The sequence below is a fragment of the Dermacentor andersoni genome, chromosome 2, assembly GCF_023375885.2.
Source record: "Dermacentor andersoni chromosome 2, qqDerAnde1_hic_scaffold, whole genome shotgun sequence".
Classification (NCBI taxonomy): Eukaryota; Metazoa; Arthropoda; class Arachnida; order Ixodida; family Ixodidae; genus Dermacentor; species Dermacentor andersoni.
In genome coordinates, this window is record NC_092815.1 from 147,925,849 (window position 1) to 147,997,937 (window position 72,089).

Sequence of the window (72,089 nt, forward strand, 5' to 3'; positions counted from 1 at the left end):
TGGATGCAGCGTGTTTGTTGCGCTCCCAGCGTATTCTTCCGTGTTATCTGCACTTCGACACGGCACCACTGCACTATTGGATGACGGCAAGGTGAGAAATTTTGTTCGACAGTCTGCTACGCATTTAAAGCAATTTTGGCTTTTACAGCACGGAAACCGAAACTTGTGACGCAGTTAGCGAAAAACAGCTAGGCCGTCCTGGCTTAGGTAATTTGAGTTAATGAATCGTACTGCGAGATGTTTGCAAACGTTTTCTATGAGCCCCCAACAATACTATAGCTTATTTCGGCAGTTTTTGAGCACGCTCGCCGCACCCGGCTTTGTGACGCAGTTGGCGAAAACAGCTCGGCCGTGTGCCGCAGTTTCTCGTGTACGAATCTTACTGGGACAAGTTCGTGGCGCATTCTCTGACCACCAAAATTATTATATTTGATTTCGTTACCTTTTGGATACGTTTGAGGCACGCTAGCCACGCCTGGGGTTGTGACGCAGTTAGCAAAATAGCAAGCCGACCGTGGTAACGGTTTGGCGTGTACTGAATCTTAGTGAGACAAGTTTGTGACGCTTTGTACACGTTCTTTCGTACTCACGCTTGTCGAAGACGCGACGAACGATTTCCAAGAGTGATAACACTGGAGTGTGTTGCTTGCGGTGGCAGAACGCGCAAAAGATAACGTGGAGGAGCTCAAAAACCAAGAAGTCGAAAATCCTGTCTTCTGAACGACTGAAAACAGGCTTTGCAACCACGCATTTGTCTTGAGTGCGAGTAGAAGGCATTCTGCGAGCGTCTAGCATGGTCTGGCTGAGAGCCTCTGTTGTGTCCACCTCTGTGTATGTAGCGTACTATCATGTCGGCTGCCAAGTTGTTTGGTAAACGCGCAGTCTCCCGTGTATTTGTGCTCTTAAAGCAGGCACGTACCAAGGGGGGGCCCGGAGGGGCCCGCCCCCCCCCCCCCCCCGAAATTAAGCGGCATACCGCCCCCCCTTCCCATGCGCCCAAGGCACCACTCCTCACAAACATTCCTCAAGCGTCGACAAATCAATCTACTCGGCGGTCAACATTTTGCTGCATTTTACAACGAAAGCAGTGTATGACTAACTTCCGTAGTTTATTTTCGGCGTCCGTTAACGGAAAAAATCATCATGTGGGGCTTACACTGGTGATAGCGCAAAAAAGGTCCAAGATCAATGGCACATGCATACCCATGTGCACTCGGGAACCTATAACGCTTCCTTCGGAATCTTCGGGATCGGCCGACGTGTCGGGAGTTAATGCGTGCTTCATCTCCACCGCGGGTAGGCCCGGCGTTGCATTACCTTCAGGATTGACCCACGTGAGGGGAACGCTTAACGCCTGCTTCACCCCCGCCGCGGGTGGGCTCGGTATTGCAATATCTTCGGGATGGGTCGACGTGTGGGGAGTTAATGCGTGCTCCACCTCCACCGCGGGTCGCCACGGCATTGCATTACCTTTTGGATGGAACCACTTGAGAGGAGCGCTTAAGGCCTGCTTCGCCCCCACCGCCGGTGGGCCCGGTATTGCAATATCTTCGGGATGGGCTGACGTGTGGGGAGTTAATGCGTGCTTCACCTCCACCGCGGGTCGGCACGGCATTGCATTACCTTTGGGATGGACCCACGTGAGGGGAGCGCTTAACGCCTGCTTCACCCCGTCGCGTGTGGGCCCGGTATTGGAATATCTTCAGGCCGACCCGCAGCGGATGTGAAACACTTTGCTTTTCGTTTAAGAGCTCCGAGTGTCGTCAGCTTACGCTGCCATTCCATTTTTGCGGAGTGGAATAGTTGTCAATTTTTTCACTCCTTCTTGATGGCGGTATAGTTATCGGCATCTCCTGGGGTGTGGAGGCCAGTTTTGTCATCGATTCGGTGCTCGCGCGGTTAACTCAAGTTGAATTGAGTTGTCACCATCTATTGCAGCAGGCAGGGCGTAGTTTATTGTTTTAATTATAGTACTTTATTTTATTTATAATGCACAACACAATTTTTATGTCGCCATCTATTCAACGATCACGCGCATCCCTGTTGCTTCGTTAATTCTACCTTCTCTGTTTAGACTGATCCAGGTGCCAGGAAAGATATTCGGTTCATAATCGGCTGGTCTGTATGCTCGTAGAATAAGTTGTGGCCGGAGAAAACGCCAGTTGCGTTTAACTTTTCCTTTTGCTTCAATATTTCTTCGAGTGACAGCTCGCCGCGACGCTGACAGATCCTCGGAACCATATATCGGCGATATGGGTTAGATAAGGTGGAAAATAAAATTTTGCGAAACAGCGTTGATCATTAGACCCTGCAATAACCCTTAAACCCATAAGCAATATGAATGTCACCCGTTACCTCATCTCGTTCTTCCCTTATTGTACAGCAGTTTTCGTACAAAATTGGCAACTGGAAACAAGAGTCGCAAGGAGATGAGAAATCAACCGATTTAAGGAAGAAAGCCAAGGTAACAGCCAAACGGAGAGGAAAAGCGAAAATTGTTTGTGAAAATAGTTATGAATCAACATCTGTTTATTTAAAAAGAAAGTAGAGAAAACGCCGCCGGAACTGGAGAATAATTCCGTGGGTTTTGAATGACGCTTATACAGTCATCAATCAAACCACCTGACGTAGCCACTTCCCCGCTGTGCTAAAGGGGGGGTTGGGGGTTTCTACCCTTCCGCGTTGGGCGCAGTACGTCTAGAACCGCAGTGTCATGCGCTCTACGTGGTTGTACGGGACTGGTGACCACGCATCTTTACGCAACTTCCCAAATAACAACACGAGTCGGTTTTGCTACTTGGTAGAGCAGTAAACGAGGGATGCAAAAGAACTGTGACTGTTCGGCAAATATAAATTTCTCTAAAATTCTTCCAGAACTAATTCAAAAAACGTCACTAGAAATCTTTATTTTGCACTCTCGCTTGTTAACTTGTTCTTGGCAAGGTTCTTCCTGCACATCATTCATGCGCGAGTCTATTTGTTGTGGTTCTTTGTTTGCCAAGTAAAGAAGAGGTGTATCTCACAGGCGTACCCGTGAGATGCACGTTATTTCAGGTCTCTTTTGCTGCTTTACGCGGCTTTATGGCAAATGGTGAGCACTATTCACATTTGTACTAGTAAAGCACCCTTCACCTCATATGCATAGAAAAGTTACCTTGGGTAGGGCCCCCCCAACCCCCCCGAAAAAAAAAAAAACACCTGCGTACGTGCCTGTCTTAAAGTGCAGGAAATAATGTCCGGGGATGGGGGAATATATGGAAATCAGGTGTTTTCTTCATAATTTATAGTACTGCTTGAAATGAATCGGGTATTTTCGATGCCATGTATGTAAAAGCGAATTGCTTTTGTTTGCAATGTCGCCCATTCACCACTTTCTCGTGTTTCCCCTCTGCATGCAGTATTCCTATAAGGGCTAAATACCAAAATGACACGTGCTTCTAATTGACTTTTTTCAGCAGATGCCGTCCGGTGGAGCTTCGTACGGAAACTACTGCTGCTCACCTGGTGCCACAACGTTAAAGGAACGCACAAAAAGCGCGGAAGGAGCATTTATATGGAGTGAAATAAACATTTCCTCATTTACAAGGCGTTTTGCGTCTACTTTATGAAATTGCACGTGGCACAGATTCGATGGAGGCTTGTAAAAATAGTTCGCAATCATTTTAATTAAATAAACAATTCCTCACTAAGGTCACGCGTGATTGAGCAGCAGAATCAGAAAGAAAAAGGGCCCTGAGTAGCGCAGCCGGCGTACCGCGTGCCAGCTAGCCTTCAAAACGCGCGAGCACGAAACCGAAACCGGAAGGAGTTAATCCCATCCGCTTCGTGCGCTACTGTAATTTCCGCCACTGGCCGCTGGGCTCTATGGCAGTGTCCGCTCTGGTTGCGTCTGTTTCTCTATGTACAGAGAAGAGCTGGCGCGAAGCTTTCGCTAGAGTTTTGTCCGCAGGTTGACTAAATCTCGTGCGTGTGCTCTACCAGTGAAACCTTCATGCTCTGAACCCTTCCCTGGTCTTTGTACTCGCCGTTTTCTAGTTCCTAAAGAACAATCGGATCACCTGCTGACCTTAAAGGTAAGAGCTTCAAAAAGTGCATCTGGTATGAGCATTGGAAACAACTGGAAGTGCAGTTATCATATTTGATGTCGAGTAATTGACACGGGCACTTTAGTATAGCTTAAAAGTACAGTGTGTACGTTTCCTGTCAGAGTTGCAGAGCTGCTATTTCCGTTATTTTGCGAAGATTGAGGCACAACCCACTTCCTCTCGAGACCCTTGGTAACATACAAATAATATTGAGCGGAATAGCATTTGAAGATTTTTATTACGAATATATCTTTACGCAATGAATGAGTGCGCGAGTTTTCTTTCGTGTTGCTTCCGTCATTATCAAATAGTTTTATGCATAAGCATCAGATGTGATTAATCGGCCGGAGCTTTTCTAACTAGGTTATTCATAGGGGCCGGTTTCGCCAAGCTTCGACATTTTCTGCTGTATTTTTGCCATCTTTCGAGACTGTCAGTCTCCTTTCATTGGATTGAGCGAGCGTCGCTGTAATTAACTTGAATGAGGACGCATGAGGGTGCAATCCGTTCTGTGATATGTGAACAATAATGAGCTAGAGATATTATTGTAAACTGAATTTCTTTTGTATCGTCTTAGTCTGTGAACTTCCTTCACATTGTAGACAGATCCGGATCATGTCGAGAGAATGGTTGGTAGACAGGAAGTAGCAGAAACCCTGACCATGCGATAAAGATGCGTTGGCTAGTTTATCGCCAATATCAGCCTCCTTTGGTAATTTTTCATTGTCTGGTTACATTCACGTAATGTAACCCACAAATTTGTTTTGAGTTATTCTTCATTGTTGTGCTTAATAAAAAGTAATTCTGTAAAAACATACTTCGCACAACTTACTTACGGCTTCGAAAACATGACTTGCAGGCTCAATGACTGTACCATGCCACAGAAAAAGGAGCTCTCTGGCGCTCAAAGGCACCATTTGGCAACAGTGAAAGAAAAAGCACCTTAGTGACACGTTACAAAATATGCCTACGTTTTATAGCCATTTTCGAGCGACTAGAAACCGGCAGTAATCCGTCGACCGGTCTATATATATATATATATATATATATATATATATATATATATATATATATATATATATATATATATATTATGAGAAGCCAACAAACAATGAGCCGAAGGACAGCATTGTGGCAGTTGTTTACAGTTAATTCAATAAAAGAAATGATAACTAGGTGTGAATATAAGCGGATGAAGCAAATAACTATATATATATATATTACAACGGAGGAACGGGGGCGTTCGCCTAGCAGCAGTAGTTCTAGGTTGTAGTGGTAGGCTTAAACAGGTCGGCGCTATATCAAAACGGTGAAGCCAGCACTTCTCGCCGTCTTCTTCTCTTCCACTAGCACCATGCCTACTGCCCACTGCCTTCAGTACAATCATTCCCCATTGAAAGAGTAGCCATCCTGGCGACCTAAAGACAGGAGAACACAGGGGGGTCATGCGCTGCTTGAGCCGGGAGAAGTGGACAATTTCCTGCCCGCGCTGACGCTGGTGAGAAGGCGCTTCTATTGGCTCAATGAGGTAGTTGACCGCGGATGTTTGTTTCACTACCCGATAAGTACCATGGTACTTGGAGAGCAGCTTGGAGGAAAGGCCTGGAGGAGCAGAGAGCAACCACAACCAGAGCAGCGAGCCAAAAGCAAAGCACGTGGATGAATCCTGGCGATGCTTTTGGCGCAAATGGTCCTGGGATGTGAACGAACGAGCGAGCTGGCGACATGTATCGGCGTAAGCAGCCGCTCTAGAAATATTCGTCCACTCCGAAGCATCTGGCCGGTAAGGTAGAATCGTGTCCATAGTGCATGAAGGTTAGTGCCCGTAAAGCAGAAAGAAAGGGGAGAACGCAGTAATGCTTTGCGTGGCGGTATTGTAAGCGTAGGTGACGAAAGGCAGAATGCGATCCCAATTCGTGTGGTCAGATGAAACATACATGGACAATATGTCGCGAAGACTGCGGTTGAAACGTTCTCTCACCCCATTAGTTTGAGGATGATGTGCGGTGGTAGTGGGGTGAATGATGCGACATTCCTTTCATCATCATCATCATCATCTTCTTCATCGTCAGCCTCGTTACGCCCACTGCAGGGCAAAGGCCTCCCCCATACTTCTCCAACTACCCCGGTCATGAACTAATTGTGCCCATGTGGTCCCTACAAACTTCTTAATCTCATCCACCCACCCCACTTTCTGCTGCCCCCTGCTATGCTTCCCTTCCCTTGGAATCCAGTCCGTAACCCTTAATGACCTTCGGTTACCTTCCCTCCTCATTACATGTCCTGCCCATGCCCATTTCTTTTTCTTGATTTCAACTAAGATGTCATTAACTCGCGTTTGTTCCCTCACTCAATGTGCTCTTTTCTTATCCCTTAACGTTACACCTATCATTCTTCTTTCCATAGCTCGTTGCGTCGGCCTCAATTTAAGTAGAACCCTTGTCATAAGCCTCCAGGTTTCTGCCCCGTAGGTGAGCACTGGTAAGACACAGCTACTATACACTTTTCTCTTGAGGGATAATGGCAACCTGCTGTTCATGATCTGAGAATGCCTGCCAAATGCACCCCATCCCATTTTTATTCTTCTGATTATTTCCGTCTCATGATCCGGATCCGCGGTCACTACCTGCCCTAAGTAGATGTATTCCCTTACCACTTCCAGTGCCTCGCTACTTATTGTAAATTACTGTTCTCTTCCGAGACTGTTAAACATTACTTTAGTTTTCTGCAGATTAATTTTTAGGCGCACTCTCCTGCTTTGCCTCTCCAGATCATTGAGATTGCATTGCAAGTGGTCCCCTCAGTTACTAAGCAAGGCAATATAGCGAATCGCAAGTTACTAAGGTATTCTCCGTTAACTCTTAACCCCGATTCTTCCCAATCCAGGTCTCTGAATACCTCCTGTAAACAGGCTGTGAATAGCATTGGAGCGATCGTATCTCCCTGCCTGACGCCTTTTTTAGCGGGATTTTATTGCTTTCTTTATAGAGGCCTACGGTGGCTGTGGAGCCGCTATAGATATCTTTCAGTATTTTTACATACGGCTCGTCTACACCCTGATTCCGTAATGCCTCCATGACTGCTGAGGTTTCGACAAAATCGAACGCCTTCTCATAATCAATGAAAGCTATATATAAGGGTTGGTTATATTCCGCACATTTTTCGATCACCTGATTGATAGTGTGAATAAGGTCTATAGTAGAATAGCGTTTACGGATTCCTGCCTGGTGCTTGGCTTGCCAGAAATCTAAGGTGTTCCTGACTCTATTTGCGATTACCTTAGTAAATAGTTTGTAGGCAACGGACAGTAAGCTGATCGGTCTATAATTTTTCAAGTCTTTGGCCTCCCCTTTCTTATGGATAACGATTATGTTGGCGTTCTCCCGAGATTCCGGTAGGCTCGAGGTCATGAGGCATTGCGTATACAGGATGGCCAGTTTCTCTAGAACAATCCGTCCACCATCCTTCAACAAATCTGCTGTTACCTGATCCTCCCCAGCTGCCTTCCCCCTTTGCATAGCTCCCAAGGCTTTCTTTACTTCTTCCGGCGTTAGTTGTGGGATTTCAAATTCCTCTGGACTAGTTTCTCTTCCATTGTCGTCGTGGGTGCCACGGGTACTGTATAAATCTCTATAGAACTCCTCAGCCACTTGAACTATCTGATCCATATTAGTAAAGACATTGCCGGCTTTGTGTCTTAACGCATACATCTGATTCTTGCCAATTCCTAGTTTCTTCTTCACTGCTTTTAGGCTTCCTCCTTTCCTGAGAGCATGTTAAATTCTATCCATATCGTACTTCTTTATGTCAGCTTTCTTACGCTTGTTGATTAACTTTGAAAGTTCTGCCAAATCTATTCTAGCTGTAGGGTTAGAGGCTTTCATACATTGGCGTTCCTTGATCAGAACTTTCGTCTCCTGCGATAGCTTACTGGTATCCTGTGTAACGGAGTTACTACCGACTTCTATTGCACACTCCTTAATGGTGCCCACAAGATTGTCGTTCATTGCTTCAACATTAGGGTCCTCTTCCTCAAATAAAGCCAAATACCTGTTCTGTAGCTTGATCTGGAATTCCTCTATTTTCCCTCTTACCGCTAACTCATTCATCGGCTTCTTATGTACCAGTTTCTTCCGTTCCCTCCTGAGGACTAGGCTAATTCGAGTTCTTACCATCCTATGGTCACTGCAGCGCACCTTGCCGAGCACGTCCACATCTTGTATGATGCCAGGGTTAGCGCAGAGTATAAGGTCTATTGCATTTCTAGTCTCGCCATTCGGGCTCCTCCACGTCCACTTTCGGCTATCCCGCTTGCGGAAGAAGGTATTGATTATCCGCATATTATCCTGTTCCGCAAGGTCTACTAATAGCTCTCCCCTGCTATTCCTAGTGTATATGCCATTTTCCCCCACTGACTTGTCTCCAGCCTGCTTTTTGCCTACCTTGGCATTGAAGTCGCCCATCACTATAGTGTATTTTGTTAGGACTTTACCGATCACCGATTCCACGTCTTCATAGAAGCTTTCGACTTCCTGGTCAGCATGACTGGATGTAGGGGGCGTAGACCTGTACGAGCTTCATTTTGTACCTCTTATTAAGTCTCACAAGACTTGCCACCCTCACGTTAATGCTATAGAATTCCTGTATGTTACCAGCTATATTCTTATTAATCAGCAATCCGACTCCTAGTTCTTGTCTCTCCGCTAAGCCCGGGTAGCATAGGACGTGCCCGCTTTTTAGCACTGTATATGCTTCTTTTGTCCTCCTAACTTCACTGAGCCCTATTATATCCCATTTATTGCCCTCTAATTCCTCCAATAGCACTGCTAGACTCGCCTCACTAGACATTCCTTTCCTAATGCTGAAATTACATGTGAGAGGAAAACGCGACCGCGGTCGCTGAGTAGTTCTCGAGGTGATCCATGGCGTAATATCAGGTTTTGAATGATAAGCCTGGCTACGTGTTTTGCTGTGGCAGATGCTAGGGCTGAAGTTTCAGCGTACCGCGTGAGGTGGTCGATAGCAACAATAACCCAGCGGTTGCCGCTTGGAGTGTTGGGAAGCGCACCGTATAGGTCAATGCCGACGCGGTCAAACGCGCGCGCGGGGCATGTTGAAGGTTGCAAGGGGCCGGTGGCATGTTGAGGTGGCGTCTTGCGTCGTTGGCATATGTGGCATGGCCAGACATAATGGCGAACGAAACGGTACATACCACGCTAGTAGTACCGAAGCTGGAGGCGAGAGTATGTCTTTAAACCAGCGTGGCCTCATTGCGGGTCGTCATGGAACATGACGCAGATGTCGGAGCGGAGGTGTCGGGGTATAACAAACAACCACTTGCGGCCATTCGAATTGCAGTTGCGGCAGTACAGCAGGTTCTCCCGAATGATGAAGTGCGCGGCTTGACGACGAAGCGTCCGAGAGATCGGCGCTGGCGATTGGGTAGACAGCAAGTCAATAAGCAGAGAGATCCATGGGTCTTTGCGCTGCTTTGATGGCATGTCGGAAATGTTGAGGGCGAAGGCACCGCAGGTGGAAATAGACGAGGGGACAGGACCAGAGGGCAGGGGTGACCGGGATAGAGCGTCTGCGTCTGAATGCTTTCGGCCTGAGCGATAAACAACGCGGATGTCGTACTCTTGTAGGCGCAGTGCCCAACGGGTGAGCCGACCAACTGCATCTTTTAGTGAAGAGAGATATAACCAGCATAGGGCATGATGGTCAGTCACGATGTCAAATGGACGCCTGCACACATAAGGACGAAATTTTCCAATAGCCCAAATGATGGCCAGATATTCCTTCTCTTAACCGAGTAGTTCACGTCGGCTTTGGTAAGGGTGCGGCTGGCATACGCGATGACGTACTCTTCGAAGCCATCCTTGCGTTGTGCAAGAACAGCGCCAAGCCCGACTCAATTAGCGTCCGTACGGATCTCAGTTGGAGCAGAGGGATCAAAGTGTCGCAGTACTGGAAGAGAGGCGAGAACGCGCCGCAGTTCTTGGAATGCGTCGTCGCACGCCGGGGACCAGGCTGATAGGTCAGAACTGCCGGTGAGAAGCTGTGTCAAGGGGGCGATGATAGAGGCAAAGTTACGGATGAAGCGCCGGAAATATGAGCACAAGCCGATGAAGCTGCGAAGCTCTTTCATGGTGGTTGGTTTAGGGAACTCGGATACGGCGCTTAGTTTCTTGGGGTCCGGGAGGATACCGTCTTTTGAAAATACATGGCCCAGAATAGTAAGCGTGCGAGCGCCGAAGTGGCATTTCTTCAAATTTATTTGCAGTGCTGCAGTGGAGAGGCACGAAAGGACTTGCTCGAGGCGGCTGAGGGGCGACGCAATGTCGGTGGAAAAACAGAATGTCATCTACATAACAGAGGCACGTTTTCCACTTCAGCCCTCGAAGAATGGTGTCCATCATTCGCTCGAAAGTGGCAGGCGCGTTGCACAGGCCGAACGGCATGACGGTAAATTCATATAGCCCATCAGGAGTTACAAAGGCTGTCTTTTTGCGATCGGCATCGGCCATTGGCACTTGCCAGTAACCGGGGGACAAATCCAGCGAGAAAAAGAATTCCGCTCCCTGCAGACTGTCCAAGGCATCGTCGATGCGCGGCAGAGGATAAACATCTTTGCGCGTTATTCGGTTAAGGCGGCGATAGTCGACGCAGAAGTGAATGGAGCCATATTTTTTTTTAACGATGACAACCGGAGATGGCCAGGGACTGCTGGAGGGCTGGATGATGCCTCGCTCCAGCATGTCGTCAATGTGCTGGTCGATGATGCGGCGTACAGCGGCCGACACACGATACGGACGCTGGCGCAATAGTGTTTGTTGACCGATGTCGATACTGTGAACGACTCCGGACGCTTGGCCCAAGGATGGTGGGTCAATGTAAAATGAGGAACAAAAACGTTGGAGGAGCTTGATGATTTCTGCGTGCTGCGCAGGTGTGAATTCTGCGTCGACGGCGCGAGCGAAGACGGCTGCAGGGGCATCTGTCGCAGCGGGAGGAGTGACGGCAAAAATCGAAACTTATGCCGTATCACCAAACATGGTCGCCGGGAGAACGCAAACGAAAGCTTCAAAGGTCCCCAGGCACTCGCCGCGGAGTAGGGATGATTGGCAGGTGGATTGCGCACGTAAAGGGCAGCAGAATCGTCGCAAAAAGTGACGACAGCAAACGGAAGCACAAAGTTCCGGCGGCGCGCACAAGTAGCCGACGGCGTAAACAGAACAGATGAGTTCGCAGCAGAGTTACATGATACAGGAAACAGAGCGATGTCAGTTAAGCGGCAACAACTTTAGGAGAATATTGGTTGCCAGGGTCAAAGGACGGCACTGATAACGTAAGTTCGGAACGAGCGCAGTCGATAAAGAGCTTGATTGACAGACAGGAAATTCCAGCCAAGAATAACGTCGTGCAAGGAACGAGGTAGGACGACAAATTCGATGACATACATAACGCTTTGGTAGGCGACCCGGGCTGTGCACGACGCTGAAGGCTGAATGCGATGCGAGGTTGCCGTACGCAGAGAAAGAGAGGTAAGGCGAATGGTCACTTTGTTCAAATTGTGGCAAAGCTTCTCACTAATAATAGAAACGGCGGCTCCGGCGTTGATAAGTGCGTGCACGGTGACGCCGTCTACGTACAGTTCAATTTCGTTCGCCGGGGAAGAATGAGGCCTTGAAATGTTCGACGTAAACGCAGTTCTTTCCTCTAGAACTGCGACTGTTAGTTTTCCTCTCGGGCTGGGCTGGGTCGGCGACGTGGGGAAGACGACCGCCGTGAATCGAATGGGAGAGGACTGTAAGACGAGTCCGTAGGAAGGCTACATGGGTCCTGACGCGGAAGTCGAGCACGCCTGTAGCCTGAGGCTGTCAGGTAAACGGGGGCTTTGACGGCGGCAGAATCGTGCTACGTGGCCCGGAAAATGGCAGGAATAGCATATTGGCCAGTTATCAGGTGTGCGCCACGGGTTGACGACATGGGTTCCAGCGGCCGAGTAATGGACGACAATCGGACGCGAAGGTGGCGGCGGAACATGGAAGGCGCCGGTGGCCCGGTAAGCATCAGGAGCCGGAGGTGCGTAAAGCCGGGCGACAACGTCAGCGTACGTTAGCGGTCCAGCTGCAGGCTGCGGAGGAGGGGTAGATGGCAGCGCCGCGCAACTTGCGTCTGAATGACGTGACAAAGCGAACGAGCCAAGGTAGTCGACGGCTCAGCTATGCTATTCGCCAGGGAGAGTTGGTGGGCCAGTTCCTGACGGATAAACTGCTTTATCTCCGGCATTAAAACAGATATGTCAGCAGCGTCGCGGCCGAAATCTAACGGAGATAGATTCGCGGTGCCCTGCTGAGCAGCGCGTTTTGATGAACGCTGCTTCCGCAGCACGTCGTAGTGCTGATAAACTGTATGACCTCGGCAATAGTCCGGGGACTCTTCGCGACGAGCATTTGGAAGGCATGGTCATCGATGCTTTTCATGACATGCTTGATCTTGTCAGCTTCGTCCATAGAGAAGTTGACGCGCTTGCAGAGCGAGAGCACGTCTTCAATATAACTGGTGAAGGTCTCGTCCTGGCGTTGAGCTCGACCACGCAAGCGCTGCTCAGCGCTAAGCCGGCGAACGGCGGGACAGCCGAAGACATCAGCCAAAGTTGTCGTGAAAGCCTACCAGGTGGTAAAATTGGCTTCATGATTGCGGAACCGTAGGTTTGCCACGTCAGTCAAGTAAAAGATGACATTTGTGAGCTTGGCGCGGTCGTCCCACTTATTATAGGCGCTTCCACGGTCATATTCGGCGAGCCAGTCTTCCACGTCGTGGTCGTCTGTGCCACTAAATATAGCCGCATTGCACTGCCGGATGACGCCAGAGCAGACGCTGGCCGGGGGCACGGGAGCAGCAGCCTGGGGCGGTCCCGGTTCATCCATTGCAATAGCTGGTGGAAGCGTCCGACTACGGAGTTCCAGGATGTCGAAGAGAAACCCAGCAGCTCCGCCAAATACAACGGGGGTGTTCGCCCGGCAGCAGTAGTTCTCGGTTGTAGCGGTAGGCCTAAGCAGGTCGGCGCTATAGCAACACGGTGAAGCCAGCACTTCTCGCCGTCTTCTTCTCTTCCACTAGCACCAAGACCACTGCCTACTGCCTTCAGTACAACACACACACACACACACACATACATATATATATATATATGTATATATATATATATATATATATATATATATATATATATATATATATATATATATATATATATATATATATATTATGTAAATACACACGCTCTGCTCAGCTTTCGCATCTCCTCTTAACCTATACCAGGTGACCACCTCCCCAGCTTAACGCACATACCCTTCTTTGAACTTTGCCGTATGTAATGATAACTTATTCAAAACGCACTTGTTTCACATTGGAAAGCACTGGATGACGCCAGATTTTGAAACATGACTATGCAGCTCAACTCTGATCTCAGAAAGCAACGAGAGCGACGGCAGTAGGTGAAAACGACTATTTCTGCCCAGGATGCTGATCCCGTCGATTTGTGAGAGAAGCAAGAAAGGGTGAACATATTTCGTAAACCTCTGAAAATAAGCTGTCCCTTACAGTACACAAAGAATCAGTTGAGGCGCCTGTTATTCTAAAAATTACCCTCGCCTTGTAGTATCACGGTTTCTCAAAGGAAACGATTTTGTACCTCATGAAGTGTACGAACTCTTGGACAGGCCAGCCGAAACACTCTACAGAAAATAAGGCGGATCCAACGCGTTTGTTACAATCTGTGTCAAGCCGACCTTTCATTTAAAAAGTCCAGCTACATGCTGTGCTAAGCGACGCATATTATGCTAATTATCATTTTATATTAATCCACGAATCAAAATATTTCATGATATTTTATCATTGTAGAAGCTTCTTTTTTTCATTTGGCTTTGTGGAAATATGCAGGTACATACGTGACCACGGGTACACACTTCAAGCGCCTCGTGGGACCCACACGATCGTGGAATACACTGTTTTCATTATAGGTGCAGCTTGCATTACAGCATCGCGGAAATCGGCCCACTTTACCTTCACACTGTCTCCGTGATCGGCTCAGTTCTTTTTAGTTCTACAAAGACGAAAAAAACGTCGTAAATTTATCTGTTGCTGAGCTCCAACAAACACACGTCCCTGTAGTTCATGAAGTACCCGTCCCATTAGCAGCCTCTGCCACAAGTGCATTGGGTAGTTTCCGTTTTCAAATGAACGCCGTTCATGCAAGAGCTTCAGCGAGCGGCTCGATGCATTCACTTTCGATGGAGGCGAAATGCGAAAACACCCGTGTACCTAGATTTAGGTGCACGTTAAAGAACCCCAGGTGGTCAAAATTTCCGGAGCCCTCCACTACGGCGTGCCTCACATTCAGAAAGTGGATTTGGCACGTAAACCCCAAAATTTAATTTTTTTAATGAATTGACTTCATATGTGCCACTCTTCAGTGAACCTCCCGTCAACTTGGGTCACTGAGTTTGTCCCACTGAGCGTGGGTCGCGAGAGGGGACAACTCTCGGCCTTCGCAGACACCGGCCCGTCACGCTGCTCGTCTCGGAGGCCAAGCGTGGACTTCTACGGAGCGCCACTAGATGACTTTCCTCAGTTCCCTCGTCATAACGCTGAGAACCTGCCTATATTCCCACACTTGTAACTATACTTGTTATTTGTTCAGCGTTCAAATTTCGAGTGACCATTCCTCGTGCCTTGCATGCTGTCGTCCCAAACTATTTGTCCCATTTTCAGAATGATGCGTTTATGGTCGCTCCCTATATTGCTATACCCTTCCTCGTCAATGACCATTTGACTCAACTTACCATAAATTCCTTGTGTCATGAAAAAGTAATGAATGATCGATTGCCTATTTCCGACTTCCCATGCAACCTGGACATCAAATTTAGGCCCGTATTCACGATAACGTGGTCATGTTGCTCCCAGAGATCTAGAATTAACTTTCCGTTGTTGTCCGTAAAACCGTCTAGATCCTGTATGCGGGCATTCAAGTAACAGGATAATTTCAGCATCATTTCCTCAACTCTTAATACCAGCAAGTAGGCATTCCACTAACTCTTCATTCTTCTCTTTCCGATTTTTTCCCGTCCATGCATGCCATTTATGATGCCCGTGGCCAGCCATGTTTTCTTTCCACTCAGTGTGCCCGAGAACCAAGGATGCTCTTGATATCTTGAATTTACTCTTTCCCATTTGGCTCCTTGATGTATGAGCATTCCCGCCCACCCTTCCTCTCTGTTCTATTTAATTCACTTGCGCCATTCCCAAACATAATTCTGTTTCTTTAACCGTATAAAGGTGCGTTTCTGCAACCGTATACATTCCTTTGTTCTCTATTTACCGGCTGCTCAGTTTGTGACCACCGTTCCTTTCTTCTGCCGGTTTACACGTTTATGTAGCCTACTACACGGCGAGCTCTCTTTCTTTCCTCTTTTTGTTTATTGATGGTGACGCTAGTCTAAGATTTCTCGAAGGAGACTTTCTTCTTGATGACTACTTAGTCTCGCGTCCTGAGCGCCCACGACCATTTTAAAGATGCAGTTGCGCGACCAGAAAGTCGGTGGCCCACTTCTCGTCCAACCCTGTGAATAAAGTGGATTCCATCTCGTTAGAAACCACTATACCTTCTCACTTCCCTATTTGCTTCCACAACCTCAAAATCTTTCGCTTGGCTCACTCTCCATATAGCCTCACAAGCGGCCACAACCACTCCTTATACGCTAGTGTCACATAAAGGCATCTCCGGCACCGTGAACACCACAATCTGCACCCGAGGGGACAGTTGTCTGCATCATTTACCAAACGCTGGGCTAGTCCTACCCCTTTGCTGTTTAGCACGGCATTTAGGCTGCCTGCTACTACTACGAGGTTGCGTCCCTGTGCTCTATTCGTGGTAGTTTCTCTAGCTAGAGCCCAATGCCTGCCCGGGCGCCACTCTTTCACCGCCTTTCACCCTCTCCGCAATCGCCTCTGAGCACCTAGTCAGATGTGAGTCACCGGCGATTATCACCATTTCGCTCTCTCCTTCTGACGAGGCCTCTTCCTGCTTCCCTTTGTCATCCTTTTCCGCGTGATTCGGATTTGACACGGGGTATGGAGCCTCTCGTTCCTGCTGTCCCTTTGTAGTAGCGTCAAGGTAGTAGATCCTTCTTCCAGAAAATTCTGGGTGGTATCGAAGATACATCGATCTTCTATACTATCTCACATACTTCTTGGGTATCTTGTGCCTTCATCATGATACGTCTGACAAGACGTATATCGGTATCTGTATTTGCAATACATGAATGTATGCAGTTTACTAAGTTACAAGATGCTGGCTATCTCGAGATCACGCTGCGAAATTTTAAACATTGGCTGAACTCAGCCTCCCAAGCTGATACTGCTGCCACTAAACCACCTGAATAAATGAATGATTCGCTAACGAACCTTTTACGCCAGCAGATCACCTGACATTGAAAGATTTGTGTAGCTTCATGCACTCTCTGTATACACGATGCGTCACAAGAAAGGTCGCTACCAGTGTTGTTGCTACTGTACACCTCTCTGGTGACACTGTATTGCGTAAACAGTAATACGCTCACGGACAAGATAAAATTCCACAGCGGTATTTGCTCGATCGTGCAGAGGCTTCTTAGTGACGTTCTTCAAAGGCGATGCACTAACTGGTCGGCAAGTATAGCAGCCCCTCCCATCAATTGCAAAAGCGATAAGCCAGAATGGCTCACGCACCGCCTATAAAGACCTTTAGTGTCAAGCACCTAGAACAACAGCAATAAATTGTATAGAAACGAAAATATTATACTTTGAGCAAGAAAGACACAAATATTGAAAAACCAACAAACATATTATTACTATAATGAAACAAGGTTCGTCGGAGTTAAGAAAATTCCAAGCAAATATTTTTATGCATAGGCGTTTGCTGCTACCATTTGCATTTATTTAAATCTTTATGCATGATAGTTGGTATACCCTGAATAATAAGAAATTTGCGAAGTGTCGAAGTATCTTAAGATACAAATGGAAAATATCCTATCGAATGCAATAATTGCGGTTTCACAAGCTCATGCTGGACATCTTTCATTTTATTAGTCCAACATCGACATCAAAGTGTCTGTCGATCGACTCAAGTTCCTCTTCATTCTGATCCTTGAGGGACTCCTCGCCCCCGCACGCTGCACGCTTTACCGCCTTTCTCGCCATATATTGCCCTTAGCTTTCTCTAATGCTAACACTGAACCTTTCAAAGAACGCACTTACAAACAAAGGCCGATAGGCATACAACATAAATCCTTAAAATACCACAAATCATTTCTCTGCAGAATTTTGAAAAGCAATAAATGTCGAAAAGACTCAAGTCGTGACACGGTCGAAATCGTTCAAACACGTGCCACGGTATGACTGTCCTACAGAATCAATATTCCGGATATAAAGTCAGGCCAAAAACACTCATAGCCAATCACCTCGCCTCTGCCAGCCTACTATTTAAGGCCTAAAAAGACTTCACGTCCCACATGGTCGCGCGTGTGGAAACGCCTCGTGCGAAAAGACAGTCGCACTGTCCTACTAAACTAAATATCCCCAATACACACACACACACACACACACACACACACACACACACACAAGAAAAAGGAAAAAAAAATATTTTTTAGTTGATGGCCTTGCCGCTTCCAACCTACGTTTTAAAGGATAAAAACAAAACCAGGCAATCCAAAGAACAGAAGCAAGATGAAGGTGTGCACAAAAACTCTTCGTCGCCGCCACACAGCCACCGCAAAAACAACGTCCGCCACCTGTTCCGCGACACGGAAAAGGCTAGAGAAGAGCGTAACTTCTTTGCTGACACGCTACGCCATCTAGTGGCGCAGCCACGAAGTACGTTTCGTAGCATTCAAGATCACCTGGCGCCCGAGATTTCACCGGTGGCCCGCGGTTCCGCGTTGGAGGAGCAACGAGTTAATCTCAGACTGTGAGGCGTGGTCTCCGGCAAAATAGCATGTTATCGCAGTTCATATTAACTGTCTTCGTGTTGGGCTTCCAAGCCGTCGCTGCCGGAATGTGAGTGCCCAACAGGCATTGTTTTACACTCTGATGACACAACAAACACTCTGGAGATCAGCGGTCTTTCGCACTTTGGTGCATAGCTTAACGCGAGCTTGCCGAGAGCTCTGAATCCGTCTTCAGAGTGTTTGGCAAACTTGCAGACTTCACCTCCTAAGTGAAATTTTCCAAGCGCGGCAAAACCCACATGAGCAGTCGTTAGAACTCACGAGCGACGAAACCATGAAGGTAGGTTCGTGTACTGTTTAGTGGCGTATTTATTTTTCTAATGGTGGGGGTCCCCATTGTTCGATGAGGTATTCTCGCCGACTTTGCTTGTGTGGCTGCACTCCAGGACCTATACAGTTCGTTTGTTTACCGCAGAGTCTGAAAGCTGCGCGCGAACGAAGCGCTTTGCTGCTGGTGCGTGCAACTTGGAGTTTGAGTTGTTGAGTTGAGTTGAGTTGTTGTAGGCTACTGGTGGGATTAGCCTTGCAGTTTCTGCCGGCAATTGCTCCACCGTAGCGACACTTAAAATAAGTAAATCACATAATCAGACACAGTCCTCACAAAATACAAATGGTCACTCCTCAGTTCACCATGTGGAAGCCAAATCTGTGTCCTGTAGGTAATTTAAAAGAAGGCGAGAGACCTCCTTCCTACACAACCGGTTCCCGCGCGGGAAAACAATGTCTTGAAAAGAGCTGTGAGGAACTCCTGTCTTCTTGAGGGACCCGAATAACACCCTCCTTTCCGCGTTATACACAGTACAGCACATTAGGTAATGTTCTATGTCACCGCACACACCACACGTTGAACATAATGGTGATAACGCCAGGCCAGTCTTATACATCCACGCAGGGGTTCGAGCAGAGCCCGTGCGAATGCGGAGCAGTAAGGTGGCTTGGTTTCTTTTGAGGCCCTTGATCACACATGGCTTGTGAGGTGAGCTCCACAAAGAACTGAGGTGGCACAACACTGCTTCTCTGAAGAGTCTGTTGTCGTCTTGAGGCACTCTTCTCAATGGATTCCCAGACAGCGCTCTATGGGCGAGGCTGTCCGCCATCTCGTTACCTATGATACCTGTGTGCGAGGGCACCCATTGGAAACGTATGGAGAAGCCTTTGATATGGAGATTGTGCACCGAGCGTAGGGAGCTAAGACATAAGGCATCAGTAGGGAACCCGTGCTGCAACTTGGAGTACATGTATGTTCACATGTTCTATGAGTGAACGACCCTATACATGCAACTTGGAGTACATGTATAGGGTCGTTCACTCATAGAACATGTGAGCGCATGGCTTTGCACCCCGTAGCGCCAGTGCGTACGACAGACCGCACAGGGAAGCAAAGTAGCACCAGTGTAGAGGGACCTAAAGCTCCTGCTTCTTGTCGTCTACCTCTTCGCTTCAATGCGCGTCTGCGACGGACACAATGGCGCTCTAAAGAGCGCGGCCGCGGGATCGCGTGGTCCAGCTAAGATGAACGATCGTGTACAGTTACCGCTACGGTTTTCGAACCCTACCCTCGTTTTGCAAGGCACAAACCACGTTTTTCTGCGGTCGTAAAGAAAAGGCATTTTGTTGCAGTTGACTGCCGAAGCCTGATCTATACAATCTCGCAGCACGTGACAAAAGTTGAGGCATGCCAGAGAGCTCATTTCATCGCCTTACGAACATTAATTTGATGTGGTCATCCCCCGATGAAGCGGTTCTGCATAGCTAGCTTGATTTGCGTGCCCACGCCACAAAAGTGTTTCTTCCACTACTACTCCGGCGTTTAATTTTTCTTTTTTGTGGGCGTGCAGACGCCAAAACCCGCTAAGGAAGCATGGCATGACGATGGCGCGTAATGTACGATACTTTTTTAATCCCAATGTGTTCACATGACAGCAAGGGTGCCTCTGAAATGCAGCGAGTACCATTATTTATCTCTCTTGCAGGGCGACTACTGCTCATGCAAAGCCGGGTACTCTGTACGATGCAAGCACATGTTTGGAACGCTGCTTTTTACGCACAGGTAAGCCTGCACAAAAGTGATTCCTAATCGAAGAGCTTAGTTCATGAAGTGCGTTCTTTCGCATATTCCTGCACGATTTTCAGTTAAGTTTCAACGTACAATTAAACACAGCTTGATGGATTCCTTCTTGTCTGTGAATGAATATGCTACTCTTATTACAGGATTCTCAGCTTGCCATTGCAACTGTTTTATTTTCAGGTAATACATTTTGAAGCAAGCATGCGGCAAACTAAAACGGACAATATCTACAAGGCCAGAAAAAGCAAGGACTTTTGTCATGTGCAGTCTACATCAAGGATCCGATTGAACCCGCAGAAAAGGTGCAATCCGACAACAGCTTATTGCTGCTCCTCCTAAACGCGCCCTTGCAAGGCATGTGCAGGGCCGCTGTCTTCAAAGTGCAAGCATTGAATTTAGGGCTGTGAACCTGATACTGCAGCACATTCTTACCAGCCGACTGGCGCAGAACTTCAAAGAACTGCAGTCCCATGATATTGCGTGTACACACTGGGACAAGTTAAAAATTTACAGAGCTCTTAACAAGCATTTAAGCCCTGATCTCTCAAAATTTTATGGGGACATGGTTGCTGTGAGCTCATCACAGGCAGCTAGAATTTGTGCTCAGACAGTTGGGCAAAAAACAGTACGCAGTGGCAGAGGGAGCGAATGCTCTGAACAACAAGTATCAAGTGCCACACATCGTACAGATTTGTGCCATCACCAGCACGCAGCTGGGAAGAAAAAATTATGCAATATTGCTGACACAGAAATTAGCAGGAAACGACGCCACGTGATATGGGAAGGCTGGCGAGATGCTAGCTCTCGAAGGGTATGCCTTGAACACTAGTGATGCCGTGTCGACAATGGGCCTTGTAAATTCTGTCGTTTGTTCCATGAGTTGGCTACAGTCTAGGTGGGATTGCTTTCAGACATGGAAAGCCAGTTGTCTTCCTGAAAATTAAAACTGCGACACGTGGCAAAAAGGAAAAAAAAATCCAACCTTGTTATGCAGAAGAAACTGTTGTAGATTTTGTCCCTAGGCGAAAATTATACCTTAAGACCCACACATTGCTACGACACACAAATGAGATTGGGGCTACTTTATCTGGATTTGGGAGAAGCCCACCTTATTCTGTACACTGAGGTGGAACTTCTGGCAATCCTTGTGAGCAAGTGTATGTCATTCATTGACAGCTTGATGTGGCGGCTACAGTATGTTTAAACCCACCGTGGTTGCTCAGTGGCTATGGTGCTGGGATGCTGAGCACGAGGTCGCGGGATCGAATCCCGGCCACGGCGGCCGCATTTCGATGGGGGCGAAAACACCCGTGTACCTAGATTTAGGTGCACGTTCAAGAACCCCAGGTGGTCGAAATTTCCGGAGACCTCCACTACGGCGTGCCTCATAATCAGAAAGTAGTTTTCGCACGTAAAACCCCATAATTTAATTTTTTAAAGTATGTTTATTTTGCTAATTCCTCCCCAGAGCTTGTTAAGTACTTCAGATAGGAGTCTGCGCGAAAAATAAACATGCAAGAATGTCTGCAATCTGGTCATGAACTATATAATAAACGTCCAAAACAAACAACGCTCTATTATTCTTCAAGCAACGTTATCCTAATACACACATTCTGATAAAGCAGAAACAATGTGCTCGCATGAAATGCCACAGAATATTGCCATGCTTTTTAATATACTGTGGAGGTAGAAAGCAATGAGTAGTTTTTTTCATACAATCAGGGTGCAACATGCCTGCGTACTTCCGCAGGTATATAAACTGGTTCACCAATTTTTCACAATAGCATGCACGTCGGCGAAAAAAAAAAAACTGGAAGCACCCCGAGGACACCTTTCATGAAGGCATGGGCATGAAACGAGAAGGCAAGATAACAGGTGGGTGTTAGGGGTAACGGCTCGATTTCAGAAGGCAAGCGTAGCATCGGGTGCCAGGAAGTTAAGCGGGTAGATGATGTTAGAAAGTTTGCTGTGGTATTTCCATGGCATTTCCTACCTTTCTTTCCATACCTGCGCATATCAAAGTGCAACACTATAATAGGCATTGAACTTGTAGTCACTTACACATACTTATATTTAACAAAGAATTTTTGTCTTTATTGTTAAAAGGTGGGCAACTAGCTAAAATTATTGAGCCGTAACCATACATACACACCACTTTCTTTATGCCCACAAGAATTACCAACCTCTAAAATCTTTTGTCTGCGAGCAGAGATGCGCACAGGAGTATCGTAATCTGGCCTATAGAAAAGTACAAGAATGAGGCCTCTAAACAACTGAGCAACCACATCCATTACAGAAAACTTGACTCTAACCCAACTTCAGATTACAGCAATATTGTGTTAAGCACAATAGCGGAGCTCCGGTCCAGGGAACTGATCACGCAATCTGAACATCGCTTCATGATGCCCAAGAAAAAAAACAGCAGGCCGCTTTTATCTTCTTCCTGAAATACATAAAGTTCCGGTCGAATAAATATTTACAGCAGAAATCCCAGGCCGGCCCATTGTGTCTAATAACACACCTACTGAGTCACTATCTAAATTCTTAAATCACCACCTGTCAAACATACCCACCATCCTCCCATCTTTCGTTCAAAACACGCCGCACTTCCTTCGAATTATCGACGGCATCAACGCCAACCAAATCCTTTCCCACGGCGCCATTCTAGTCACTTTGGATGTTTCTGCCCTTTACACCAACATTCCCATGAGTGAAGGAATTGAAGCCGTTTCTAGAGCCCTCGCAATCAATCCCCAAGTGCACGCTCCTGAAGTTTACTTATCGCTCCTTAGGTTAGTTCTCACGCTCAACTATTTCGAATTCGATTCTATACACTACCTGCAAATTTTCGGCACTAGCATGGGTACGCCATTCGCTCCCACGTATGCGAACATTTTCATGGGACAGCTTGAAGCAGACCTGTGGAAATCCTACCCTTTAAAACCCCACACCTACCTCCGTTACATTGACGACATATTTATAATATGGAAACATGGCACAAGCGCTTTAACCGACTTAATTAGCCATTTCAATCGCTTTCACCCGAGTATTAAATTTACTGCTCACCACTCTCCTAGTCAGATCAACTTCCTGGACACGACGGTCTACATAGAAAACGGAAAACTGAGAACGACACTTTACCCGAAGCCTACAGATAGCCAGCAATATTTAGACTACAACAGTCATCACCCGCGACATTGGAAGCAAGGAATTTTCGTCGGACAAGCGAAACGTATAAGAAGAATCTGCAGCGAAGACCACGATTATATCCACCACCTAAATTACCTTAAATCAACACTAGCAGAAAGGAACTCTCGATAGAGCTTATGATGCCGCGTCAAGATTGGAGAGACAGTCGGAATTGGCGAAGAGACAGCCCACATTAGAATCTGACAGACCGCCGGCCTTTATAACAAAATATTCGAATGCACTCCCAAACATAAACAACACCCTAAGAAAATACCACCCAATATTATCAAGTAACGAGCGTCTGCGAAAAGCTTTCCCGGATGTACCCAGGGTTACCTATCGCCGAAACAAGAACATTAAAGACATGTTAGTGCACGCAAAAGTCAGCCAGCCGCATTCCCCCGTAATAAAAGCATGTTGTCGCCCTAGGTGCAAAACCTGCAGGCACCTTCAAAGTGACATTAAAATTAAAAGCACCGCAAATAGTTATACACATGAAGTCAAATCTAGCTTCACTTGCACAAGTTCGGATGTGATTTATATGCTTGAATGTTCCTTCTGTAAGAAACAATATATCAGTGAAACAGGACAATCAATGAACGTCAGATTAAACGGACATCGCACGGACACAGCTAAAAAGCTTCCCAAAGCCGTCGCCGAGCATTTCAACCAACCAGGTCATAACTTTGATGAACTTAAACTCTACATCTTACAGTCAAATTTCCGTTCTCAACGAGAAAGAAAATACGGAGAATCATACCTTATCCATAAGTTCAAGACATTGCAACCAATAGGCATAAACGTTTCAAAGGGAGCTTTAGAATCTATTCGCTATGCTAAACTTCAAGCTATAGGCAACAACTCTTAGTTTGATTGCTTGGCGTATCCCCCCCCCCTTTTTTTCCCCTTTTTTTCCTTTTTTTCTCCCCTTTCCTTTCCTTTTTTTTTTTGTCAGCCGTCGTGTCAGACGCCCTTGACACGCCGGCTAACGCGCGTCTGTTGACAGACCGGGGTGGGGGGGGCCTGGCTTTGACCTTGTACACAGCGTCTCTTTCCTCTCAATTCGACACGCTAACACATTTTCCCTCGTTTCCGCGTCCTCCCGCCTCACGCCCTCTCCCCTTTCGAGGGGCCCCACCTATATATACTGTGGCGAGGAAAGCATATGTCGCCTTGAAGAAGACAAGTCCACTTGTCGAAACGTTGGCTCCTGCATTTACCTTGTTCACGTTTTGCTCATCGTATTTTTCAAGATTGTGATTGTAATGTACAGCATAATTTGAATAATTAAAAAATAACAAATTTTGATAGCGATAACTGCAGCTGCTATCGTTATCTTGTGTGTGCCAAGCCCAACGCATACTCAGTGAAGGCAACAGAAAGCTGTAAAGAATAAAAATAAATTAACTGCATACCGTGCTCACATCTGTCTAGCTAGTAAATGCTTGTAAATCAACCAAAGGAACTATTTTGCTTTCATTCCTGGGCATTGCTGGAAATCACAACACGCCTTTATGTCGCAAAGCAATTATGTGCGTGTCCTCCGCCCATTTTTGTGTACGCTCGAGAAGGCGAGCTCAGCCCGCTGGTGCTTCCGCATGCATCGCAGTAAGCGGCTTCTGGAAACTATGATTTTATCTCTGTAATAACTTTCCTTTCAAGTACCGCAATCAAAAGCTTTTCTCCCTGGTCCGAGCTCTGATGTTTGAGCACTGAGCACAAGTTCACGGATTTGGTGCCCGTCACGGCGGTAGCATTTTGATAGAGGCGAAATGCTGAAAACGCTAGCGCAGAGATATTTTTGGGCATGTTAAAAAATTCAAAGGGGCCGAAAGTTACACGGGCCCTCCGACAAGGGTTCTCTGCAGCCGATATGTTTTTCTGGCTACAAAAGCACGTGATCTGGCGTTTCGTCAGATGGCAGTGAACATCAATGTTGGTCACACAGGGAAAGAGCCCTATAAAACAGTAAACAAGGTGTCCCGCCAGAAAAAAAAAACATTCTCCGACTAGTGTATGTGCCCCTCATCAAGAGACGCAGGCAAATACAGAATATCAAGTTCCCAGTTATACCCCGGAAGAAATTTTCGGGCACAAAGTATGCGCTGGACACCATCATAGTTTTCATTGACAGGCTTCCCAATTCGCTGTTTCACGGCCCACTCCTATTTCACACGATCGCCACAAGTAAACGAATGCAGGCTTACCTCGCCTTTGACATCACGGTGTCTGCACTGGGGCACACAGCACATTTTGTTGCTATTGTACGTCTTGCTAATATCGAGCAAACAATGGATCAAAAGAATGCCACTACGACTCGCAGTACCTGCTTGAGCTTAGCAGTTCACTGCAGAGTTGACAAATACCATTGTAAAAAGCGACCACGATTAAAAACAACGCACAAGGGCACCACACTACTGATGGCGACTGAACGCGGGCTGCGCGTGCGTCCCATTATCGAGGGTTACGAGGGCTGCCGCATGGCGTCACCACCCTCTTTGAAGATTGCGAATTCCAACTTGTGCCTGCAAATTTCCTGATCGCATCAGCCGACCTAATTTTCTGCTTCCTTTAACTTGGCACTCGCTCCGTAATCTAACTGCCCACCGCTTATATACCATATGCATCACATCGCTTGCCCAGCTTCATTTTTTTTAATGTCAGCTAGAATATCGGCTATGCCTACTGACTCTCTGGTGCACACCACTCACTTCCTGTCTCTGAACGTTACGCCCAACATCTTTCGTTCCATTTCCCTTTGCGCGGTATTAACTTGTTCTCGAGCTCCTTTGTTAACCTCCATATTTCTGTCCATACGTTAGCACGGGTAGAATACAATGAATATACAGTTTCTTTTTCAGCGACAGTGGTGAGCTCCCATTCAGGAATTGGTAATTCTTGCTGTATGCCCTCCAACTGACTTTTATTCCTCTGTAAATTTTCTTCCCATGGTCAGAGTCCCCTGTGAGTAATTGAGAGAAACGTACTCTTGCACAGCCTGTAAAGGCTGACTGGTGATCCTGAATTCTTGTTCGCTTGCCAGGCTATTGAACATAACCTTTGTTTTTTTGCATATTAATCTTATTAACTTTAAACTTTCTAGGTCAAGCGCTTCATTAATCATTTCTTGTAATCTTTCCCAGTGCTACTGAAGCAAACAATATCATCTAAACCGAAGGTTGCTGAGATATTCGGCGTTGATCCTCACTCCTATGCCTTCCTACTATAGTACCTATATTATAAGGATGCAATGAATAACCATCGGAAAGATTGTGTCTCCTTGCCTTACGTAATTTCGTAAGATACGTAATTTTCTACTCTTCTACAACAGTGCATACATTTATTGTGATAACGCATACAACGTAGAGAAACGCGGCGTGTAGTCGGGTGGTACAAAAAAAGAACACGGTAACTTCCCAACGGTTGATACCCCCGTAAAAACGCAAAAAATGCAATGGATCATACCAGCGTAAGGATGACGCTACACGCGCGCCGCAAAGTGAAGTGAACAGTGCATGCATTCAATGAAATCAACCACGCAACACACTGACGAGCATACATTTCAATCCCCTACTGAAAGAATGCAACGTAAAGTCGAAGAGAAACGTCGTTGACGCGAGCCTGACTCCGTATACGAGCGCGCGAAGCCTATGCTAAGCGTCGAAAATTAGCCGAAGAAGCCGAACTGCGAAAGCAACGACATGACGATTTGAGACGGCGCATTACCAAGTATGAAGCAGGCTTTCGCCTTCACATGTTGCAGGAGTGTAATATGCTGCAGAACCTAACACTTCGGCTTCTGTTGAAAGACTATATGCACCAGCTTCTCCTCCCCCGATGAGGGTATGGACGAGTGAGCTATGCACCACAAAAACGCTGCCAAGGAAAACAGTGACAGCGCTGACGATAAGTACCTTTGCTAAAATGTCGGCTACACCCACATCCTTTGTTTCAACAACGTCGATACACGTTGTTGTTTTTTCGAACACATAAATTACGGCTTTGTTGTGTCCGGTGATTACCATTTTGCCGCTTTCTTTAGGATTTAAATTGAGCAATACTATTTGTTTCTCCTAGCAGCTACAAGGTTATCCTTGCAAGGCATGTGCGGTCAACAACTTTCACCAGCAAAAAGGGCAAGACGAGTGGTTGAAGAATATGAAGCTGCTTCTGTAGTCAAAACAACTTGACTAATGAAATTCTCAGCGCCGCTGCCAAAGATCCCTGTCGTTTAGCATCAAATTCTTTGCCACAGTATACCGCGGATTCAAAACGCCTAAACAGCTGCACTCAACATTGGCGTTAAGGAGCGTTGTAATCATGGGGTATTTTATTCCCCGGTCTACTTGACCCACTTCCGTCAGTGCTCATGCGTGCCTGCTTTTCCTATGTGCTGGTATTGTTCATGTCACTGTATACTGCACAAACGCAAGTCTGCTACCACATTATGCCTCCTTGCACAAACGCACAGAGCTTTTCCGCTGCTGAATGAGAACAAAGTAGAGATAAAATATAATGTTTCCGGAAAGTGAGAATTAAACTTTCGTGTCGTCACACATTTGTCGTCCCCTTTCTTTGCAGTTTTGTGATATTCTACTAGTCAGACACCCTAAATATTCGACGTTAGAGTACAGAGTAGCTACGCACCCATATTTAACAGTGAAGTAGGTGTATTTTTACTTATAAAGGCTCACAGGAGTACATTAAAGTTATGCACACAATGCAGCCACTTCGATTTCTTGCCGCGCCTACCGTATTTCAGTACAAGCTTAATAAAGTGCGTCACCGCAGCTGTATCAAATCTCGTGCAACGTGAAGACAAAGGTCGGGAAATGTCATTGTTCAAGTGAATATTTACAGTGCATTTATATTATGGTAATTCAATGGAGTACAAAAAGACGTTTCTGAGCAGTCTCATTGAGATTGGTATTGGGATTGGTGTTTAATTTCACACAAAAATGTAGAGATATCGAACAAATTGTGACAATGAACGCGGGAATAAAGCTGCATGAGTAGCATCCTGGCAGTTGCCCTCGTCCCTACCCTTTCACCGAGCAGCAAGTGCACAGTTTGGTAAATAATTCGACGAAACAACAAGGTAAGGAGGGAAGGGAAAATTGAAGTTAAAGACTAAGTACAACGGACTAAGTCATTATCACTATACAAGATCAATCATAATGAATTAGTACACAAAGTGTGCGAGTTGGTTTAAGGAAGGAAGTGTGACGAGGCGTCACTTAGCTGGAAATTAGCGTGCGAGTCAGCCAGCTTTTGGAAACCATAGTTTATGCGTGTGCACGTGCTATATTGGAATATTTGCTATGTCGTGCTTTGCCAATGCATATATTTTTCGTTAGACTAGAAATGTTGTGCAGGTTATTATGCCGTTATGTTACGCTGAGCTATAGCGAGCAATCGCTTGAGCGGCCAGTGCATTTATGATTACGGTAGCAAATTATTGCGCACATGTGACGAAACGAACACACAAGTGGACGTAGAGACAAAGTGCAGTAGTACTTCTTTTATTTCAGTAATAGAGCGCTTACACTGATTCTATCTCCCGTGTGCTTTCCCTTCCTTCTACTTCACGCACAAATTACCTGCCGCAGACATAGCTAACGTTTCCGTAACGTTTATGAGCGTGCTTTACTTACACACTACCTATATTGCGTGAAGAGTTCGTTCAAGGGGAGGACATGATGCTACAACGACATTTCGCATATGATGTAGCTCTATGTTAAAGTATATCCCTAAATTACGGTAGGTTTTAAAGGCTCTCTTGAATGCTGCGTGCCGAGGCTGCTATAACCAGACCAGTAGCTTCAAGCATACGAGTACTATTTAACGAAGCGGCAGCTTGACAGCACAGCTTTATGTAAGCGCTGTGCTTACGCTTTTTCGCAGGAGGAGCAACGAAATACGTGTCATTCTTCGAGAAAGACTCCTACATAGAGCACGGGGAACGCTCTATAAAAGGGTGCACCGAAAGTGAAGTAAACCCCGTATTCAGATGCGCCGCTATACGGCCGCTCTGATCCAAACGCCCGTAATTCTGTGGGCAATGTTCTCAGAAATCAAAGGTTTAGAATCCTGCGAAAAGACCCGTTCCTGGAAGATAGGGACTAGAGCAAAAGTAAGCAGCAACGTGCTGGGCAGCGTTATTTTATTTTATTCTTTATTCTTTTTTTTGGGGGGGGGGGGGGGGGCGGCTTCAGAGAATCGCATGGCCGGCACTACCTGACAATTGCGGCGCGCGCAGACTAAGTTCCCACTCAAGCGCTATGCCTCGACAGGCAGCGATCTTTCTTGTGGCACTCATAAAAGGTGAGTCATCGTTGTGTCACGCGGTGTTGTTAAACAGATATCTAAGAAGAAAATGATACCCACGTAAAGAGTCCATAGCAATGACAATAGTTGCTCATTGAAAAGTAAACTGTAACAATCTTTTGGAAATGCTCTCTACAAGCACTCGTTATAGTTTGACTGTATCACGCAACTTATCACTAATAAAGAAGATTTGATGAAGATCTACTTTTGAATATGAAGCTTATTGTTATTCTGTAAATGGTAAGTCGTAATGCTTCTTTTTAAACTGCGGATTTGCGTTTGTACTTGCAGTATTCTTTTTGCAGTTTATATGTGCTTTCCGTAACAAATCCTAAAACAGACTAGCAACCATGGATTGATCTGACTGCCGTTCCTGCTGTTGGCTACCCTCAAGCAGTACTTTACTGCAGGTGACACAAAGAATGATTGGCATAGAGTGAAATATATCATGACTGATTTGTAATAGCATTAAGTTGTAATGATAAGTTAACCTTGCTTGACAAACTAATTCCTCGTGTCAGAGAGACATCACTCTTATCATTAGAATCATGGTAAGCTATACAGAACGATGCAACTGAAAAATATGGTTAGCTACTTTCCCGGAGTCTGCGTCTGCTCGAGATTAAATAATGGTTTATGGAGAATATGGTGTAAATTTTCTTTTTTTATTCATTTATTTATAATTATTTATAGATAGTGCGATCTGAAATCAGATCATAGCAGGGTGGGTATGCAAAGAAATATGCAAGCATGTAAACACATACATAATTCATCACATATGCAGGCATTTTCAGGCGTTGGCGAAGAATACATAACATACAAGAAAAAACATACAAGCAAATAACGCACTCAAATTCATAACATTTGCAAGCATTTTTCAATCATTGATAAGGAATTCTGGGTAACAATATCAGTGTTAAGATTATTCGAGTCTGTTATTGTCCTAGGAAAAAAAGAATATTTGAAACAGTTATTCCGTGCGTTCATGGGGGTTATTGGTAAAGCGTGCCTTCGTCTCCTGTTATAACATCATGAGTAAGTAAAGAAATTGGAAGTCTTAACCTTATAATGGTCGTTTACAAGTTGAAAGAGGAACTTTAATCGACAGATACGGTTGCGCACAGTCACCGGGGGTAATCCACTGCGTCTTACGAGCTCACTAACAGACGCACGGCCGTATGGATTAAAAACAAACCTAACTACCTTATGCTGCACACGTTCCAGTTTTGTAATATTGGTTAAAGTGAATGGGTCCCAAATAATTACGGCGTATTTCAACAACGGACGAATGTAGGAATTGTACGCGAGTAAAGGAACACTAGACGTAGATGATTTCAGTGAGCGCCTCAATAAAAATAGTTTACGCAAAGAATTTGCAACAACAGTATCTATGTGCTTCGTCCAGGAAAGCTCATTGGTTATCCATAGGCCCAAATGTGTGTACTCTCTTACCTCTGATGGAGATACGTTGTCAACATTATATGCAAATTGAAGAGGTTCTTTCTTATGTGTGATTCTCATAAAAACCGTTTTTTCAAAATTAATAGACATTTTCCATTGTTCGCACCAAGCAGTGACCTTTGCCAGGTCATTATTTAGACGCACCTGATCATCAACAGAAGGTATCTTTTCATAGAAAATACAGTCATCTGCGTAAAATTTCACGGGAACTGAGAGTTCTGCGACTATGTCATTTATAAATAATGGAAATAAAAATGGTCCCGAAACGGATCCCTGGGGGACTCCAGACGCAACCTCTGTATTGTTAGAAGTATTGTTTAAGGTGACAAATTGGTGTCTGTTAGCAAGATAGGCTCTGATCCATCTAAGTATCTGGTCATTTTTCATATGATACCCTAATTTATGGATTATTTGTTATGTGATACCTTGTCAAATATTTTACAAAAATACATGAACACAACATCTGTTTGCTTCCCTTCTTTAATTGCCTTTGTGAGATCGCGAACAGTCTCAACAAATTGAGTACATCTAGAAAACCTATGCCTGAAACCATGCTGGACATCTGTAAGTACCTTGTGCTCTTCTAAGAAACCTAATATATGTTTATGAATTATATGCTCTGAAATTTTGCATGATGTAGTCGGTAATTGTCTATGTGTGTTTTGTTTCCCGGATTTATGTAAAATTTGATTTCGGCCTTCCTCCAGTCATCAGGTAGGGAACCATCGCGTAAAGATCTGGTGAATACGACATACACGTACTTAGCACACCATTCCGCATAACGCTTTAAAAACGCGTTTGGTATGTTAATTGGTCCTGGGGACTTTTTAGCATCAATCTTCAATAGCAAAATAAAAACGCCGCTCTCAGAAATAACAACGTCAGATATAACAGGAAGCGATATAGAAAAGTTGGGAAGGCAAGCATTATCTTTGATGAATACCGCCTGGAAGAATTTGTTAAAAGCAGAACAAACGACAGTCTCATCGCTTACACACTCGCCCTCTATCATGAATCCACTGGTGGAAGAACATTTACGTGTGATTTGGCACCAAAATCTCTCGGGAGACGTTTTAGTAACCGAAGGCAGGATCGTTCCGTAATAATTTTCTTTATCGCAAATTATTTTCTGTTTTAGTTGTTCTGAAGTACCTTCTACAATATATTTGAAAGTTACATTTGTTCTTGATTTCACTTTTAACCTTTTAAGCCTTCGCTGTAAGCGTAACGTCTCACGAGAAATCCATGGGTTACGATGCACTGAAGATTTTGCAACTTTGGGAACGAAACGTTGGATACATTCAGAGGCAATTCCCCTAAAGGAAAGCCATAAGTCATTTATATTGCAAGTGCTGTTTCTGAAGTCGTCGAAGTAGAATGCAAGCATATCCAGAATAGATTCATCATCAGCACGAGAAAAATTTGGAAACAAATGAACACCGTTTTTGCGATCAGTGTAGACATTTGACAAGTTCAGCAAGACACCTTTGTGATCAGAAATCCCGTTTGTGACTTCACAGGTTATCGCATTTCGGATGCCGCCACTTACAAAAAAAAAATAAGTCTAGAATTGAGCTTACGGCTCCCTGTACCCTCGTGAAATTATTTACCATTTGCAGTAAGTCAAACGTGAATACCATATCAAAGATTGTGTTATCAATACTGTGAGCAGAATGCAATGAAAAGGTGTGACAATCAATGTTTGGTAAATTAAAGGCCCCTGCCAGTAGTATTCTGTCATCTGGTTTTACGTGGCAGTGCATATATTCCCTTAAGTTTTCAAGTACCGCAACAGAAGAGTTCGAAGGCCTATAAAAAGCACCAAGGATGAAGCGGACCTTGTTGATGTTTACTTTGTAAAAGACAGCTTCAATATCTTGTGATTCGGCCATACTAAAAAGTTGTATTGATGATTTGTACAAAATGGCCACGCCTCCACCTCTTCTGTCCCGGTCACCCCCAAAGACCTTATAGCCCTTAGGAATAAACACACTGTCAGATATTTCACTGCTCAACCGCGTCTCTGTTAATCATTCGTCAGTGAGTTCATCATTCTTTTAAACGAATGAACTCCACATCAAGACTTGCAGCAACTTTTTTAGGACAAACGCAGTCTAAGCCTGCAAAACATGAATAGTAATCATGAAGCCACACTGACATACCACAGCTGTAATTAAGCATCGAAAACGATTGCCTTCCTGTTTGTTTCGTAATGAAATCGCCATTTCTCTAGCAAATAATTGCAAAATTGAGAACTTCCTAAGATTGGGCTTCTGTTTCTTTAGTGTCCATTTTGAACTTGGGTAGAGGAGCTGTCCCTTGAAGCCTTGCACACCCGCTCTCTTTGAAACGTCAGTAGGACACTTGTCCGTCGCATGAACAATGCCATAATGCTGTATTTTCCAGAGTGTTGTCGCTTATTTTCCTCGTAGCGAGCAATAATTTATCTTTCACTGAATTGACAGCACGGATGATATTGCCGAAGGAACTTTTAGTCCTACGAGTCTTGTTTCAAGAGAACATTTGGCTTTAATTAAAGAGGACTTGTTGCTGGGCGAGTATGTGCGGCCTACTGTACATTCTTTTTAAGGACGCGAAAAGCAGACGCCACGCAGAGGTTATGTTACCTTTGTTATAAAGTGGCATTGCTGCTGGCTACTAGATGCTTCATTGTCTTTATAGGGTGATGGCGTCCTGTCATACACTTTGCCTTTTGCCCTGCTACTAAAGACGTACCTTATTTTTACATATTGAATAAACTTCACTTTACTGCACTACGAATGCTTACGCAATACCACGTAGCAGGGCTGTTGAAGCGCTGTTTTCACTTTTCTTTAGACTTCGTCTGGTTATCCTTTCGTAACATTCATTCGATATTCTAAATAAATTATGGGGTTTTATGTGTCAGAAGCACGATCTGATTATGAGGCACGCCGTAGTGAGGGACTCCGGAAATTTGGACCAACTGAAGTTCTTTAACATGCACTTAAATCTTAGTAGACGGGCGTTTTCGCATTTCGCCCCCATCGACATGCGGCCGCCTTGGCTTGGACTCGATCCCGCGACCTCGTGCTTATCAGACCAGCGTCATAGCCACTAAACAACCATGGCGGGCCACTCGGTATTGTAAGTCCCCTCATCGTGCTGAACAAGTTGTTTTTTGATTTTTGAATTTAATTCGATTTAGCGACACTTTAAAAATGTGGCGCATCGATCAATTTTTGGTGCTAGGATTAAATATCTCGGGCGGAATTTAATTCCACTGGCGCTTGAAGGAAATTACCTGGTGCTCAAATTAAAATGAGTGCGACAACCTGTAGATATCAGACCGTGAAAGGGAAATCAGTGCAACTCCCGCTTCTAATTTCCCTTAATGTTTCGCCAGTGATAAATGCTTCTGCTGGTACTAGCAACGAGATCCTTGGGTCCATCATCAAGTAAATTACTGGGAGCATTTCTTGCTTATCATTTAGAATGATTCAAGCTTGGTTGAGGTAATCTTCTAAAAACGACTATCTGATATGGGTTTCGAATTTTGTGAAGAAAGCGGAATAAGGAGGGGACATATCTGACGAGTAGGGTGAATGTGGTAGAGAAACCATCTTGCCTATGGTGAGAAACTCGCCTGTGCGCACTAATCTGTGACAACAGTGGATTGTCGTCGTGCAGCATCCCGCTCCTCGCGCGACCCACATCGGGCCGTCCTCTCCGAACGGCCTCCCTCAGGCATTCAGCAGCAAAACTTGCTGTTCCTAGTCTGGCGTTCAGGATGAATTGCGAATGCAAAATATCGTGAATGCTGAAAAATATTATAAGCGTTCACTTTGCCGAACTACGGACATGCCAATACTTTTTTTAGGTCGTGGAGACGTTGGGCATATCCACTGCAACGATTTTAGCTTCGTCTCAGGGTTGTACCCGTACACTTCAGTTTGCCCAAAGTATTATCTTCTACGTCAAATGCGGGTCAATTTTCAGGTTTCCCTCCAGCTTATATCCCTCTTTTTCAAAAATGAAATAGTTTCGTCAAAAGGTTGACATTTTTACACGATTACTTCAGTTAAGTTCCAAGCGCAGAAGGGAGTTTGGATTGTTTCGCGGAAGAGGCTTCCGGGACATGTCTGAAAGTGGCAGGAAAGCTGAGTACATTGTGTTATCGTGAAATGGGATTATCTTGAACATTATAGTGTTTGATTGTTCATAAAGAAATTACTTTTTATTTCAAAACAGGGATAGCCTGGAAACATTTTTATACCACCAAGCATATTATTCCGCAAGACTGTTGAAACTGTTCTCCCCTCCTAAATGTATCTGCTCTGCTTTCAGTTCTGCTTCGCAGCATACACCTAATGTTTATGGACACCTATTGAAGGGGATTTCAAAGAGTAAAATAAACAATGTTTTTCAACTCTGCATATGCCGTTTCTTTGTATCAGCGCTGTGGGACATCACATGGAAATCTTTTATCTTCCCAGTTATACTACCAGAAGCTTATGTGATGAACGCAGCAACGACGAACAGAAAGGAAATCAGAGTAGGTAAGCTTGGCCATCTTCCCTTTAATTTATGACTACCTTTATGTGCATGGGTATCCTGAGATATATTTGATGGATATTTCCGAAGGTTCGCTTGCTGCTGTGTTTTCGAAGTTTAATCAGGTGACACTGGACGCAAGATTACGTCAGTCCAGAGGTGTAGTAATAATTGCTTTAAGTATCAGTGCCATCAGTCCTGATGAAAAATAAAACTTGAGAATGCTTCCTCGCTGCCAAACTTTACACCCTGTTTCGTCCACACGGCAGTGTCGAATGCACGTGCTGTGCTACGGTTGTAGAATCGCTGTCAGACTGCCGGAAGTAACGAGATACTCGGAACATGTTATGCATATCGACGCACGTGTCAGGAGGTCATTTGACTCATTATCTCGTGGGCGCATTCACAAATGATTGCACACTTGGCTACCCTAGCTGTGTGCTCATTGTCAGGGCTAAAACTGGCGATGAGTAACCTGGCGATGAACAACCATTGCAACGCTGGGACTCGTGGAGAAAATGTAGATTTTTCTGTGGAGCAGATTCTTCGTGTAGTAAATACGAAAAATTTGTAGAACGAATTGTCTCTAAATGAGCATTTCCTATGCATCATAATATGTGGTCATGATTATGTAGATGACAACGCGGTTCTAAAGTCATTGTATAAACGAACATGCCAAAGGAATAGTGGCTTTCCCTGAGGTATCTCGATCACATCTTATTCGCTCTTAGATAACGAAACTACCTGAGATTGTGTATTCCTTATTTGCGTGTTCTAAATGCATTTTTCTTTATTCATAGGGGCCATGCATAAAGAAAGGCACCTTGCATTGTCTTAGATATACAATGTACAGCATATTAGAAAATACCCAACGGGAAAACTGAAGTTAGAAAAAAAATAAGGATGAGTCCGCACGCTGCTAACTGCCATACTTAAAACGGAACAACACGGGCCATGTGAAGTATCCAGAGGTAATGTTCATTCCTTGAAGGTCTGCAAACATCTCTACACCACGAAATTATTTTTGTATAGTGGCAGTTCTTTAACTCTCCACAATGAGCATACAGCCACTACATTTTTTTAAACGATCTCCTAATAGCAAAGTAGCAAAAGTCTCATGACCGGTATCGCGGTGGCTGCGTTTTCTGGCTCGCCATCGCTCCCCTCCCTACAAGCGCTCCTTCGTCCTCGCCGTGTTATCTCAGAAACTCAATGCATTGCAGCGCCAGCTATGTGTTGCTTGAACGCACCAAAAGAAAGGCTTCTCCTTCCTCTGCCTCCGACTGCCCTCTGCTCAAACGCCGGCCGAATTGAAGCTTCAGTGAAAAAATCAGTGGCGCACAATGAGCGAGCAGTTCCGCCTTCTCAAATCACACAGCCGGTTCTCCTTATGTTGGCGTTCGCGTCCCTCGTCGACTGAGCGGTCGTCGAGGGACGAGGGATGATTTTTACCCTGGCGGCAGTGTACGACCCTGCTGCCTTCAAGACGTGCCAGAAGCGCACCGAAAGACCGCGGAAAGGAACGTGGGATTGTTCATTTCATTCGTGGCTCTGCCCACGCCTAGCGCTGCCATACGCCATACTCTGCAAAGATGACCGTCGCAGTATTATGTACGTGAGAAGCGTATTTACTTAAAGAGCGTTGAAAATGCAAGAATAGGGGTTATTTGAAATAGCGGTTCATGCAAGAAATGAAGCCTGAAACAATATGTACTATCCCTTTTACATCTTGTGCGCTCGTAGCCAATTAGAACAAATATTTCTTCTAGGCATTATAATACACACAAAGAGTCAACAAATATTATTCGTTCAAGACACACACATCTGTTTGAGAGTTATTTATTTTATTTAGAGACCAGCGTATACTAATGCACAGTCACAGCTGAATGCATTAATAAAGGGAAAATGAGACATCCTCCCAAACGTAGCTAAGTGCTACAAAGGAAACCCAAACGTGTTCCTCAAAAGAAAAGCTTTGCAGTTGTAGAAAAATTTGCCGTGGTCCGGGACTCGAACACGAGACCACCACATTTCCAGGCCCGCCGCTCTACCAACTTAACTAACCAGGCGGTTAGCAGATGGCAGGCGAAGTCGAACTTATCAAGAACTCAGAAGCAAAGGCAAGAGTTTGACGTAATAGTTCTGCGGAATACCGCAAGCATAGCTAAGTGCTACAAAGGAAACCCAAACGGTTTCCTCGACAGAGAAGCTTCTCTCAGCAACTCAATGCATTGCAGCGCAACCTGTGTTCTACCATTTCCTTTGTAGCACTTAGCTACGTTTGGGTGGATGTCTCATTTTCGGTTTCTTGATTACTTCTCTCCACCTTGCGGGATTCCGCAGAACTATTACGTCATAGCTGAATAGAGTACTCAAGCAAATTTTTTTTGCCACGAGGCATTGTGTAATAGCACAGACTGGAGCAAAGGCCAACATAGGAGAGCAAGGATTGTCAGTGCAATAAGCTGACTTGCTAAGGGACCATGCGCACTCTCCACTCGTATTATGTAGTTTATAACCGATTTATATACGTGCCCTCAAAACAGGTGTGTTGTTGGGTGGGTTGACTGCTTGTGGAATCACAGACTGCAGGCGTGATGGACAACCGCGCATATTTGCAATGTTCGTAAAGGATCCTGCTAGTACTTTTATCGCTCCCTCTTCTTTATCTGGTTCCTTTCTTTAGCCACCTTTAGCAGCAAAGCAGACGCGCGTCCAATTCGCAGCCAACCATTCAACCATTTGCTTCTTTATTTTATCCTCCTCCTGCAAGCGCGTTTGCGTTGAATATCAATTCATCTGGTGCAAACCAGCAATAAGCTTCATTAGATCGGCGTTGTTGATGGCTGGTAGAACCGTAATCCTAGGACAGCCCTTCTTTCAAAATAGACAGCTTTAGAATAGCGTTCGCAACCAAACTAAACTTATTACGTACGTAAAAAAATAGCGTTGTCCTCACTGCGCATGCTCCGACAAAATTGGGTTTCTTCGGTTAACGTGCGGTATGATAGTGTACCTTACTTACCGAGTTTTAACGTTCGTAAATTCACGCATGCTAAAGAATAGCGTTGCGGAACATAGCGGCACGCATGGCTCCCGCTACTGCGCGAATTCTTGTGATGGCGGCGCTCCTACTCCTGTTGGTCGCTTCTAAATATTAAAATGAGTTTTCGCTTCCTGTAAGCTCACCTGAAGCGTTAGTTGTGACCCCCTAGAACGTCCAATTAAAATGTTTCGTTGGACGCGTCCAACAATACGAGTCCACAAAGCAACAGGTTGGTTGCTAATGGATGGCCTTGACTTGGATACGTTTGGCACGCTGCACTAGACGGCTACCTGTCTTCCAACCTCCTCTTTACGTTTGCGGTCCCGGGCGTAAAACTAAAATTAGAGTGTTTTAGCAGTGGCGTCTTACGGTACGGTTAGTGCGGTAAGGTATTGCCGTTCCGTATACAACCTACCGCGATGACCGGATACGTTTTAGCTGCGAGTGTCGCTCCATGCGTACGGTAATGTGATAATGATGATAGTGTCCAACATTGAGGCCTTGCAGATTACAATAACTATGCGCTGAGTGCGAAATATTCATTTTGGCGAATACTAGAGAGGTTTAGCTTGTCCACACACAAAAATTTTTTACGAAAGTGCCGGGTTAGGGCAAACGTAAACGCCAGTCACAAGGCCTGTAGTGACCTCTTGCGACACATTGTCCTGCAACACGTGAAAAATATTTTTGTTACATAGGTATTTTTGTCTAAGCAACATATAAATATAAAAGTGTTTGTCTTCATTTGCACCGCTTCCGGCACTTTACACCAGCAGTCAAGTAGCATATAGCTAGTTGCTGTTATAAAAGTTCTGCGTACCCTCTAAGTAAACCCTGCGTCACTAGATGGCGCCACCAACCTGAAGCGCTTTTTTTATGCCACTTTTTATTTTCTGTTTTTCTTTTAGGTGATTTTCACTTTTCTTAATATTCTTTTTTTTTCTCATTCGGCCAGAGTATACTAAACGCTTGTTAGAAGGGTACGCCCACAAGTTCAGTTCAGCCGAAGTTTCCTCCCCGTTAGAAGTGCTGTCTTGCTGCTACTTCATCGTGCCGTAGCAGGTGAATTATTGTTAGCTCTAGCCTTGGTCCTATCATCGTGAAAAACGCACACAAGACTTAATGCACGGCGTGGACTCTGGCCGACACCAGCTTCTCACTGTTTTGGCTTGGTGCAGCTCGGCTCGCGAAACACGGTGCCAGCCGAGCCTTACCGACTCCTTACCGTCTAGTATGCCGTACGGAAAGTCATTCCGTACGGCAGTTCGCGCATGCGCAGTCCTCGACCGATACGGTGTTACCGCACTTACCGTACAGTAACTTGGCACTGCTAGAACTCTCTGTTGTTAAAAGGGCACGCGCCGTAACGTAGGGCTAAGGTGCTTGCGTTTAGCGTACGTAAGGCAACAAACGCTATTCTAAAATTGTATATCACCACTTGTTGCGGTACCGTTTGTCGTGAATGTTTACCCTGACGAATTCTTGTCGCCATTGCTACTCACTTGTGAAGTTTCAGTTTTGGTGTATCAGCTGTTTACAGGAAAAAATGTACACGTCTTACAAGTTTCGCTAGCAGACATGACTTCACTACCGTCTCGCCTCAATTTCAATATAAGTGCTAAACAAACTGTGTATTAGGAGATACAACTAGTGAATTTTCTTACTTATCTACGTACACATGGGCATTCGTGAAATAGATCATTGCCACGTACAGAAAACGACTTAAAGAGGAAGGACAGCGCATTCACGCGCGCTATTATCAAAACAGCGTTCGAACTGTAAAGAAAAGCTTTCGGTGGTTAATGAAACTGGTGTCTACATTGTGGGCTACAATAATTGAATGATATTGAACGTTGGGGGTGGGGGGGACCAGACTGAGGCAAATTGGGTGAGTGGATAGTGTAAAGTTTAACGCCTTTTCTGATACCATAAACCCGGGATATATGTTTTGCAATGCGTGAGCTCGCTGTCACTTTTCCTTGAAATTCTAAGCTTCATATACCTAACCTAATCATAGAATAAACGCTGACGCGTTGAATGCAGCATGATCTCTGGTTTAGCCTAATGACATTTGTGCTGCTGACCTGTGTGCCTCAAGATATCCTCGATGTATTTGTTTGTTCGCTTGTTATGAAATGATCCAGGCATCTGTGCATCCATTGTTAAAGGACACATATATTGCCAGAGTATGAAAGAATTTCCTTCTGTGACAACTATGCCTATCTCCACCGTTGCGACAGATGACATTCGGAAAGTGGCGCGAGATTGAATGAATGAATGAATACGGCTCTAGGCCGCTGTTGGGGATTAGGAGGGAAAGGAATGTGGGTTCCCGGATTGTTGGGTGAAGTACATCTTCATCTATGTCTTTGATCTTCCGCTTTATGTAGACTCAGGTGCATGTTCACTTCCGCCGCTCTCGCATGGGCTGGCCGACCCCTTCTGCACTATTCGAAACAAGCCACTTTGCCTGCCATATGTCGCAATGGCTTTTTGTGTTTCAGGGTTAGCTTGTATTTGAATTCCTCTTGTTCTAATGTCTCCGTGTCGTAAATGTTGAATGTTGGATCTCTCTTGTGAAAAAGCTGCAAAGCTCCAAATGAGGTGGGTGTAGCAAGTCTGCTCTGCATGACTTCTGACAATGTGTGCATCGGGTATAAGTGTTCGCAATGGTAGCTTGTCTGGGTTGGTGCCATTTCTCATGTATGTGTGGTGTGTATGCAGCGTTGGCCATAACATTATTAAAAAAACCTCTTCCGCGCGAGATTAACGTCTATATCTGCATAAAGCCTCGACCACCCTTCCGCAGGCACTGACAACTGCGGCCCCCGAGAAATGGGTATCAACTGCCTGCACACTACCTTCAACAGACTTACCTGTACGTTATCACATCAAGGCGAAAACGCTGTGGTTATAGTGACCTTCCAACGACGTAGAAGAGTGCAAGCAAAAATCATACGCAATGGATTTTGTTTGTTCCGACTTAAACGGCTTCGCGGCAGCCAATCATCGCGTCATGATGTTCTCGACAAAATATTACATGGAAAACCACGAAGATTACACACGCTTTGGCGGCCATGCCTATTAGTCTACCAATTATATCTACTTCTGACTGCTTTTTGTTGTTGCCTTCAAATATGTGGCGCTTGACGCCGCTCGGTGACTTTGTTTCGAGCGAGATTTACAACCCGTATAGACTTGAAATACGCAGCTAGAGGCACTGGCGTGGGCAAGCCTTTCAGTGTTTCCACACGCTTGTCTGGATTTCTCCTCTATGTGCCAATAGGTACTTCTCTTTATGGTAATCTCAGTGTTTCATAAACGGGTGGCTATTTCCACCCACTAAATATATAATTGGACGCTAGTGTGTTGCCGCGCATTCGGCATCAGCCACTCGCGGCCGTAATGGCGTGGTTCCGATCCCCAGTGGTTTTGGCGAACAATGATTCTATTGTTTGCCGACCGGTGAACAAATTTCCTTGGCTGAATTCTACTGACCTTTTTTTGGACTTTCGTTGGATTCGCAATGTCTTTCGTAGGCTTACAAGTGTGCTCTTTGAGATGACTCACAATAGTGTTTGGCGCTATTTGATGCTTGGTATGCCAATAAAATATGAAGTGCCAGGTAATCATTGCTTTATTTACTTTTAAGAATAACTACATATGGCCCATACAGGCACTAGTTCCCCAACGCAAAAGTACGAGCGTAAGGCGGTGGATGTGGCCATAGCTTAACTATTTTTCTTTAAAGGTGAAAAAAGGTGCGCCGGATAGGAGTCAGTAACGACGCGCTTACGACAACCCTCAGCATTCCCACTGCCCAAGCAGTTGCACATTCTTTCAGGCAAAGCAGGTTGTTGCTCTTGTAAATTGACGCTTCAACTGTCCCTTTCAACAAAGCGGTTTGCTTTTAATCTTTTCAGAGCGACCTATGGGGTGCGATGCCAGCTGCGTCTTGAGCTTCGGCTGCTGGCAATACTGCGACTTGCTAGACATGGAGGGCCATTGCCGGTGGAACGAGTGTTACTGCATTCCCAAGACACTGACTCTGTGCAAGTTTCGCGATACCCTAAACTCACTACTAGAACTTCCAGTTGAACCAGAAGGAGTAAATTTCCAGCCGGAGGACCAATTTCAACCAACGGAACAAACCTTCCAGTCGCTAAAAGCACGATAGGTCGCGCATTGATTTTGCCATGAAAGCGGCTACTCCATGGGCCTGATAAAGGTGTTACGGTTGTTCCGAGTCAACATTTTTCATGAATCAATTGAACGCCGCTCGACGCGGTTCATCAACAGAAAATCTTGCATCCGACCTAAGGTCGGGCCACGAGTTTGTCCCAGAGAAGCAACCTCTGACTTCTGCGACGACAAGCTTCTCTACGAACGCCGGTCAGGAATTGAGTCGGCAGAACGTAAAGCTACGCGCCGTGGTGGCTTAGTGGTGATGGTGTTGCACGTCTAAGCAAGGGGCCGCGATTTCGATTCCTGGATGCGACGTGAGCCCCCCAGGTAAGCAAGCGTAACCCGGAATTCACCACTACATTGTGCCTCAAAATGAAATGGTGCTTTTGACACGTGCAGACTCAAAATTTTACTTTAAGAAAATATAACTGGCTTTTCCTATTGCAAGCCAGGTTGCAAAACGACAGAGACGATAAATCAAAATGAGAAATTTTACTGCAACGCAGAGCAATCGCTCTCCCGTTTTTCCGGAATTTTTTCCCAGTTCCTAAGAAACGAGAGTATTGAACCAAAATAATGAAGTGTTTAAATGCGGTTGACTTGTACAAGTATTGCACGTTAATGTGGCAGAGGTGGTACGTCATGCCGAAACTTGGGGCGAAAGGTGCCTGAAGGGCGTCTAAAATTTTTAGGCCCTACGTCAGTGGCGAGCGGCGCAACAGACACGGTGCCGATGATGTGAACGAGGATGAGGACGAGGAATACCCTTGCCAGAAATTGGACATCCTGGCCGGAATTTCCGAGTCGCGACTTCGAAAATCTTCTCAGCAAGACAAACAACACGCACATTTTTTTGCGTGATGCAAACGGTCGCTTGTTGAAAACAACGACAGGTTGATAATGCTTTGCTAAGCAAATGCAACCTCGCCTAGACAAAGAAATTACAGCGCTGAATATAAACAAACAGAAGCAATTCCAATTAAACGTACTCATTTAACGCTTCACTGGACCATGCGTGTTCTCTGTGATACGTACGTCGCTTCAGGATTCCTAATTAGCCTTACACGCTTAAACAAAATTACACCCTTTGGGTCGTATCTTTCCATAAAACAATAATCGTCATCTGTCTTGTCCGCGTTTCCTTTCTTTTACGCTAGGAGCCCGGTACTTCCAAGTCACGAACGGCATGCGCGTTATCAGCACCTCAGAGCATTCTCTACAGGAAAGTAGCATGCGCCGAGTTCTCTAGAAAGGAAACACAAGCAAGGCAGATGGCGATTATTGTTGTGTGGCAAGATACGACCCAAAGGGTGTAAATTTGTTTAAGAGTATAGACACAGCACACAGGCAGCGGCAGCAATCTTGGCACAGCTGAGACTACACTCTAAAAACAGTTGTTTCCTTCGGGGTGTATATTTTCCACACGACTATAACGGTCATTTGTCTTGCCCGCCTTTCCTTTCTTTAACGCTGCGAGCCCGGCACTTCCAAGTGACGAGCGGCATGCGCATTACCAGCGTGACAGGGCAATCTCGACAGGAAAATAACGAGCACAGCGTTTTCAAGAAAGGAACCGCAAGCAAGCAGATGACGATTATAGTTGTGTGGCAGATATACACCGAAAAGGGTGCAACTGTTTTTAGAGTGTACCAAGCAACACATTTTTTTTTTGAAATGTCACAGCAACTCTTTCAGCGAATTGTCTGTTGCAGATTTTGCCCGGCTTGAGAAACTTCTCCGCATCAACTCGCTTAAAGGTAGTGCACTCTGTGTCTCTAGGAAACCTTTGTGACCATTGGAATCTCGGAGAGCGAAGAGCGAAACTTTTTCGCGAACAGCAGTATCACTAAACATTGACGCAACACTCTTGAAATCGTAAAACGATCACGAGTGCGCAAACGTTACAAAAATATATATCCCTGCTGGAAATGATAATTTTTCTGTACGCTTGCTACGTATGTTACACTTGTGAAGCGGCAATGCATATTAAAAGGAGTAGTACTTAGTAATTGTCCTCCGAAAAGAAAGGCTATACATACACCCTAACGAACACTGAAGTAGGGATAAAATGCATAGACAGGTACCTCTAAATGAAACTGGCATTCTAAGAAATCTTTGACCCGAAACTGGAATCAAACTTCACACACTGGCAGACGAACCAACCAGGCGGGTAGGACATGGCAGCGCGAACACGAGTTCTTTGAGAAGCTGAAGCGCTGGTGAACGTGCCAGCTCCGCATACGCGGAGTTATGCTCGGCGTATTGTTGGCGCTGCTGACGAGAAAAATGAGCGAAAGCAACAACACAATTCACACGGGAAGAAAAGACAAAGACAAGTGCTAGGAGACCTAGAGCACCGCTTGTCTTTCTTCCTTTTTTCTTACAGAGTGAGTTGCCTTTTTTGTTTCGCGCTAATTTTCTTCGTCAGCAATGCAAGACCAACTCGCCCAATAGATTCTTCTCCTTGCGTAATGTTGGCGCTTTTACGTCAAAACGGCTTACTCAGTGTGTTTGGTATGCCTATAAGTAATAGCAAAGGTGGGTGTGCGTTGTTCTGTGTCAGGAGAGAGGAAGTTCGGATAGCTTTGCGTAGCCTCGCTGATGCTGAAGCAAGCCGAGCTGGTCTAAAAGTTAAAGGGACACTAAAGGTTACTATTAAGTCAACGTGGACTGTTGAAATGCCATCACAGAAACCTCGAAACGCTTGTTTCGTGCCAAGGAGAGACTTATTTTAAGAGAAAATGCTTTCTGAAGCGTCCGCGTACCTCTAACGCAGTTCAAATCGCCCGCCCTCCGATCGAGGAGTACTGACATCATGGTCTCATAGTGACGTTGCGCCATCGGTGAGTAGAACGGCGTCTGCAGACGGCGCTACGGCTTTTCTGTGCAAAACGCAAACGCGCGGCCAGAAACAGAGCCAAGACAGAGCCGACAGCAGAGCGAAGCCGGGAGTATGGTTGCTAGCGGAAGGAGAAACGAATTACGTCCCACATTACGTCCCACGGCACACGGAGAGTCCGTTTTCGTTAAACTATAGGCTGCGGCGAGCTCGCAGCGTGGTCGGCGTGGTCTGTGAGAAGTGACGAGCCTTTTCGCATTTGCAACAGGGCATAAAAAAGTGCGAATCGACGCAAAACTCGGCCTAGAAACGTGCTTCGCCACAGCCAGGGCTCAATACGACCCAAGCTGGCACGACCCAGATGTCGTTTCCCGCACCGCCACCAGGCGCCGCTACTATACCTCAAACTCCAGCGCAAGACGCCCATAAGCTGGTACTTCATTCTATGACGCAAACTTCGACGCTCGTCGCAATGGACCATGACACCGACAGATTGGCTCGCGATGGTGGGCTCAACTTCAGTGATTTGAACACCGACGAGCGCGACCTGCTGCTGAGGGCTCGCACTGCCGGCGTCGTGGCGTACTACGACGGCGGCCTCGACACCGGCTCTCCGGAGCGGGAAAGCAACGAGGGCTTCCCACGACATCACATGGACGTGGCATTCTCGCTGCTTGTTCCAAATGAAACTTTCGCGAGCCAGCAGAACCCTCACAGCACGACGCGATAACGAAACTACTGAAACTCCAAAGCGTGCGCGGCGCAGAGTCGAGCGCGCACAGCCGAGCGAAAACGAAACCTTTCGAACACCCATATTACTGAAGGGTAACCTCAAAATGTTATTTTTTCTTAGAATCGAATAGACGTAGACAAGTAGCATTTTTTTCCGTCTTATAATCAAATGAAATGATATTTTTAATACGAGCAGTTGAGTATCAGTAACACAAATTATGAGGAGTGCTTTCGTCATCGAGCTAGTACCGGAATGTCGCTGGGGGGTCTCAAATCGTGTCATGCATTTACCTCAATTTCTCGGTTACTAAAGCTCTGTTCGCGATTATATTGACGCCTTAGACGTTCTAGAACATTGCTCTTCCACTTTAACTTGAGTTTCTGGTAACCTTTAGTGTCCCTTTAAGCACGATCACATGATTGGATCATGGTAGACCAATTATATAGAATGACTGCAGTCCTAGTGACCAGGAACATCATTACCCCTAACGCTTTCATGCGAGGGTATTTACTGAAGTATTAAGATGACACGCATGCTATGTCTCATAAGTAACCGCAAGCACTGTTCATCAAATATGTTATGGGGCCATGCTGCTTGGAGACCTTGATGTGCTGACAGTGATTCATTAATCAGAAGCACGTTTGGATATTGTAATGGCTTGTTCGTTCCAGGACAATTTTGCACTAGCAAAAGCACGGAGCCCAGCAATGTCAAGCAATGGAAAGTACTCTGACACTGCGCTTGAGATGGTATTGCGTTAATCTAATTTCAGCACAGACAAGGAATCGTTTACCAACAACATCCTTGTCGTGCACTTTGCTGCTTTCGGTTTTGATTTTAAATACGATAATATGAGTCTAGTGAAGTATTGAAAGGCTGTCTAACGTTCGCATTAATCTCACGAAGTCGGACTCGAGGTGAATGACAAAGTGGCTACCAGTGCAACTAAAATGAGTAGCATACAGGATCACTTCTGTGCTGACACACCGTGCCCAAAGTCGAAGTACGCAATCAACATATCAAAGGATAAAGGCAGTATTATTCTCTTTCGATCATAAGCTAGGCATTTTTAGGCACGCGTTTATCGAAATTACATAAAGACCGCGTGCATCGTTGCCTCGACAGACAGAGGTGCCTTAGAAGAGATATGGCTTGATGGCGGCGAATATAAATGTAATATCAAGAAAATTGGCGACGATAGACCACGCTATCAAAGATCTCGTATCACTGTCTTTCCGACTATGAATGTACGCGATGACTTCGCATGATTCCGGAGAAAATAATCTCCATCGCGAAAGTCAAAATTCGTCCTAGTTAAGGCACAATGCTCGGTTAGTTTCTTCGCTGATTTCAGTAACTTATACTGACAGCGAAAACGGATGCGCCACATCAAAGAGATAGCACGAGCGCTGAGCCGTGAATTGTCTAACTAAATCGAAAACAGGCTGTACAGGCCCACAGCAGCGCTGGAAGTAAGAATCAGAAAAGCCGTATATACTCAGTGCTCCTGCGTTCTACGCAGCGTCTGATGAGGGTTGACAAACTGTCTTGTTTAGAAAGAAAGGGCCCCTCACCCCGTTCGCACGTTCCTTCCTAAAGTAGAAGACCTAGGCTGTTGATGCCTTTTACTCTATTTAATAAAATCCTATTACACTTATTTTGTCGAGCACTGTATTCCATTCGCACATTCTACATTAATTAGCCCAGTGGCATCATCCGCCCAGAAAACTGTAAAGAGCGTACAGTGCTCTCCTGGACAATTGCTGTAGCATCAGTCGGTCTGGCGAATACAACATTAATATTGCTGTGTGAGCATTATAAAAGATTTCCGAAAATCTTAGAAGAGATCGGAAAAATCACAGCCGGAAACAGCAACAAGCAAAATACCCATTCAATATTGTTTAAGACAGCCAGCGCATGAAATTCGAGTGCGCACATGTAGTTTCCATCGAATATTCGAAAGCGAACCTGTGATGGCCGAATCCAACACTTCCATGTTGTAAAGTAGTACCAACTCCGTATTCAAAATTTCTAATATTCACTCTGGAGCAGTGTGATGGATGTTTTTTGCCGATTGCAGAAATCCAAGTGGCAATTACAACCTCTCAGCGACACTGGGATGGCGCGAGATATGCTCTCTGCGATCAGCTGCCCTTGCATCTCAAGAATAATGGCAGGAAATAAAAATTTTCAGGAGGTTTCGTTTCGAAACAACAGATGTTTGAATAGACTCATACATGTCGTGACTTGTTCACATAAAAGTTATACATGCCGCGACTTGTATTGTTACGTGCGCTATTTGCACGTGATTTCCCTCTTCGTGCATAGCACTCATGGTTTAGAGTAACGCGCTCAGAAATTCCGTCGCCTGCTTCTCCCTGCACCAAATAATATTGTTGTGTCACCTCTCCGGTAACGACCAACAGGTGAACGTTGCCTTACTGCAGTCCAGATCTCATAGTGCCGAGTTCATGATTGACGTCCAATGCGTTGAAGCGCGGTACTTGCCTTTCCGAGTCAAATTCAGCGCGCAACGCGGCGCGCTGAATTCAGTGCAACGGATCTGCAGATTTTAGATAAAATTTTCACGTGATAATGACGCGGCTGCTCATCCATATTGCAAGAGTCCATATTGGTCAACCTTGGCCAATATGGCCAAGGCCTTGCTGGCCTTTCCTTGCTTTGTTTGTTTATTCAAGCCCATGATGACGTCACTAATTGTGATTGCAAGAGGCGATGAACAAGCAGGAAAAGTGGTACAGGGTGGGGGGGGGGGGGGGGGTATTCTGTAGGAGTCCACCTAGTGGTCTGTCCATCTTGGCCCCTGCCGTTTAGCTGCAGCTGTACGAGAGAGGAGGAGACGAGTTCTTGGCCAATGTGAAGTCTATACGCGACCGATGACGCGTCGTGGACACACTGATGCCTGTGTAACATTCAATGCTGAACGTTTCCAAGAGAAACGCCACGAACGACTTTCCCTCTGGCCGAGGCACGTCTATGTTGAATTCACCCACAATTACGGTAGGAGTCGGTGGGGTTGATCCAACCAAAGTCGCATGCGCTTGGCGTTTGCGGCAAGATCTTTGTCCGCATTACGTGCCGCCCGCCGTCGCTGCGCACATGCCCGCTTCTATGCAAAATGGTGTTCCTTATAGGCGCGCTGTTCCGCAGTCTTCACCGCACGCGACCTACCCGTTCCATGGCTGGAGGGTAACTGACATAAGGTTACGTGGTTGGCCTATAGAGCCCGTGATATCAAACTGCAATCTTTACTAAACCGTATCTATTCCTATACTTTTTAATTAGGGTATTCTTTCGCTTTTCAGAATACATACGGCGATACCCTTTGTGTATGTATATCTATATATATGCTGCAGCAGTATCTCTTCTACACGCTCGTTCTACACAGGCATCGAACCGCCAGAACCAAGCGAATAACAGATCGGCTTGGAAAAAAAGATGCCGCTATTACCGCTCGCGGGAAAGTGATGCATAATCTAAAACGCGCTCCTCGATCCTCGGCATGGGCGTGAAGTGCTGCGAATGCGGCGCAGAGGAAACGCGGGTCAATGGCCCCACCCATGCCGTGTTTGCAGTCTTCAGGTAACACAAAGCGCGAGGCCCTTCCGGTGAATGCAAGGTGCCATGGTTTATAACGCTGCCGCGAGAGTTTTGGAGAAATTTCGTACATGGGAGGCTTTGTAGCATGCCTACGTCGAAAAGGAAGCAGGGTGGTGTGTCAAATGAATACACAGCACACTACAAGTCGTAGACGCTGTTTCGTGGCGCTGCCCCTTTCGACTATGCACAGCTCGAGTCATAAATAACTAAGCTGCAACGGTAGATTTGTAATGTGCGTATATTCGCTTAATGCGCGTCAATTAAGAACAGTTGCACCAGAGCAATGATTTAATCAACTAATAAAACTGAAAAAAAAATGACATTGAGTTATCAATGTGGCAACCTGACAGTTTCTGAGGCGTATTTGCGCTGGCTGCCATTGGACTGCCAGACACAAACACGCTGATGAAGCAAATGCATATTTGCTGGCAGCGCCCATCGGTAAGCCGCGCGTCTCCCTAGGTTCTCTGCTCACGCGCAGGAATTTTGTTCTTAGAGAGAGAAAACATTCCGGTCGCAACTGTTTCGTTTGTTTGTTGTTAATTTGTTAAATGCTAACGTATAATGTAACAAATCTTTAAACGGTACTTTTATCTGCATTACCCTAAGTTCGCAGCGTAACTTGCTGTCTGTACCACGCCAGTCTATTTTGCTTCACTTGTCCTCTCAGGAGTCTGTACTGCGGCACGTTCTATCACTCTGTGAGCTCTCCCTTAGCTACGTATGCCGCTTCCCCATCAACATTTGTCTTGAAACTTGCAAGTACCTGTGCGTGACAGTTAAAAATAAAACGCCTACGGTTCTAGAACCTCGAACACACGGCTGCATTTTTCCCCAGCGTTTTGAATCTTTAAGCGAAGCACTAGGCAAACTCTCGACGAAATGAGACAAGTGGTAATGTCAGAGAACAAAATTACCTTTTCTGCTAGCAACCTCCGAAATAAGGTGAAGTGTCCCCTGAACATACCAACAAAGCAACCGAGGTCACCTTCACCGCACAACGACATCGTAGATTATACTACCAAGGCACTTTCGTCGCTTGCGACCAGGTCGCAGTGCAGTGCGTTCAGAACTCTAGCGCATCGGGCCCATTAACTCTGAGATTAGGTTGCGCGCGCGGCTTATTTCTGCACGCTGAAACTGCTCGGAGGCGGCGTACTGGGACTTACATCATATGCACTCACCACCAGGTGCATGGGTCGTCTGCTTAAAAGTGGCCTGAAAAGCTTTTCTAACTAATCATACAATCGTCTCACTATTAAAGGACATGGTCTCACGAGCCTCATCGTATCATTGTTAAGAGCTGCATAATCGCTTGCTTCTGTTCCTTAGCACGTGAGTTGCCATGAGTTGAGAATCTTTACCATTCCTTATAGATTTCGCGTTTGTAGCGCTTTATTTAACACAGCTTGGGCCGAGGTTTTGCCCTTGGACGCTCATGAGCATTGGAGGGCTGCCTTAGCTAATGAAGAAAAGAAAGATTCCTCGGAAGTTACTGGCGACGTTATTACAATTAGCAATATTTCTCATGATAGGTGGGTAATCGCTGATGATGTGTTCTATATGTCACGATCAATATTTTGATAACAATCGCACCCTGAAGTCATATCCCCATGCCATCCGTAAGTCGCGCAATCTTACGGGCCCATCAGCAGTCTATAAAACTGGCAGTCTTGGTGCTAACCACAATGTCGAAAGATACCACGAGACAGTATACTCTGCTGTAATCAATGCACACCAGCACAATCTCCGTAGCAACTTTCACTATCCACAAATTCCTGGCATCTCGGCTCCAAATGTGTTGCAATGGAAATGCATCAAGCGGCCGCGCTCTGCTAGGAGGTGTATGTTGTAGATGGGACGCTGTCGCTTGAATGGATTTGAGGCTACATACCCCTTTGTCACCTTGGCACATTGATTCTGGAAATTGGTCAAGCATGGTGACATGTTGATGTCTCATACTCAGTGCCGAAGTTGCGTGTGCGGGCACGTGCCCACTGACCCATGCTGTCGTAGCCAGACAGTGGCCAGAGGGAGTTTGTCTATTCGGGCACATTCAGTGATTCATGTCTCCTCGGCAAGACAGCGGCTAGACCATACCTAGAGACCCAAGCTAGTAGAGAACTTGGGTCACTCAGTATGTCACCGAGGTTAGGTGCAAAGTGCAAACCTGGCGAAGTTCCCACAGAATACTATTAGCATTACTATGTCTGACATCACATTTGGCTGCCACCCTCCTTACGAACAGTTCAGTCCTAACAACCTTTTTGTAAATGCAGGCCAGAGTTAGTAGATGGAAAAGTCACCTGAATAGAAGATAAGTTAAACGCGAATACGATGAACAAGAATTCCGCGTAGTAGGTCACCATTCTCGTGAATGGGAGCCTTCGGTGCTCAGTTCTCAGTCTCAAATCGGTGATGGAATCAAGGCAAGGAAGGTGCTCGTGGTATGCAGCGGAACCTGAGGCGTCCTGGCTGCATCATAAGGGTGTCAGGAATGTTCACGTCAAACACGGCACCTTCTTCCGGAAGTATGAAGAACTTCTGCATCAGCCGCGTCAGGTAAACGTAGATTTCAACTGAAGCAAAAATCTCGGCAGGGCACATTCTTTTTCCTGCGAGAAAGGTACATAAACGAAACAAAGCATTGACAAGGCAGCTACGGGCTTCTCCTGGATACTTTCCTGCGCTAACTAAAATATCAGTGCAGGCGAATGTGGTGACGAAAACCTGCTGCTAAAAGTGTCTTTATCCCCTACGAGCGCTGTAACGTCATTACCACTTGAATGTACATATCTTTAATGAAATACCTTGCTTTGGCTCTTTCGCCCCTTTTCACCATTATAGACGGTCGTCGGACTTTTACCGCCGATAGAAAGGCGCCGATGCAAAGGGCAGGTGATATTGCGCTGACGAGTTTCAGAGCATGTTTGTCGCCGAATAGCAGCTATTGCTGTTAGGGACGCACGTGCTGTCTGGAAAGAGTTTGGGTCGTGCGAAGGGATTCTGCCCTGCTTGCAGCAATTGCAATCCTCCATACATGGGAATAACCATATAAACTTTCTTCTTCAAACGATGATTACGTATTTCTTTAGCCTTTGTGCATCAAATATATTTTGCTTAATGCTAAGACATCTTGCTGCTCTTTCCTTAACTTGGGGGGGGGGGCTCAATTACAAGCGCTCGGGTTACGAGTGAAACGCGTGATTTGTGATACTACGCCTGACACAGCTACACTGCATGTAGATATCATAATTTTTTTTCGAGAGGCACCTTTAGAAAGCAGATTTATTATTACCACGGCTTTTCCTAGCCGCGTGTTTAAATGAGGAACATAACATTATTGGGACAACCTGTGATGCATGGGAACAAGCTACCTGCTGAAGCAAAATATCCGGTGAAGGGAGAAAAGTAGGCCCTAGGTTTCACACTTAACCTTTGAAATCAACGATATTAGTACGGCACGAGGGTTCTCGGCTTCACTAGTTGGTTTTGCGTTCATCATGGTGAAACGGCGCAAACGACGGGGCGGGTGAAACAGAAAAGACAGCGCACTGTCAAGTCCGTTTCACCCGTCCCGTGGTCTGCGCTGTTTTGTTATATGACTACATCACGTGCGAAACATGATTAATAGACCAAAACATTCGTATCGCTCACCAACAGAGAAAGGGATCACTCTTTCTGCCTTCTCCCATGCCAGCGAGCCATCGTTGTTGAGAAAGCGAGCCGGATCAAACTTTTCGGGCTCAATCCAGAACGTGGGATCATTGTGCACTGCCCAGATGTTTGCTATGGTGGTTGTGTCTTTGGGCACGAAGTATTCGCCTATGACGACGTCCTGGTATGCACTGCGTGAGGAATTGTGTCGGCGTTACAGACCCCAACATCGCAGTTCAAACATCACGAGCTCGTTGCATACTCGAGCTTCCGGTATCTGTGTCAGGGTCTTGCAATTAGAGCTACTACTTCTTCAAAGCAGTAGAACTATAGTTACGACGGCCAACAATTATCTAAACTTGTTCATTATATTTAGAGGGAAATAATAATGAGCACTAGCAAGACCTACAGGTCAGCAGCTTCATTCTATAGAAGCTGACTCTGCGGTAATTGTGGTCATAAAGGACCAAGAATATAACGTACTGTGAATATTCGGAAATAGTTCAACACCCATTGATTCATCACACGATCGCCTCATTATCTCCACTCCCAGCTATAACTTACAATGCTCTTGAAAAAGTTTAACGTGCTGCCTTCGAGGCTGCATTGTTTTACCGGCTTATGGAACCCATCGCTTGTTTCAAAATATGTTTTACAGCTCACTTCTCTGCAGGCTTTACGTTGTCCCTGCGCTACGAGTATCTTAGCGCACTAGTCATAAAGTGTAGTTTTTTCGTCACAATAGTTTGTTCTGACCGATTTTATAATAAACAAAAGCGGAAATGGTCTTTATCACCCAGTCATAACACTCCCATCTTAGCAAGCCATCCCAGAACCGATTGCCAGTTTTATTTGTTCTACTCAGAATGTCTCTTATTTTATGCGTCCCGGCTAGTGTGACGGGTGCCGTTAGGGAGATGAAGCGAGGAGAAAATTACCGCCTGGCCACTCCAAAAGGAAGAAGCGGGTGCCATCTGTGTGCCTCCAAGATTGTGGCAACCGTGTAGGGCGTCGAGCGCCTGTCCTCCCATGTCGGCTGACGTTCGCTGCCCATTAACTGGTCAATCTCACGATGGATGCGATCCTGCACCGTCTCGGCGTGGGTGGCGAGCAAAAGCAGCAGCCTCATGAGCACCGCGGACACTGTGTTGGCTCCTGCCAACACCAAGCTTCCAGCGTTTCCAATTAGGGAGGACACTGCACCACGAGCCGTCCGATGATACTGTTAAATCAGCGTGATATGGTCCTTTTTGAAAATGTAAGGAGAAAAATTTCGATGTCATTCAGCACATTCGCCAACACCTAAGTTAAATCGTAATGGACTTAAAGTGCAAAAGAAGCGAGGGCGCAAGAAGGAAGACGGCATAAGGTAAAGCACGCTGCAATAACTTGTTAAGGGAGTAAACACTGCAGTGAACTCTATTTACTTCATTAACCTTTCTTCAACGATTTCACTTGAACCTAATATTCCGGACAACGTATATATCAGTTAATAATGATGCATTTTATGAAGAACGCTTGTGTGCTTATTACATGTCGCAAAAGTGTCGTGTATTGTTGCAGTTTTTCCCGTAATGGGTGGCTTCTATTTAATGTTACTCATAATGTAACGTTGTTCACGCGTACGTGATTTATTTTTTATTCATCGCCAGAAACCAGAGATGTAATGATCAAATAAGCTACGGTAGTTCCCCAAAGCAACAAAGCACACTCATTAAGCGAACTCTGCGTAGTGCAGTTCTCAAAAACTGTCAGCGGGTGCTGTGAACGCGAAACACTGCACTATTGGCGTGAGGAAGAGTGTTTTACATTGTGTTCATGCGCCTTTTAGTTGCTGTTGAGATGTGTTATGCAGGAAGTCCAGTTCTGCGCACTTCCCCGCGTTTCACCTCATGTCGCACTGACTTTGAGTAACATAGCTCGTCGTGGGTAAAAATGAAAAACAAATACCACTACGCCCAAATGGAGGGCTTTGTGCACATTCCACTGGTTCATGGTAAACAATAGTGAGAATGCACACCAGGGCGGAGCAACGAAGTGCGTCAGCGTGGCTGCATACCAACATGAGTGTGCTACTGTTTTCCTCGTACATTCTCAGGATGCTGCTTTCACGCATCTTTAGAGGCGTAATATCTTTTCTTTTCGGAATATGTGTTCCACCGCCAACATTGAAGATTTCTATTCCTGCAGGTAAGGGGCGCACACACCGTGCACTTAAAATTGCCGAATAGTTTTCATCAAATTGATATGTTTAGTTTTCGACGTAGGACAACTTTGCGGAATAGCGAAGTTTTTTACAGAAATGGCCTAACCGTAGCGACCCCTCGTCTCAAGTGGCTCCAGTGAACGATACTTTAGCTCACAAAACTTCTCTAACGCAACACGGTCCGTATTCGCAAAAACATCTTGCGCTAGAAACCTTTATACGGGAAAATGGCAGCCTCTCTTGTGCCTTGAACTTGCTGTACGTCGTTTCACACCCTTTAATACAGTTACATATTATAGGCTGTTTGCTTCGATTGGTGCTTCTTTCGCTTCCTCTCCTCTTACGCTGTCTATCTCTTTTGATCCCCTCGGCTCTTACCTCCCTGTAAGGTACGCAACCAGAACCACTTCTGGTTAACCTCCTTGGCTTCCTATACTTCCTTTCTTTAGTTCTCTTATCACCCAAAACTTGCACTAGGCCACTGGTTTACAATACGGACTGTACAGCAAACAAATTCTGTAATAACCCATCCACAATAACTGTCTAAGTAACCGTCGAAATATACCACGTACTGGGATAAGTAGACTTGCACTTGTCGGCTTCACCGCACTTTTTGAGGTAAGCGTCCATAAAATCGCGATCGTCTCCGTCCCTGTATGTGTCCAAATGATCCGGAAGGTGGCGACTGCAAGAGGTTAAGAGTTGAAAACCAACAATAAAGGTTTGAGATCGCGCTTACATATATCGGCAAAGGAATGTATAGTGTTTTTTATAAAAATTCCGAGAGAACCCATGTCTAAAATGAATGCCGACGTCACCGCAACTACCATTGAATCTATATGGCTACACACTTTTCAGTTCACTTCTTTGTCCACAGTAATGCGCTTTGGTACCTCTTGTACTGCTTGCCTATCCGCGTACCTACCCAGCGACATTCTGGTGGACTGGCCCTGAATATTCACATACCTATACTCAGATGCCTAGTTGCACATACTCAATGATACACGTTGTCTGTTCGGCGACAAGCGAATTGGTATATGCCCAGTGGCCCAGCTTGGCGTATATGATGGCCATATGAAAAAAATGCGTCTAGTTTCCGAACAACGCTAATCGCAATATTATATATCTTGCTGTCTGCGAGTAAGCATCCCGACAAACATGCTGTATCCACGTACATAAATTTTTTCACTCATTGTTATGGGACAGTACAAGGCAGGGAGAAAAGAAGCGTGCGGCAACTGTGCTCAGCAAGTGACAGATATAAAAGCACATTGATAATGCGGGATTCTGATGAAATACAATCACTTTAGTTACGCCCCCTTAAGTGCGTTTTTTTTTACTGTAAGGACATGGAACAACAAGAGAAGCGCAGTGTACAGTACCACAAGCCTAAAATTTGGCTTGTGGGTTTAGCTAGGCATTATATTTAACGCTTTGATACAGTGTCTAATATTTCTACATATCAATCTGAAATACGCATCGTCGTAGCCAACCTATTTTTGCGGTGATCCACGTTATTTTGACCAAGATGTAACACGAGCTTCTATGTACAAAAAAAAAACATGAAATAAGGCGATCTGTGAATGTATTTCATCAATGTTCTATACTAACAGGCTCAAATCTTCAGGCGCTTCCTTAAGCACTGCGGTCCTAAAAAAGGCCGCCACAGTGCATTACAGATTCTGTCCATTTCTAGCTACCGACTGCATGACATTTCAATACTTCGTCTTCCAAATGTAATGGATATTCTTGAACAGAGCTGTACAAACATTAAAAAAAAGAACTTTTCAAACTTAATGGTAAAGGCGCTGCTCATCTGCTTACTCTCTAAATTTGTGGGAGCTAATTCTCAAATGCCATAACTAAAGAAAGTTAGCATAATAGTACCAGATACCTACGCTCTCATTACTTAAAGCTCTTCGCCATAAAGGCTTGTTCGTATATTTCAATTTCGATACAGTATTTGAAGCAGCTGCCGGAAATGAATATTTATACATATCATTTGCGCCAATGATTCCTTAATACCCGCGGAAGACGTCCCAAGGTGAGAGAATATAAGTTTTCTAATTTTGCCAATATTTATTGATGAGACGTACCTAAAACAAATGGGCCTGGACCCGAAGCTCATCCTGGACTGTGCCGAGTTAGAAGCAACATCGACTGTCTAGCGAATACATCACCGAATGCAAAAAAGAAAAAGAAAGAAAAACGCTGTAGGCAGAATCCTCGGATCGGTGCTTCAACGAGCAAGAACCATTCAGAACATTTTCTGAGAAGCTGACTGTACGTGTTTACAAAATTATGCTTGAGGCATAATTCAGCATTGCTATACACAGTGACGCTCGCACTTCTCACCACTGAAGAGTATTGAATGCTCGAGTGCGCAGCTGCTACCTTTTTGTAGTTGGCGAAAATTACATGAAGTGTGTTGACCAACAATACGGAGATTACACGCATTCACACTGCCTAACGACAATACACGCTCCATAGTCGCCTCGAGAAAAAAAATGTCTTGCTCGAACTCTTAACATGCCATGCTTCAGGGCGGCTCTCTTTCGTTCTTTTTTTTTTGTTTCGTCTCTCCTTGCGTACACAAATCTGGTACTGGTAGGCCGCGTGACAGCCATTAGCTGTGAAAAGGGTGCGAGGTACGCTGAAGCGTAAGCAGACATCACAACGTTACACCGACAGCCTGCTAGCGCCGCATACTACGCTCCTAGCCTTGCCAATTCCCACGCCGGCGTGTGCACAGCGGTGACAAAACACTCGCTAGTAGAAGAAATATAGTGAGTGTCCACTCGCTCTTATCTAGTCGGTTTATTGGAGAAACAGAACCAGCCCCACCTGACAAATTTCTGAATAGACTTCACAGCCACGACCAAGTTGGCCGCTCGTGTGAATGGCACCAGCCTCGCCAGCGTTGTGACGAAAGCAGGCAGCGAATCCAAAGCGCTCGGGTCTCGGCTTGCCATAAACTCGCCCCGCAGCGCTGTCCTCAGGTTCCTGTGCTCGTGGTTGCCGAACTTGTAGCGCCGACCAAAGATAAACAGGCCTACATTATCCGAGGCGCTTGCCAGGATCAGCTCGGAGAGGTCAACAGGGTTCCCTTCTGCCTTGGCAATCCGGTTGACAAGGCGGTCGCATCCTTCCTGTAACACCATGTTTACCACTTCGATTCTGGTAATCGAGGAATTAACTGATATAAAGCTTTAATTTTATCCGTATTCTTCTTAGAGCAGAATTTTTCAATTCTATTGGTATTTTTTTGCGTTTCTTCGCAGGTCCGCTTGCTGGACGTAAGCAAAGAGTTCATTAGAATCAGCTGGTAACGAGAGCGGGTTGCCCACTCTGGCATTATCACTTTAGTGTACTCACATGAACTTCGTCACCGCAACAATATATTCAGATATTTGTGGCCGGACAGGGGGGAGGGGAGGCGTTGAATACACTCGGTACGTGATGAGCACGTTACAAGATAATTTTGTGGTGTGTGCCGTTTATTACATAAACTACACGCAGTGCACCGAAATAACACCTACTTTCGCAAAGAAGGAAAGTACCTACATGACGGTGATAAGATATAGCCACGTGTCAGGGTACCAGCTAAAAGAAAACAAACAAAAACGAAAGAAACTTACTGCGATAGCTTCTTTCATCGTAGCTTTCCCAAATCCGAGATTGCGGAGTGCCTTCACTGAGAAACGGCGATTGTCATCCCAAAGCTTACCTCCGTACCTTGCAAAACCTGCACATGTAAGCTTGTATGGAGCTTATAAGTTATACTTCACGATTATGACTTTCTTGTTTTGCTGGGAATGCATGCTGCACGCAGAACAAAATATCGGTACAAATCGTCAGCGCTTTATTTGTGCCCCAGGGTACAAGTGTAAAGTTCCCTCGTCTACAAAGTTTCGTTCCAACTCTTAGTTCGCCGCCATGAAAAGACGAAAAATTTCATAACAAGATAAATGTGCGAGTTTTCAGATTCTTTTTCTGAAGGCAGGCAAAGCCAGCATATAAGATTCTGCCATCGGGCGAACGAATGCGCCATATTACCAACTTATTTTTTCTGCACGTTGCAACGCGAAGCACAAAGCAATATCACGAAATTTTGGCTACAAACCCTAATTTTTCGGTCACAGTACCGTTGCAGTAGGTTAAAACTGAAATCCAATTGACACCACGCCTGCGCTGCCTACCCTTGTGACATGGAGACCTGACATGGAGACCCACACTGGCACAGAAAGCTGCCCACTTGTTAGCTGTCGTGAGAACAAATTTGTAATGGTGCGTCAAAGTTTCGCAGAGATACGTAGTGAAGCTTGACACTTCCTTATATCTAATTTAGCATGTTCATAGTGTCCTGAATGTAAATCTCACTACTGAATGAATCATCATCATCATCATCATCATCAGCCTAGTTTAAGTCCACTGCTGGACGTAGGCCTCTCCCTACGATCTCCAATTAGCCCTGTCCTGCGCTAACCGATTCCAACTTGCGCATACAAATTTCGTAATTTCATCACCCCACCTAGCCTTCTGCCGTCCTCTACTGCGCTTCCTTCCTCTTGGCACCCATTCTGTAACCCTAATGGTCCACCGGCTATACAACCAACGCAATACATGACCTGCCCAGAGACATTCATTTCTCTTAATGTCAATTGGAATATCGGCTATCCCTGTTTGCTCTCTGACCAACACCATTTTATCCCTGTCTTTTAACGTTACGCTTAACATTCTTCGTTCCGTTGCTCTTTGTGCGGGGTCACTAAACGCAAATAGCAAGTCGACGCGGACAGTCTAAATACCTTTCCAAAAACCTTGCATCGCTTGTTTCCTGCCAAGAAAAGACTTCCTTAACCAGAAAGTTGTATCTGAAGGGTTCGAGTAGCTTTAACACAATTCAAGTCTCCCGCCACCCAAAGGGGGGGGGGGGGGAGAGGGGTAGTGATGACGTTGCATACGACATCGCCACCACCGCCCTTTGCTGCCGGCGGCTAGTAAGACAGACGGGCACTGAGCCAAGACAGAGGGGGGATTCGCCGCTGCAGCTGTTTTTTGGTCAAGTAGCTTAGACAGTTCGGGCATCTCGCGACATCGAATGGAAGTTGAATTCTCTGCTACGTGCAGTTTGTGCGAGTATCGCCAGCCAGCAGAACCAGCGCAGCACTACGCGATCAGGAAAGCACTGAAACGCGAAAGCGTGAGTGGCGCAAAGTCGAGTGAAAACGAAACCATTCGACCGCCCGCCTAGTTGTCAACGGTAATTTCAATGAGGTTGACTTCTTCTAAACATAAAATGGAACGGGACAAGTAGCATTCTGTTTCATCCTAAAGTACAATACGAGGATGTTATATATTTTTTTTTTTTTTTTGCGACGAGTAGTTGAGTAGTAGAGACGGATTTAACTGAGGAGTGCTTTTGTCATCGCGCAAATGCTTGAATGTTCCGGAGGAGTCTCTAATCATGTCCTGCATTTACTTCAATTTGCATTTACATCGTTGCAGTTGGCCTTTAAAGGCCAACTGCAACGAAATTTTTGGCCGTGTAAAAAGCCTTGTTTCATATAACTTAAAAATGTTACGCCTGAAATGCAGCTCGTCACAAAGAGCTCGCAAAAATCGATGTTTTTCATACCGAAACTGAAAGAAACACGACGCCATTATCGCCCAGGAGAAATGACGTACAGTGAAGAATATGGAGAACCAGCGCCCGTGCTGTCTGGTTTTCTTGCTTGTACTCTGTTCCGGTGTGTCAGTGAACAGGTCGCGCACGTCTGCTAGTCACAGAATTGGTATACTTTCGTAGTTGCTTCGCGCGCTATCACAAGGCGCGTCCGCGGTGTTCTTTTAATGCGAAGTATTCTCCGAGTCCAGCCAGTTTTCTCTATCTGGTTGTCACCGTTCAACAGCAGGGCCTCGATGCGTTCTGCCACCGCTCGAAGAGCGTATTGGAGTGGCCACGCTTAAAGTGCGGTGTAGTCCGGCTTAAAGCGGACGCGATTCACGCGGGGCGTAGTTACGCTAAATCGGCGAAAATTGGCCGCTATGCAGTCTTGCGTTGCTGGCGTGGGCATAGAACATGTCCTGTCGCACACCGCAGCAACTGGAACAGGGTGCATCGCGCGCTAGCTTGGCTGACCAGCAGCATGCTGTTCGGGTTCACTGAAGCGAGGGTGTTGCATTTTTCGCTCGACGCGCACTTGTCCGCTAGCGCTGCGGAAACAGCTGATCGCCGGGCTGCGGCGGGTCACGTTTCAAGTGCAAGATAAAGTTTTGGTGATCTTAGCGTCTCCGGCATGACGTATCCGACTTCACCGGCCTGGCACGTTGGAAGCGCCGGACACGTCGACCGATCAGACCGACCAGACAACTACCGCCATCTGTAGCAAACGGTGATAATTACCTCAGGCTTGGCCCGACCACGCTAGAGGGACTCGGTGCTAAGTGTGCATAAACTCATGGCCAGGGTTGCCAGATTGCGCCATTAATATCCAAATCGGGCAATTGGGCAGGTTCGCATAGAAACTTCCGAGTTGGTTACGTGGCTATGTTCGACCTTTTTTTTTTTTTACTGAAAGGCTTCCTAGTTCTAAAGACACGTCAACACTGACAAAATTCGACAGCGCCCGTTTTTAAAAACCCAAAGCTCATTTCTGCAACAAAGGTATGTAGGCAACCTCGAAGGGTGTGTTTTAGGCACTGTCGGCGCTGGGAGGATGGCGTTAAGTCATGGCTGCCATGTTTATACGTATTCCAGCATTAAGTTCTCTTCTTTTTGTTTTGGTTTCCGCGCCATCTGCTGCCGGTACACGCGTGGTTCAGTAAGAAAAACGGTGGGGCTGACAGCTGTCGAGTACGTGTTCCGTGCCGGCTGCTATAGAGCGAACTATGTGGATTTACACAACTGCTCAAGTATTCGCACGCATGTCGAGGCGAGTCATTATCGCCCGTGGCCCTTCAATGTTTATGAAGGATTCCTCGAAGCCTGTTTCTTGGTTCTCCTAAAATCACTGCGTTATTTATTTACCCAGTAACTTTATGAAAAACATTTGCAAGTAGCTTTAAACAAGAAACGCGACGGTTCGAGTCTTTATGTACATGCTCAGCGAAGCGCAGTAGTCTCAACTGTCGATGAAGACAAAATAGTCTGCCCTAGTATCCCCGAGCATCACCAACCATCAGGAATGCAAAAAGCAGTGCCGGAAATCCAATGTTCCCTCTACTGTCTGAGTTTGCTTTGTCCCTACTTGCGCTGCCTGTTTTGAACGCACCCTTTTGAACGCGTGTTCAGCCAGGTTTCGTAGACAAATAATGATTGGAGAAACCCTATGTCGAATGAGACACCGCAAGCTATGCTTCACGTGAAGTTTGGTCTGGCAGAGAGTGGGGAGTGCCCCAAAGATTTTCAGGCAGATGAACATTTCTGACGCGTTTCAACTTTGCAGTCTATATGGTCCACGTGCCAGTGGAGGTTAATTCAAATGGGGCCAAATTGTGTATTTAACCCATTTGCTTAAATTTCCAGTGATAGAATTATCAACTGGCACTGTACACAATGCTTCTTTCCCTTTTCTTTGTTTAGTCGAGCAGCTACGTATTACGTGAAAGTTGCCACTGTCTCATGGTGCATCTAGAACCTTGGATATTGTTACAATGATAAGCTCTGTAAATATATGAAAAACCATGTTCGTCCAGAGTGTAGATAGCAAGCAGAGTGAAGATGGCAATTGCTCACCAAAGGTCGGTGAGCGATCGCCTTGGCAACAACTGGACGATAGCTCGTCGGTTTTCATACCGGTCTCCTGCGACAATTTTCTTCCCTTTAGACTTTGTGCCTATGAGTAATTGCGATTATGACTTACTGTTTATATGCACGTAATTTATCATCATTGTAATTCCTTCTTGTTCGTCTTACTAGTTATTACATGGCGCTTTGCTCATGCGTATTTTCCAGCTGTGATGAGAAAAAAAAACTGCGCTTGATATACCTATAGGTGCTTGTGGTATTGTTACGTCGATATTTTCTTATTTTTGGACACATCGCAGTGGTGGTAGGGCAAAGACTTCTCGCCAGCTTGCAAAGGTATATATAGTGTTCTACAGACTTCCTATTACGATGTATAATGCTTGAGTTTCTGAGACGAAGGGCTTTACTTACTCGCACTGAGAGTAAGGCGCACAGCCTTCCTGAGAAATCTTGCAACACACGCATTCCTGTCTGCATTCACAGAAACTTAAGTACACGTTTTGACATTGCTCGAATCTTACCAGCGAATCCCTGTTTAAATATTGTGCCGTTAAAGTCTTTTCGATGCTAATACCACCTGGGTTAATGCCAGCGCCGTAATCGATGTGGCAATGAAAACTATAAACTTTAATTCACCTCTACTGTTATGGGCCAACAGGTCGTTCTGTTTGTTTCCATACAAAGGCGAATTGAAGACACAACTGCCGTTTCTTCACACGAGGAAAATGCGAGAAGGTTTTAGGTTTTCCCCAGACCCAATGTGCCTCTAAGAGGCGGCATTTGCTAACTCAGCGTCGAGCTGCTTTCGAGTAAGTTGAAGAAGAATGAGAGCGGGAGAGAAATAACATGTTCATTTTAGGAATCAAGCTCAGGAAAGGCATCCCTATTTTAATTCATTCAGCTCGCGCCGCCTCTGGGGCACACTATCGAGAACAGCCGAAGCTGATCCTCGAGGTTGGAGCTGGCACTAGTTTGCTTGACTCTCATAGAAAAATGCTTCGGGTAGAGCTAGGCGTGAAATATAGTGAGCTCATAACGCTGCTCAGTAAATACTAATAACGTCATGAGCAAATCGGAAAAGAAATCCTTCGGTTCATTGTAACAATAAGTGGCGCAAATTTACGGCTGAGTGACAGCTCTCACTAGAATTCTTTACGTAGGTAGATCTTGAGGCCAGTGTTGGGCTGGTTGCATGCGGCGGAAGTAATTTTGGAATCGGAAGTACGCATTGAGATTTCGACACCATTTACACCATATATGACACCTTCAGAACATCGTCAAACGTTTAGGCTTTGTTCTTGGCTAGTCTTCGCTCATGAAAATTTTGATCTGGGTATTTTTGGACCAGATTTTGAGATCGCTTGGGTACTTTTCTGGCGGGTCATCTGGCAACCCTTCTCACGGCCAGACAGGCCGGACAGCGGCCGTGATAAATGTTCGCCGATTTCGCTCTGTCGGCATTGAACTCCTGCATGGCTTGCCGCCGCATTTACACCATGACCACCTCGTCCCGTTCTCCTTCATGACAAATGCAGCGTGCGGTTTCTGCTCGTTTCTGGAGCTGTGCCAGAAAGGATTTCATTCGTCTACTTTGACGCGTCCGATGTAAAGGCGTGCAAAACATCTTAAACATGATGCACTACCGGAATTGATCGGTCGAGAATATCGCTTTGAATACAGCTTACCTTCGAACCTCATCTTTTGTTTTCGTGCGCCATCGCGGTATGTAGTATTTATAGTCATCCCGAGAAAGCGTTTGCTAAGCAGATCTTGATGGGTAAGTCAGTGTGCTCTTGAATTGCACCTTCGTCTACTGCAGTTTACATACCTTGTGCGCGTTGGCTGGTAGTGCGGTGCACGTTTGCGCTCGGGAAGCTGGGACACGAAAGATATATTCGGCCTTCCTCAACTCAGCGTTGTGTGCTGCACAGCCATTGCTTAAGTACGTATTCGAGCACCCGATGGCCACGCGACACATCGGCATTCTTGCAACAGCTCAGATCACGAGCGCAACAGAGAGAAGGTACACCGAGAGAAAGACGCCCGTCAACTCGCAAGTGCCAAGCGAGCAATGCGCCTGGCTGCCTAGGCGCAACATGGCGCTAGTGAGAGATCAACAGTTCCGGGCGGTTCTTGAATATGCGCCATATCCGCATCGCTACCGCTTTGGCCTTAGGTGCACGTGTCGTCTGCATAGGCGCTATTTAATAGCTTCTAATAACAAAAATAGACGATTAGCAAGCCTGCCACTTTGCCAAGATTACTTTGAGAGTGTATGCCAGGCATTTATAGTCAACTTAGCCAAAGTGAAATTTCGTTGTAGTTGGCCTTTAACTTGATTTCGAGCTTCTTTGTTAGTCTCCAAGTTTCTGCCCCATATGTTAGCACCGGTAGAATGCATTGATTGTATACCTTTCTTTCTAGTGATAATGGTAAGCTTCCAGTCAGGATCTGATAATGCATGCCGTATGCGCTCTAATCCAGTTTTGTTATTCTGTCAATTTTTTTCTCATGATCAGGGTCCCCTGTGGGTAATTGGCCTAGGTGAACCTATTCCTTCGCAGTATCTAGACGCTGACTGACGATCCTAAGCTCTTGTTCCCTTCAAGGCTATTGATCATTATCTTTGCTTTGTGCACAATAATCTTCAACCCCACTCTTACGCTGTCTCTATTAAGGTCATCAATCATTTGTTGTAACTCGTCCCCTGTGTTGCTGAAACTTAAGTAATATGCCTGTAAAAACTACCGCAATTCCTTTGCAGCCCCGTCGCCGTCCGACCGACAGAAATTGAGCTTCGATTTTTCCGAGAGGCGAGTGATATGAATTGTTTAAGGCTTTTGTTTTATTGTTGTATTTGCGGGCAACACAATCAGAGGAAACTACAAAGGGTAGTCTTTGCAGCAGGCAATGGCACAGTGGTGAGCTGGCTATTTCGCCCAGCTAGTAGGGTTGTCGGCGCGTAAGTAAAAAAAAAACACCAAAGAAGAACCGTCCAACAGGTAATGCATGGGCCAATTTTTTCGATGCCACTTACCTATGTCCACGGAGTCACTAAAGATAAAGCTTCGGGACCGATACAGTATGTCCTTATGGTTTAGGAAACTTCTTATGGAGTCCAAGTCGTTCAGTATTATGTATTCTGCAAAGCCTGCCTTAATTCTGTAAATAGAACAGCAAGGGTTAGATTGAAAAATATGTTCCTGCGCAACAATGCTTCAATATCAATTGCTTTTACACATAAACACAAACGCTGATAATAGTTCGCACTTTTAATTTTATTTTTTTCGTTCTTGCTGTGGCACACAAGTAGTTTTCATGCATCATCTTTCCAGTTTTAATTGGTTTCTAAGCTTCACAACACGATTCGCACTGCGTCAATGTGATCAGTCATCTGAAAAAGTTGTTTGCACTGTGTCTGGATAAGGTAGGAGTTGAAACGAGCGTTTCTTCACTCAGTGTTGTGCCTGTAAAAACACTGCAACCTGGACGTCATTTGAAGCAAGATAAAACACTCGCAAGAAAGAAGTCTCCAAATATGAAGATGACGGCCATGCGGCAACGTCATATTTGGTATTTGATTTTTAGATGTAATTGCGCTTATGATGCATTCAGAGCAATTGCTGATCAGCATCGAGGTGTACACATCTGGGTGGAGCTCTTGTTGGTTATTAATGTTTTTCAGGTCATTTTCAGGTCAGGTTTTCAGGTATTTCCATGATGCAATCGCGAGATTTCAATAAAAATATTGCATGATGGCCTTATTTCGCTTCGTTTCCTCCTGCGTGGAGGTGATTGTGCAATTCAACCTTGTGGTGGACCTGGCTTCATATAAAAGAAAACCGCAAGTCTCCTTCGTGTAAGTGAAACCGACATGCAAACGTCTTCTTTGAGCTATGCAGCTAAAGTACTAAAATTGGCACCCACACTGCGAAAATGTGAACGCCTGGGAGAGCTTGATATGTAGATACGCTAACGACAGCAACTAACAGTTGCTGTGAGCGCGTGTTATCGTTTTTTAAATCTTTGGTGAAGCCCGTAGCTCCATCTTCGTTTTTTTTTTTTTTTTTTTTTTTGCATCACCTACATGGGGTGGCCGCCCTCTGTAGCTTCGTTACTCCTCCTTCTGTTTCGCTAATCATATGTCCTACATCACGATTGGCAGCTCTCTGTTTCACGAACAGTTTTAGCATAAGTTCCTTTCTGTAAAAATGGACTGATGCTCTCAGTTTCAACGCATTGCTTCCATATTGTTTCTTTCATATGTACGAGAACAGAGGACCTTCCCTTTTTAAAGGGACACTAAAGCGAAACAATAAATCAGTTTGGACTAATGAAACATTGTTTGAGAACCCTGCAGGTAGTCATTTCAGAAGAATAGTTTGATTATTAGATGATAAAAGGAAGGTCCAAGTATCAGTATTTGAATTTCGCGCCGAAACCCCAGCGCCTGTACGTCAGCGTGACGTCAGGGATTCCAAAGTATGTTTTCGCATTTGGACCGCGTTGGCTGAATAAAGGTTCCCGAAACTTACCATGTTTAATATTCGGTTCCTTTAGAACACAATGTAGTCAATCTGTACCGCTATATATAATTAGTAGGCCCTAGAAGATGCCATCAAAATCCATGACGTCACAGCCCCCAGGTGCGGGAACTTAAGTAGGCTCGCCACCCGTATTTCGTTCTTGCGCTTTTTCTGGCTAACCAAACGTCTTATCGTTGTAAGAGTGGTGTTTTTGGTGTTGTAGAACGGTAATTTACTGATGCAGAAGAAATCATTTTTCACTTTAGTGTCCCTTTAAATGCGAGCGTGCACGCGCGTGTTTGTGTGCGCGCGTGTCTGTGAGTGAGTGAGTCTGTGTGCGCGTGTGTGCGCACGCGCGTGTATGTGAGTGAGTGTGTGTGTATGTGTGTGTGTGTGTCTGTGTGTGTGTGTGTGTGTGTGTTTGTGTGTGAGTGAGTGAGTGAGTGAATGAGTGCATGCGCGCGCGAGACGGTGAGTGGGTGAGTGAGTGTGTGTGTGTGTGTGTGTGTGTGTTTGTGTGTGTGTGTGTTTGCGCGCGTGTCTGTGAGTGAATGTGAGCGCGCGCGTGCCTGTGAGTTCGTTCGTTCGTGTGTATTTCAAATCATCGCCTTTAATTGTCTTTCTTCGGCAAGGCAGTTGTGAACACCCGCGGCCTGCAAGTCATATACAAAATGGCCACACTAGCTAAAGGAAGCATAAAAAAGTCACAAGCCTGCGTAGCACACCCAGCACAGTCACAGCGTAAGCTAGAAGAGTGGCTCCATAGGAGCTTCATTTTCAGCAGCACGCACTAGTTGCTCTTTGCGGCGAAGTGTCTTTGCGTCATTTTAGCGAGAGCGATCTGAACTGTCCGCCCGCCGTCCACGGCGAGCAACGGTTTGTGATGTTCTCTGCACTGAGGTCTGCTGAGCCTAACGTTGCCTGGTCGTAGCTCCGTGCGTTTTACGATTTTGCGATTCGCTTCTTCAGCAGCGGATCCTAGCTTGCGCGGACGCGACATAACGTGTACCCAGAACAGAAAACAGGCAGGGAGATTAACCAGAGCGGAAATGTAAACACATGTATCGAGGCTACGAGGCGCACATTTCACATCCCTTGACCCGTAGCACGATACGATGATGTTGATGATAAATATAATTGTGATTTATTGGCATCCCTTTTGATACGGGGCGTTTACAAATAGCCACCTAGCCTGCTTGAGGCAACCAGATCCAGCTACATGCAACTGCTACATGCGGCCGCCACATGTAGGGACACCTGGCGTAATACAACGCAACTGCAATACAAAGTTTGCATGTATCGACGCTACTTGGCGCACCTGTCACATCGCGGGACGAGTGGAGCGTTTGTACGCTGATGGTGCTAATTAGAGTCTACTAGAGTGCAGTTCACTGGAACGAGCGGCTGGGGCGGCGCATGCTTTGCGGTGAGGGGCTCAACGACGAAAAATACTGTGGCGGCGCTGCGATCGAAGTTGATTGGGCCGCATCAAGGTCGCGCCGTTGCAAACTGCTGCCGATTCTGCTCGGCGTGGTCGTTCGTAGTGTTCGCACGCTACGGACTAGCGATCAGACGGCTGAAACGCTGTTTATAATTGGGTATGACATGTGGTTATGCCTTAGGAATAGATGCCTTTCTTTCACTTCTTTATTTCATTTTATTTTTATACCACTCGGTGACCGAATGTCCACTGCGGCCGTAGTGTCTGCTTTCATTCCTCATTGTTATTGCACCGTTCCCTTTGGAGAACAAATATTTTTTTTTTGTTCATCAAGCAGAATGTATCCCTCGTGTGTATTTCTGCGCATATAGTTTTTCATCAGTAGGTCTTGCGGAACGCAGACGGAAAAAAAAAAACCTACCTAAACGTCCTGGTTGCCGCTTCAAAGAAACAAAACATATCGGCCCCATCCGGTGCCCTGTACTCAGATTTACGGGTAGCTTGTTTTCTTTGATCATTGTCATTGCACAATATTCCACCAACAAGAAGCAGAAGAAGAAGAAAATGACACAATATCACTAGCATTTTCTTACGTATATTCATGTTGCAGATAGGCGGCCTCTCTGGCAGCAATTACGTGTTGTATTGACATTTGTACTTGCCTATCTTTATCAGGCGACCACGTTTCACCGCCTAACAAATGTTATCGCACAACGCAGGACGCGCCTGCATGTATCGGAAGTTTCTGGAATGTTAATAATGGTTCCATCCGCTTTCTGTGACCGAACGCTGTGTTTTTGATTACATGTGTGCGCGACGCGAATAATGTAGAACTTTGTGGTAGGCACGCGGGTCCCAGCGATTACTCCGGAACATTCGATGACGGATGTATAACACCCGACTCGCTTCACCCGCTGTTCGGATTTTCGACGATCGCCGACTGCGTTCGCTGTTTTCGTTGAGCATTGAGTGTAGCCTGTTTTTCTGGGCACAGGTTCGCCCAATAAAGTTAGTTTCGCCATTCACAGTTTTCTTGCTGTGTCCTCAACCGTCACTACCACGTGACAATATTTAACAAACGATGTTAGAAACAGCAGTTCACCTGGCTAAAACTACAATTGGTACCGGCCGACAAGAGTCGCGGCCGCACCAATGCAACTAAAACCATAAAAAAACTTTAATGTGCAGGCTTTTTGCAAGAAAAACAGGGCGTCCGCCAGCGTCCACGCAATGAATGCGCGCGCGCCAGCAGAGTACGCACGACAAAGACAGCAAAATCGAAGACGTTGTGTTGTTTAACACATGCCGGAAATATGTATAGGTAGCAAAGAGGTGTTTGTAAAATTTGCAGTGGAAATAAAGCACTATTATAAAGCACTCAGGGCCCTCAACGAAATTACGTTGAATATGCAGTGAAGCGCGTCTCCAACCCAATCCTGTTCGCTCGCTGCGCCCTCGCAAAATTTTTCCACGCGCGGCGCCTCGGCGAGCGACCGCCGTTCGGCCCACTCGACCATTGTCTAGTGCAGTCTAGCGGTAATGTTGGTGACGATTTATTGGCATCCCCTTTGAAAAGTGGCGTCGACAGTCACCTAGCCTGCTTGATCTAATCAGGCATGCTATACATGTTTTTCATTCTGAAATTTATATACGTCTCCTTTAGGTTGTTTTTCTTCCGCAAGGCAATCCAATAATTTATTCACCAATCCCCGAAAGGGGGTAGGAGCCACATATATGATAGGGAACCCAAACAACCTTGTACTGCTACCAGTGCAACTGCTATAGGCCATGCCACCCGGTGTAATAGCCTGCAAATGCAAAGCAAATTGTGCACGTATCGACGGTACGTGGCGCGCATATCACATTGCGTAACAGGTGGGACGATATGGCGATGCTGACGATGATGGTTGTGATGATTTTTTTTTTTGAATCCTCTTTGAGATGGAGCAGGGCCACACAGTTACCTAGCCTGGTTGACTGAAGTGGGTATGCTATACATGTATTTCGTGTATGTATGGCGCCAGGTTGTGATTTTTTTTTTCTTCCTTAAGACAATGCAACCATTGGTGAATCGCCCGCGCCGAGTGGTGCAGCCTATGCCGATCGCGCGAGGCGAAACTGAACGCAAACTGAGCGTGCGTTTAGAACAATGACCTCCGATCGCGCCCCAGCACCGTGGAGCCGCCGTGACGTCGGGCAAGCTTGCTCGTCCCTAACCCCGGAGGCCCGGGTGCGATTCCCACCCAGACTGAAATTTACCTATTATCCTTTCCGAAGGCATTTGTTTATCTTGTTTACGGGAACCTCCCAGAGAAATTTACCGTCAATCCCAGTATTTCTTGACGTGTTTTTACTCTTTGCCGTCAGC

General features: G+C 45.7%; 1 protein-coding gene and 1 long non-coding RNA gene across 2 annotated transcripts; one reads left to right on the top strand and one right to left on the bottom strand.

Moving 5' to 3' along the window:
- Window positions 1-29,542: 29,542 nt before the first annotated feature.
- LOC129387449 (uncharacterized) lies at window positions 29,543-43,139 on the top strand. Its single transcript, XR_011892575.1, has 3 exons — window positions 29,543-29,720; window positions 35,660-35,722; window positions 42,687-43,139. It is a non-coding gene; the product is annotated as an uncharacterized lncRNA (long non-coding RNA).
- Window positions 43,140-51,430: 8,291 nt separating this feature from the next.
- Window positions 51,431-56,683, bottom strand: LOC126540947 (vitamin D 25-hydroxylase-like). Its single transcript, XM_055076469.2, has 4 exons — window positions 56,577-56,683; window positions 54,737-54,995; window positions 53,799-53,989; window positions 51,431-52,756 (listed from the first exon to the last, which is right to left on the bottom strand). The coding sequence occupies exons 1-4, from the start codon at window positions 56,632-56,634 to the stop codon at window positions 52,566-52,568; spliced, it is 699 nt and encodes a 232-aa protein (XP_054932444.2). The 5' UTR covers window positions 56,635-56,683; the 3' UTR covers window positions 51,431-52,565.
- Window positions 56,684-72,089: the final 15,406 nt, after the last annotated feature.

Excerpts from the sequence above, each read along its gene's own strand:
- LOC126540947 (XM_055076469.2), bottom strand. The coding sequence starts at position 56,634 with ATGGACGCTTACCTCAAAAAGTGCGGTGAAGCCGACAAGTGCAAGTCT. Across the intron at positions 54,996-56,576 it reads GTGCAAGTCTACTTATCCCA|TGTCCTCCCTAATTGGAAAC; the intron begins GTACGTGGTATA and ends CTCGTGGTGCAG. Across the intron at positions 52,757-53,798 it reads AGTGATCCCTTTCTCTGTTG|GAAAAAGAATGTGCCCTGCC; the intron begins GTGAGCGATACG and ends CCTTTCTCGCAG.